Raw genomic sequence first — 72,089 nt, 5'->3', positions numbered from 1 at the left:
TATTCGTAGTATCGATCTACCCATATGATTTGGTATTTTTGTGACAATGATTTTGTTGTTGATCGGGGTGCGATATTAGCAATGTGCCGGAGAAGCGCCTACTGTAATGTAATTATTTTATTTATGTTAGTGCGCGTTGTGGTCGCCCATACTAAACTACAATAATTAAACTGCGAGGTGAATAACGCGTGATAAATTTGTAGCTTGGCTTTTATCGGCATGAATGCTCTACAGCGAGATAGTACACCGACAACAGCAGAAAACTTGTTCCGAAGGTTATTAAAATGAGCATCCCAGCTCAAATGACATGAAAATATTACCCCAAGGATTTTATGTTCATTAACTAGTTGTATATTTTGACCTGAATAAGTGATTGAGTGCTCCGTCTGGAAAGGTTTATTTCTGGCTCTAAATAGAATGGCTTTGGTTTTGGTAGGGTTAATTCTGATCACATTTAAGAGTGAGTTTCATTAGGAATGCATTACATCTGATAATTAGTTCGTTCGCGTCCTTTCCATTAAAGAGTATGGTGCTATCATCCGCATATATAATGAAATCAACTGTAGGATCTATATTTACTAAGTCATTAATATACAGGTTAAATAATAGGGGGCCCAGGACACTCCCTTGCGGCACTCCATTTTTAAGTGTTAAGAAAGAAGAGATGATGTCGATACATACACACTGAGTTCTATTTGCAAGATATGATTTCATCAAAGCGAGTGGATGCCCACGTACTCCGTACATTGATAGCTTATATGTAAGAATTTCATGGCTGAGGCAATCAAATGCCTTGCTAAAATCAATAAAGAGTCCGAGGGCGAATTTTTGGCTATCTATGCTTTGCACGATACTTTCTTTCGAGGATAAAAGGGCTGCCTCAGTAGATATACCTTTTCTAAAGCCAAACTGTGAGTTTGTTATTACATTATGTTTGTCCAGAAACTTGTTAAGGCGTGCAGCAATCATTTTTTCTAGCACTTTAGAAAAAAATGGGTAGGACAGATATCGGCCTATAATTGGAAACGTTATTTATATCGCCGTTTTTGAATAACACAGACACCCTAGCTCGTTTCATGCCATCTGGGAAAGTCGCCGATTCTATTGCTAAATTGAATATATGGACCAACGAGTGAATAAATGGAAAGTAATCTAAAACGTATTTTATAGGCTTAATTTGTAAATTGTCGATGTCTAATGCTTTGCTGTTACTTAAACTTTTAATTATTGTAAAAACCTTGTGTTCATCATTTGGCTCCATAAATATGGTTTCTGTAACGCATTTACTTAGTGAATACCTGACTTCGGAGTCATGGGTGTGCGTAACACCTGCATTCGCAAAAATGAGTATTAAAGTGGTCTGCCAGTGCTTTGCCGCTTAATTCGGAATTTTTATAACTTATCGATTTTGGTACATTACTTTTAGTTTGAAGACCTAAAACGCTATTTATTACTTTCCAAACCGCATCCGGACGTTTCCTGTTAACTTCAGAAAAGAGGTGTTGATAGTAATCTATTTTTGCTTGCCTTAGTATTTTATTCAGTCTATTTCTTTCTGTCTTGAATTCCTTAAGTTTAATTTCTGATCTGGAGTGTAGAAACGCATGGTAGAGACGGCTTTTGTTTTTTATCATCTTCATATGCTCGCTCATAATCCACGGTTTTCGTATATTTTCAGATTTCCTAAACTTTTTTTTAATCTTTTTGTATCTTTTTATTTTTTTATCTTTTTATTGTATTTTTTCCGTATCTTTTTAGACTTCCTAACTTGCTTGAATGGGAAATGGGAAATGTGAGTGGGAAATGTGCTTGAATGGGAAATGTGAAATGTGGAAATATCAGGGTTCCTCTGCCATGAAGGCAGTCGCCAGGTCCTCTTTTTGGTGGCCGGGTCTCGATAGCGATATCGAACGGCTATCGGCTTCCTGTAAAATATGCATTCAAAACCTGTCTATGCCGGCAGCCGCACCCGCAAGGAACTGGCCTAAGACAGAGGAGAGCTGGGAAAGGGTACACGCTGACTTTGCTGGGCCGGTCGCGGGTACAATGATCCTCGTGCTTGTAGACGCCCACAGCAAGTGGATAGAGGCCGTTCCCATGAAGAGAGCAAGCACCTCTGCTACTGTGAGCTGCTTGAGGAATATATTCTGTCGATTCGGTATTCCCCATACCATCGTAACAGATAATGGCACACAATTCACCAGCGAGGAGTTCGCGACATTCACGAAGCGGAATAATATAACTCATGTGCGCACGCTTGTGTACCACCCGCAATCAAAGGGGTTAGCGGAAAGGGCTGTTCGCACCATTAAAGACGGCCTCAGAAAGATGGGCAACGGCGGCATAGGGGATAACCTGGATCGTCTTCTTTTTAATTACAGACGGACTCCCCTCAATTCTGGAAAATGCCCTTCTGAACTTCTCTTAGGCTACCGCATCCGTTCCCGCTTGGACGCATTATTACCCCCCATTCATGCAAGATCCACAACGGACGAGTGGATGGTGCCAGCGGACGTCGCCGTTCATGTCCGTAATTACGGGCAGGGAGATAAGTGGACTCCGGGAAGAACCGCATCCGTATCCAGCGATCGAATGGTCACCATTGATACACCTGAGGGACCCGTACGGCGGCACGTTGATCAGGTGCGCTCGGCCCAGTCAAGCCCGGTGCAGTGTGAACCTGTTCCCGAAAGCAAGGAACAGACAGGACCATCCACGGAGCAGGTAGTGTCCCCAGTACGACTACCTGACCAGGGGCCGACTCAAGACAGCCCACCTGCAGATGCTGGCGGAGTACCGCTACGTCGTTCAAAGCGTCAGCGGAAACCACCACAACGTCTCTACAATCTTAAGGGAAGAGAAATGTAGCAACGGAACCTATCTGGCTGCCATCGCCGCGTATCACGACAAAGCTAGTCGCACGTGGGCACAAGCAGTGCTCACTTCCCCATCTCCCCTCCTGGCTATAAAAGCCCGATTCCACGATCAATAAACGCTTCTTTCTTATGCTCGCACTAGGCTCGTCTCATTCGGGGATCCGGAGCGCGCGCTGGGTGCGACCTTACGATGTAACACAGCCTTTCCAATCAAGTTGCTGTCCACATCGAGCAGCTACCGCAGGTTTTCTTGTCTAAGGTAACTTGCAGAGAACTACGTTACTGTATTATCGTATTTACCACGCGGCAAACCACCAGCACTAAAACAACGTAATAATGCGTGCAAACGGGCACACCGGAAGGTTCCCATGTCTGCACGGCCGACACCTTGCCAGCTGTCTAGCTTACATAGGCGCAATGACGTAGTGCCAATATCGGCTTAATAACGGCACAGCCAATGTCGCTGCAACGTTCGCTAGCGCACATAAGCCCAATGTCGCAAGCTCATGTCGGCTCAACGCTGGCTGGCGGCATCCGGCGTGGCTATGCCTCGGGCCGACGTGGGTGAAAGTAGCGCGAGCGTGATTTACCGACATCGGGCCTTGGTTGCCGCCGACATATGCCGGCGTTGGGCATAGATCGGTTAGCTGTCGGTGTGCTGTCTGGATGGGAACAGCCGAATTTTCTTCGGCTTCAGCTTCGAAAAGCCGCCACAATGCACGGGCGGAGAGCGGAAAGGATTAATTTTTTTAGATTTTCTGCGCATTAGATTTCTTTGGCTCCAAGACGGCCGAATACCTTTATTGAGATGCACTCGTCCCGTTTGTTTGAGGGCCAAGATTATGGTCAAGCAGATGGCGGCCGGGGACTCCTGATGTTGCATTCCAAGCTCTCCTTATTTACGCCGCAAAGTTCGCTTTGATCAGCTTCCTTTGTTTCTAAAGCGTGGATTGGCGGAAGAAGCTTTCCAGGTACTTGATTTTCAGGAAACCGCGCCTCGACACCAATGAAAGAGGAGGGTTATATTGCGGCCTATGCACATTCGCTTGCGGGCGGCTCTCTTTGCACTACCCAGTTAGTGCCAGGGCTACGATGAGGGCGCTGGTGGCGGTGTTTTTCGCAGTGCCACCTGGGCAGAGTCTGACGTCTATGGATGCGTTTCAATCTTGTTTGGAGAGTTGGTGGCATCTTGTGGTACCACTCGGAATGCTATTCCTCTCGCCGGCATTGGTTTGTTTATTTATGTTTCTGGCCCGTAATTTGTCATAGGCAGAATTGTAAATTTTATTCAAGCCAAGGAATGTATAGATGATGTTATTTGTAGTAACCATGATGGAAATGTCAAAAAACTAAAGTGCTATAAAAGTAACTAGCTGCCGCAGGGACCGAACCCACGACCTCGCAATAACGCATCCGATTGTCCACTAATTTAGCTAATGTACCTAACAAAGAAAAGCAACGCTAGAATGCTGCCCGTCTTTCGCTTCAGAGATAGCGGTAATTGTATTCGCCGGTCATGTGGGGCGAGTGCGTAACGTACTCGAACCGACGAGCCTGTGCTCTTTGGGCAATTTCATAAGTATCGAAATGCTACACTTACTAAATAGCCTACGCCTATGCACACTTGTAGTATGGTTGGCAATCGGAATCTCGCTTTTTCACCGGGCCGCAAAACATTACCTTTCTTTTCGGCATGAAAAGCACAATGTCGTCCGCAAAAGGCAAGTGGCTGAGATATTCGCCGTTAATACTTATTTCTATTTTTTAGGGGCGTAGCTCCTCTTAGTCTAACCTTGTCACGTCTCCGTTGTCCGGCGTATCTCCCGGCAGCCGGCAGTAAACGGCAGTATCTGTCTGGTGGTGGTGGTGGTGTGCGGCGTGACCACCCTTACTGCGCATGCGCATACCCTCTACACACACCTCCTCTCCACTCCCCATCACCATTCCCCATGTCCTCTACCCCTCTCCCTTTCCCCTCTCTCATACCCCTCTCCGCTTCCCCCTCCCCCTTCCCCTCTCCCATAACCGGTCTTAAAAACGGAGGGGGCGTGCACACATGAAGGCTCCCTAAAGACAATGCGCTGCGACAGTACGTGATATGTATCGCCCTCCCCTCTCCTACGCTTCCACCTCTTTCTCCTCTCCTACGCCCCCCCTATCTTGCCTCGCGGCGCAGCGGCGCCGACGCAGGCAGCGTCGCGAGGCAGCGTCGCGGCAACGTCTTGATTGAAAAAACCGACCGCTCGCGCTGCACAACCGTTCACTGACCACCCCGTATATATAGGCACTGGATTTTGACCTCCAAGGTAATGCGTGTGTGCGATTTCTCCTGTGCGTGATTAAACAATGAAAATTCACAGCGTACATGTAAAATTAAAGTGAGCTGCAAGTCGTCATAACTCTCATCGAACCTTTAGTATAAACGCGCCCGATCTCACGTCGGTGATGATGTACTGGGCAGAATTCACGGAAGATTCACGGTTTACCGATGAACCTCCGCAGCTTCGCCCACTCATCATCACTCACTCTGTGGATATGCTGTGATTTTTTTTTGTTCTAGCTATTTAAATATACGTTGTGAACATGCCTTGAATAACAATGACGAGACTGTAACTGCGGCTGACCAATTTTCGATCCAGATTATGCTGCTTTTATTGAGCAATACGATTACTGTGGAATCGTAGACGTCATAGCCAACACTATGACATCCACGAATGTTTACGTATTTCTTTATGACATACTTATTTCAGAAGTGCTGGTGTGTGTGAATATCTCTGAATAAAGTGTTTATGATCGTGCAAATGTTTTGCTCCTTCAGTGCACACGCGCTTTCATAGTTAGTGCAGCAGGTCTTCACATTTTAATTGTGTTGGTAACAACATTGACTTTGGTTCACAGCCTTCCACAATTGCTCAAAATTCAGGGTCTCATTGGCACAACAAGATTCCAATAGAGCATCATACCTAGGATGTATTTTCTGCATATAGAGCCCATGTGGGGGATCGGTGAATGTCGTTGGCCTGCCTATAGGCTATTACACTAGTGCTAGTTTATGGTAGAGTAATTACGGTAATGACCCATTGCATGGTCGGCACGGAGCTGTTTGATGTGATAACACGTCCATAAGCCTTTCCAATCAAGTTGCTTTATGCATCGAGCCACTACCGAAGGTTTCCCTATATAAGCTACGTACAGACCACAACGGTACAGTACTACCGTCCTTACCGCGCGGGAAACCATCACCGCTAAAACAATGTAAGAATGCGTGCAAGCAGTCACACTAGAAGGTTCCCGACACCTTGCCAACTCGCTAGCTTACATTGGCGCAAGGACGGATTAGCAATATCGGCTGGATAACAGCACAGCCAATGTGGTACCGACGCTGGCTAGCGCACATAAGCCCAATGTCGCAATCCCATGTCGGCACAATGCCGTCTGGCGACATCCGGCCGATGTATGTGAAAGTAGCGCGAGCTTTATTTATCGACTTCGGGCCTTGGTTGCCTGAGACATATGCCGACATTGGGCCGGTATCGGTCCGCTGTTGGTGTGCTGGCTTGGTGGGATCAGCCCAATTTTCTTCGGTCTCAGCTTCATAAAGCCGCCACGATTCACGGGCGGACGACGGAAGATATTTATTTTGTAGCGAAGCTTATTGGAACTCTGAAGTGGGTCGTCCTCTCCGGCCCCTTCTAGTGGGTTGCCCTCTTCGGACAGCGCGCAGCTCGCGCAGAGCCGGCCCCGCCTTGACTGTCGCTGTCGTTCATCTTCGCCGAGTGTCCGCCAATAAACATCTTTATAATTTGGTGGAGAGTGCTGTGCCCTTCAAACAGCTACGGTCAGCATTCAATGCCCTTGGAGCTTAGATCCCGTGCCGTGCCCTCTACCATGGCTCAAGATGCCGCCCAGCAAACGCCTCCCCCTGCACCGACATCCTGTCCTGGTGTCCCCCGCATCCGCGATCCTCCTGTTTTCACCGGCGCGGATGGCACCGACGTCGAGGACTGGCTCGCGATTTACGAGCGTGTCAGCGTACCCAATAAATGGGACGAGGCAGGAAAACTGAGCAACTTGGTTTTCTACCTCGCGGGTGTCGCAAGCCTATGGTACAACAACCACGCATCCGATTTGCTACGTGGTCCGCTTTCAAGACCGCCATCGTCGACGTGTTTGGCCGCCCTGCGGTTCGTAAGCTGCAAGCTGAACAGCGCTTACGGGAACGAGCCCAGCAGTCCGGCGAGTCTTTCACGAGTTACATTGAAGACGTCCTGGACTTGTGCAAGAAAGCCAACGCGACCATGTCTGAAGCTGAGAAGATCCGGAACGTCATGAAAGGCATCGACGACGATGCCTTCACCATGCTACTTGCCAAAAACCCTTGCACTGTGGCTGAGGTCATCACACTGTGCCAAAGCTACGAGGAGCTGCGCGCTGTCCGAAGAGGGCAACCCACTAGAAGGGGCCGGAGAGGACGACCCACTTCAGAGTTCCAATAAGCTTCGCTACAATTTCTTTAAATTTATTGCGCTTTAGATTGATTGGGCTCTATGACGGCCCAAGACCTTTAGTGAGTCGCACCTCTCCCATCTTTGTTTAAAGGAGAAGGTGATGGCGTTGCATATGTTTGACAATAATGGTGGCTGAGGACCACTGGTGTTGCAATCCAAGTGCTGTTTACCCTCCTTTTTTGTGTGCACGGGAAAACCAGCAAAGGGACGCCTTTGCGGAAACGCGTTATCGCTTAATTTTCATTTTTGCATTCATTGCTAAGCTCGCCGGACGGGAGGGGGGCGTTGCGGGGAGGCTTCCTCCCGCCCTAATGGGAACCTTTCAGCCCGCCATTGAACACGCTGAAAAAGAGCGAATTATTTCCGCTTTACACCGGATCGCGCTCTACGGTAACATAACTTCTTGGTCTTCAAACCCGAGCATTATTTCCGTGACAACTATTTCCAACGTCTATATTTCGCTTAGTGTGCACATCTTTAACTATGTTGACGCAGCATACCTTACCTTAATTGACGCCCACGACAAAGGCACATTGAAGCAGGTCCTTGCCTGGCGCTCCAACGTCACAACAATGAACGTCTTTTCCGACATTCTCGCCCGTCAACCATTCACGAAGCCATAGCGCTCGCTATGAAGCATATAGTCCATTTAAAGTTCATCTCGTCGAGTCGCGCATGTAAAAATAGTATTTCCATGCTACGCAGCTAGATGTCTTTTTAAGGTACGACCGCAGTACGCTGCTGCCGAGATCGCAACAGCCTGTGACGCCATAATCTCCTCTGTTTTGAATTTTGAGATTTTTTGAGATTTAGCTTGTTTCCACCACACCGCTACCCCTATTGAAGAAGACAGTGGCGCTATCCTAACACCATACATGAATATTGGACCAGTGTGGCGCTGGGTACTGGGAGGCTGACACATTGCACACTCGGACAACCGTTACGGGCAGAAATCTCGCTTTTAAATTATTTGTTCACAATTGTGGTCAGGCCCGGATCATAATTAGGGATGAAACACAAGGACGGCGACAAGAAAACCTAAATAAATAAGGAAAAATATCATCGAGCATGAGTCGAATCCACCACACCAACGCACCATAGATTTTCAAGTTTACAAGTTACCGCTGCAGAAAACTTCCAAAAATACAGTCAATGTGTTTTTTATTCATGTTAAAGCTAATTCTAGTAGCCAATATTTTTGTTTTGCCGTGTAGAAACTCAGATTTTAGTCGCTTCGTGCGCGCGACAACGTGAGAAAAGGTATTTCTTTTGTTTGTTATGGGCTGCCTATGATCAAACGTTTATCTGGCACGTTTTGCAGCAAAACATGTTAGCGCAACCGCAGATGTGCTGCGGCGAGCTCACGGTAGAATTGTCACTGTACCGGCAAACGAACACCGGCAAACAAACAACTGAGGCGAAGGTTTCTTTTTACGCAGCTGCCACGTAACTACATAATGAATTTTTATAACCCGTACCCTGATTCTGCAGTCAAGTAGTCTTCAGTTCCTCAGCTCCCCGACTTGCGGTATCCCCGTCACGGTGTTCTAGTGGTTATGACAATCGACTGCTGACCCGAAGGTCGCGGGGTCGAATCCCCGCCGAGGCGGCTCCATTTTCGATGGAGGCGAAAATATTTGAGGCCCGTGTACCTAAATTTAGGTGCGCGTTAATGAACCACAGGTGGTCGACACTTCCGGAGGCCTCCACTATGGCGTCTCTCATGATCATATGGTTGTTTTGGGACGTTAAACTCCTAATATTATTATTATGACTACCGACCCACGGTAGCATCTCTGCGGTGCCAGCCGCCCTTGCGACGCTGCACTGCGGAGAGGGCTACCGCTGAAAAGGGGCTCTGTGACGTTAATTTTCTGCGTCACGTTCTCACAACGTTCTGCCTCACGACAAATTACATCTCCAGCGACGCAAGCGTGGGAAAGAACGAGCAAGCATTATGTTGATGTCAATCAATTCCTTTAACTGCTTACAGTAAATCCTTTTTTGAACATACAGTATTACCCGCTCCATCTCCTTCGCTGCCGTGAGCATCTGAGCACGCTGAAATGTCCAGTGTTTTATTTAGGCCGAACTAAACTGGAACATAGAGGACAAAATCCTGCCCACATCTCCGATCAGTCTTCGTCTTATTCATGAAAACGTAATTGTCTTTCCTCTACACGAAGGGAATGCGCCGATTACCCTCCTTTACCTTACTTATGATGCTGTGGTTTCCAACAACCGCAGTGGCTTTTATGCGGATGGGGCCACTCACAATTTGAAATGCAGCTTTTCCACAATGACCCCTAACCACGTCTATGTGCACTCTTCCGAACCTGCCACAAGGTTGAATATACGCCACTAAACTCAACAGGGGAGTCTGTGGCGCGCGCATCGCAATATTCATACTCGTGAGCCACATCCGATAATGAATGAATGAATGAATGAATTAACTTCAATTCATGTCTGTTCGGCAGTTTCTTTCGGGCGGTGTGGGGAGCGAGGGGATTAACCCTTGTCCCGTCCCACCCTCTGTCGATGATGACGGCGGTCCCTGAGGTGACGGCTCGAAGTCCTTGAACCCGGGTGGCCTCTTCGGCATGCCGGATGGTCCAAAGCTGGTCGGCCAGCTCGTCGCTGATAAGTGCCCCCTTCCAGGGACCGCGACGCCGGCGGAGGCGTCCGCCGTAGCTACCGCAGCCGCGGCGGCGGCTGCCGTCCCGGCCCTCACGCGGTGGTAACAGCGACGATTGAACTGGGAGTTTGTCTCTACCTAAGGTGCGTCGCTAAGTGAGCGGTGCCAGCAACATTAACTTTGTCGGCACATTCCAAAACCTTATGCTCTTTCCCTGCATGCTTTGCACCCGTCCGTCGGGTATATGCTCGGTAACAGAGGCGATAAGAAAAAAAAAGTTAGCGCACCTTGCACTATGCTGCAAGGCTGGGTCACAGCAGTGCTGGTGGGCATCTAGATGGTCCTGGCTTCGCTAGGCTTGGCTACGTTTTGCTAAGTAACGCACAGTGAATTATAAGTGCGCCAGTACAAGGTTTATGAAGTGTTAACGTGATCTCCCTCGTAAACCAGGTTTTGTCCACTAGCTTATCAAACTGTATTTAGTGGGTATCAGTTAGCAATCACGTAGCAGCACCGAATCAACCCGATTCAAGAAGCTTAATAAGACTAATTCGCTTAATTTAGCTAATTACCATATCAGGGCGTTGTTTCGAGTAACTCGCACTTTGAAGCCCACCTTGGGTGTAAATTCAATGTTGCAATTAGCAACTAGGCTTAGTCACAATTGGTACTAATTAGTCTCAATAGGCTTTGCGCGGTGAGACTTGCCGAGATCGGCTCACTAGCCACACCAAGGACTTAGCCATGAGGTCCCCATTCTTGTCTTCCAGTGCTCTGAATAACAACTGACTTCAGGTCACTTGGGACCAGCCCAGAGGCTTTAGAATTCTAATGAGCGCTTTTATTGGCCGCTAAATGCGTCAGACCAGCAGGCAGTATGTCATCCAGCGACACGAGGTCTAAGAGCTAGAATCATCCCACGAAAGTTTCCAACCGCTAAACACCGGCCTGTGTCACCAGCGTACTCCCTTTGTGAGAAAGTTGGACTTCATCTTGAAGGCATTTCCCACGATCATGCGCGGGAAGCACCTGGATGGCCATGGGCGTCGACTGCTTTACTCATTACTACGGGAGAGCCACCATCCCATCCGCCACGACTGCTGCCATATCCCTTTTCTTGCTATATTCGATGACCGTGCGGTTTGAACCTCCCCGTATGGCAATAAGCAACTGAGGAGGCCATTCCACTGTAGATATTGTGTTAATATTTTGTTAACGAGTTAAAACTTCGCACATTTCTACCTTTCGACATTCCACGCAATGCCATCCTCAAACGAATATACTTCAAGAGCGTGCGAGACGAAGGCTTACCAACATGACTTCAATATACGTGACAACAAATCGTAATAGGTGGGAAGATATCTGGCCGCATATAGCATATGCGTTCAACACAGCAACACACGACACGACTTGCTGTAATCAATTCTTCCTTCCCTACGCACGTCCGTGTCGTTATACATGGGACGCTGTCCCCTACTGCGGCTGCTGATGATTTATGAGAAGCTGATTTATGAATGTCAAGATCTGCTCGTCTACGCGCACTTGCTTGTCACAGCACATTAGGGGCAAGACTCGAAAGCAATCACCACGCTGTCAAAAGTGTGGCTGGTGACTTAGTGTAGTTGTGGACCCTAGCACGGAGATGCGGCATATGCATATTCTTGGCTGACTATACTGGCCCATTCATAGTCCAAGACGTTTCCTGCAAGGTTGCTATACGATAGCGCAAGAATTCAAGTAACGCGCTTCTCTCGGCTACGCCGTATAGATAACAAGGGGACACCAGACTCACCCAGTGGTGTTCAGGTGCTCGAGAAGAAATGAAACGACGCCTCTTGAGCGAAATGGAGGATATGGGGGGGAATTAGAGAAGGATGCCATTGGTGTTGCTATCCCAGCCCTACCCCTACTTGTCCTCCGTCGCTACCAATGCAACGACGGAGGACAATGCAATTAACATGGCAATGATTGACTTTCGGTAACTGAACTTCCACTATTAGTCTTCACGATTTAACTTTTTCTGCTGACTTGTACTAATTAACTCACCACTCGCAAATCTTTTGATTACCACCTGTTATATGTGCAGTTGGAATTCACCTGATTTTCTCCGGCTTTCGCTGGCTCAGGCGTAACAATCCGGATCACACGAACCGCGCTTTTGGGTAGTGTCCGAGCGGCCGCCACGTTCTGTGAAAGCCTCCAGTACGTCTGCTGCACAAGGAATTATATTACTTACTTATTTAAATATTTATTACCAGCGAAACTGTTCTAGCTCGGCGTTAGGTCGTGACCCAAGAACAACCATCATCACGAACGGGTATGTGCCAAAGAATTTAAGCAGATTTCACCGAATTGCACGGCGTATCGCAGGGGGGTGAGAGAAAGAGAGATAGATAGATAGAAAGACATAGATGGGAAGAAAGAGAGCAAATCTTAGCGAAAGAATATTCCTCACGATGCGGTGGGACTCGAATCCGCGTAACCACGATCCGAAGGCAAGCGTCCTAACTAATCGGCTATCAAGGCACCCTAACCGAACATCATAGCCTTGTACAGTATCGCATAGCAAGGGTTAAGGAAAGGGAAGTGAAAGTGAGGAGGAGAGAGGTGAGGGCAGGGAAGGGGCGAATGAGGAGAGGAGAGAGTAAAGTGTAGCATATAAAAATCGAGAAACAGAGATAAATAAAGGCAGAATGAGAATGAAAAAAAGACAGAAAAAAAGAGAGAAAATGAAATAAAAGAGAAATAAATAAATCGGGAGAGGAAAATAGAGATATAAGGATAAAAGATGCAAGCGAGAAAGAGATAGAGTGTGATACAAAGAAAGAAATGAAAGATATGCAAAGAGAAATAGCAGGAAAAGAGGGGAAGAAAGTGTGGGAAAAAAGGCTCAAAGCAAGCAAACATTTATTTCCGGGGTAATTAAGCTGATTTCGCAGCCATGATGTCCGAACTTTCTTGTCTATTCATCTTTTTCTACAGCACTACAGCGATATCACCTGTCCGTTGCCCACTACATGACTCCTCCCTAGCGACGAAGGCATTGCCGTCGAGTGGTTTAGTTGCTTGAGATGGCGTTGTCAGCGTCCACGTGAGCTGGCTTCAAACGGTCTATAGAGATCGTCTCTTCGCGTCCGTTAACAAGGAGAGTAAAGTACTTAGGGTCGCGTTTGAGGACTGTAAAAGGACTGTCGTAAGTTGTTTGCAATGGAGCACGAGTAGAGTCGTGACGGATGAAGACATGGATACTATGGATTAATGATGGGCTCATATAAACGGTCTTGCAATGATGACGCAACGGCGGATGTTACTGCGCACTGTGGTCACTTGACTAACTTCTACGACTGAGATACAAAATTAACAACCTATTTCGTGGAACTAAATATCTTAATCAGCTAAAGGGTGATGTTGGTGGTTCATGCACTCGGAGTTCTTCCGCTGAGTAAGTTGTGAAAAAACTTATATCTCTTGGAAGCGGTAGGTTTGGCCGATTGTTTCTTGGCGACACAGCTACGCGAGAAGGGAGAGTTTCTTGCCCCGATGTGTAACTTAAGCTGCATTCAAACATCTCTGTGACTATGCCGGAGTCGCGAAGATTGATGGGCATTTGTGTGAATGAATGCTTCAGCGTCAAATATAATTGCGAAATAAGTTCAACAACTTCGATTGCCGTTTGCAAAGCTGGAAAGAATATATAGCCTATAGCAGCTAGTGAAGCTATGAATGCATAAATTTTCAGTCGTAACTTTAAAACATGTAGTATACATAAATACCAGGCTCTTCTCGCTACATCAGAGCGCATCACCGAAAATGAAGGCGCAGATCATAACTCAGCTGTGCGTTCTGCTTCCTTCGCTGTTCCCTCTTGGATTTGGTGAGTGACTATTGTGCTCAGATATTTATACTGTATTGGGAATTTCCATGAATTTCATTGCTCCTCTCGCGTTGGAAGCATATGATTATTATTTAAATGTGACACACACAGAACTTTTTAAATATTTACATATTTTATGCATTATAAACAATCCGACCATAGGCTATCATAATGCGCATTCTGTACATTTCACTTTGCAGAGGCACACAAGCTAATCACAACAGGAAAATGAAACGATATTATCCTCCAACACGCAGTAGGCCGTTTTGTTTCAGCATTATTTTGGTTTCATCAAGGAAACACTTTCGTTCAGGCTGCCAATATACATAACATTTTCACGTATTCTTTTGGCTTGATTCTTCGGAAACCTTTATTGCAGCAAGGATCAAATATGTCCTGTCATTCATTTACTAGGCAAAAGCTACCTTGTCGAACGTTGTACTCTTCAATGTTGTTTGTCTTAAGCGCCGTTATGCAGCACACATTGGAAAACTCACCTATTATTCTCTTCTCAACAGAATTGATAAATTAGTAAAGTCCTACCTTGTCGTAATCAAAACATAGTGCAAAAAATAAGTGACATAAAGACACAAACAATCGGCAGGTCCCATGCCTAGTGGCAATCGGTTTCATGTGAAGCACTCAGTAAGTACTTTTATGCTGTATTTAATTGCTTTGAGACAAGCGTTTCGAGGTCGATCGTCGTGTTTTCCCAAGTGTAGTGGCTGTGTGCATATTGTGGTCTTACCAGGCATGCCAACAACACTGGCGTTTAAAGGGTAACTCATGGTCTAACTTACCGTCAGCGCTAACTTTAGAGCACAGTCGTGAGTATTATCAAAACTCAGTGCATTTGATGGCGCAATCATGTGAATATCATGTGTAAGTTTCGTTACAGTATTCCTCCAGAGTAGAGCAACGCTGCATTATAGCTTCCTGAATCATATGAATACAAATGTAATGTTTCTAAGACTGCTCTAAAACCGTGGTCAACACTGGAACCACAGAAGTTAACCTGATAAGACGCCTTTATCATGGGATTACATGTGTAGTGTTTATTGTTTTATTATAAAATTAGTTAGCCAGCAACACAACCACAATTGACGTTGCACCGCTATTGCGCCTGCCTAGGCTGCATAGGCTTTGGTTTTTCCAAAGCAGTTTCTAGACCTGGCGTGGCTCTGTGGCGACGCACAGTTCTTGGGTTCGATTCCTGCTGGGATCCTCATTTTTATTCTTTGCATTCTTCGGGGCCAGCGCTGCCGACGTCGCTTTTTCTTAACGCTCTCGCATTTAAAATAACAATGTCAGTTCTCGCCGTTCCTGGGTAGATATATACTATCAATCACCAATACCCGAACACTATCAATCAGATATATACTATCAATCACCAATACCCGAACACCGCGGCCCGTGGAAAATGGGTATGGACCACACGTGTCTAGAAGAAAGGGTTTTACGAAGTACGGGAATGATTTTCACGTTATTCATGTTGTGACCAGACAGTCATACTCGTGAAATCATCTTACCCTCCTACGCCAATTTTGGTCTTAAGGAGACGATCACGATAGCCTCCAGACGTTGGCGGCTAGATAGATAGATACGTAGATAGAAACGCCCGAAGCGCCTAAAGTTCGCTAAGAAATGCTTCGCGTTTAAAATAGCCAGAGGGCTCTATCTCGCGATTAATCGCCTTTTCTTGCCGTTTCGGTTATCTCTTTATCCCTGCGCTAAACGTGTTATGACTATGTCCTGTATTTTAACAAGAAACCATGAATAATGGTAAACGCTCAATTATGAAGTCAAGTGGCTCGGTTAAAGTATTGATAGATGAATTGGCCCCTCACTTGCCTCAAGCCTCCTTTTGGGACACGTCGATATTGATTCCAAACTACTGGACGTAATCGACAGTATTTGTCAGGTATGTCCAGCATAAGAGAGTCGGCACCGGCCTGCTGCAATCGAAAAAAAAACTTGGTCCGCTTTGCGGACACCGAAGAACCAGCGACGCTGGTATCGTTTCGTTTATCGAGCTAACGCATTTCTATGTTTTTTCAAGTCTCAGATATGTTGTATCACTCCTCTTTACTATATACGCTTAGTACAGCTGTCATGCAGTCGTATAGATTTAGTGCATTTTGTCGATGCCACCAATATACTCAGGTTTACAAATAATTCTTCGCTTAAGATGCTCCGATACGTTGTATCACTGTTCTTTATTAAGTACTATTTGTTAAGCTTTCAGGTGGTCGTGTATCTGCAAGCTTTAATAACCCAAAAGTATCACGTGGCGAAGGTGGGAGTGGAGTAACGGACTCGATATTTGTTAGGCTAACTCCTGCCTTCTTCATTTTTAGTGGAAGTGAAGTGTAGTGGAATTTACCCAATTTCGGCGGCGCATCCCCGTCTATGATTCCCAGAAGTGCTACCACGGATCCCGGACATGAAAAGATCGACGAAGAGTGGCTACGCTGTTACAATGAGGATCATACATGAAATTCCACGCGCATGCAGCAAGCCAGACAAGTTATTGGCCAACTGCCCGGAGTTGGTTTGTGCCACAAGTTCAGCGCGTTTCTCTACTCTGTTTACAATGCGATACATGCCACGAATGAGAGAATACGGTCTACAAGTGCGCATGACAAGCATACAAGAAGTTAAACAGGCTGCATACCATGCATATTGCCACGCCCGCTTCTTCTTTTATTTTTGATGTGTTCGAGTTTGACCAGCAAGGACGGTTATCAACGCTCGACGCTGGCCGTGAAGCAGTGTTCGAGAAGCTTCGCGATTTTAGTAGATCGTTTTTTTAAGATTGCGTGCCGCACGCGAATGTTCCAGCTTTGTCAAGAGATAACGCCGCCACCATCGATATTGCTGGAAAGTTCCATAGCGCCTGTATAAAAGCCGACGCGCTTGACCGCTTGTCAGTTGATCGACGGACGACGCCCTGTTCGCCGCTATCATAGTACAGCGTGTATTGCTGTAGTTCTAGTTCTCAGTTTCTCGGCCACAAGTTCGGCCAAATAAACAGCTTCATCTCGGACGTGCTGACTGTTGTCTTCGTCGACGTCACGACCACGTGACATCTGGTGGAGGTGCTGCTTCTTCCATGATCCGGACGCCCCCGCGAAGTGCTGATCCAAGCCCAAGCCGTGACGAGGACGACGGCAAGGAAAACCCGGATCGTCGAACAAGCCGCAGGCAGAAGGGACTGCCGCCAGAGCACGAGCTCCTTCCCGAAAAAGACAGACAGCCGCAGATCCCAACATCGACCGCAGCGACGATGACCGACCCCGTGCAGCCTGCGCCGATTCTTCTTCGGCATCCCAAGGAGCCGCCAACCTTCCGCGGATCGTCGTTTGAAGACCCGGAAACCTGGCTTGAAACATACGACCGTGTAGCCGCCTTTAACAACTGGACCAATGAAGACAAGCTGGGTCACGTGTACTTCTACCTCGAAGACGCGGCCAGAACCTGGTTCGAGAATCGGGAGTCCTCACTGCAGACCTGGGATCTTTTCCGCAGCGCATTCCTGCACACGTTCACAAGCGTCGTCCGCAGAGAAAGAGCCGCTTCTTTGCTGGAGACCCGGGTGCAGCTGCCAAACGAAAACGTCACCATCTTCACGGAAGGGATGACTCGACTTTTCCGTCAGGCCGACGCTGCGATGGCGGAAGACAAAAAAGTTCGCCTGCTCATGCGGGGTGTCAAACAATAACTTTTCGCGGGACTTGTCCGCAACCCGCCCACGACGGTCACCGAATTCCTCACCGAGGCTACGACTATTGAAAAGACACTGGACATGCGGACGAAACAGTACAACCGCTAGCCGCTGTCTGCAACCTATTCCGAAGTGCACACACTAGCCACCGACGACTTGCGCGAAACCATCCGAGCGATCGTGCGGGAGGAGTTGCGCAAGCTGTTACCTTAGCCACAGTCTCAAGTGGATTCGATCGCAGACATTGTCCGCGAGGAAATCAAAGAGTCACGGGGTGTTCCTCAGCCGGCACCGCCGCAGCTTCAAGCAATGAGTTATGCTGCTGCAGCCCGACGCAACGCCTCCCCTCCTCGCCCGCGTCAAGACGCCGCGCCGCCCCAGCAGTTCCGCCGCCAGGCACCACCGCCGCCACCACCGACGCCATACCGCCCGCCAACCGGCCAGCGATACACGCCGAGGAAGACGGACGTTTGGCGCGCCCCCGACCATCGTCCACTCTGCTACCACTGCGGAGAAGCCGGCCACACCTACCGCCGCTGCCAGTATCGACGGATGGGACTGCACGGGTTCGCCATCGACGCGGCGTCCACAGCAGGGTGAACGACCACGTGACATCGCCGACTATCTGGCAGGAGCGCAGTGGACCCCCCGAGGACCTTCCCGATCACCGTCGCCAGGCCGCTACGCCTCTCCCCAACGCCGCCAGTATACTGGCCCATTCCGGGGCCGGTCGCCTAGCCCGTATCCTGAAAACTAAGGGCAGCAACCGATGGAGGTGCGGTTGCTGTACGACGAAACATCGAAGATCCTCCGCCGCCGACGACGACGCCACGACGAAACATCGAAGATCCTCCGCCGCCGACGACGATGCCACGACGAAACCTTGAAGACCCGACGCGAACCAGACAGAGCCCTGACGACGAAGCCTCGCGGACCGAAGTAGACCTAACGACGCACCGTGGAAGCAGCGGAACAAACCGACGTAGCCGTGACCCGACGCCACGACCTAACTGCAACGCAAGACGACGAACTAGCGACCTCGACGTTCTTATCGACGGCCACAGTGTCACAGCCCTCGTCGACACCGGAGCCGACTATTCTGTCATCAGTGGACCGTTCGCCACGAAGCTGAAGAAAGTTAGGACAGCCTGGGAAGGCCCCGAAATCCGGACAGCTGGAGGTCACCTCGTAAGGCCGGAGGGAATCTGCACAGCGAGACTCACCATTAACAACCGGATTTTTCCCGCGAACTTCGTAATCCTGCCGCGTTGCTCGAGAGATGTCATCCTTGGTATGGACTTCTAAGGCCTTCATGGTACAATCATCGACCTGAGGTCTAAGTCAATAACACTGTCCACGGAAAAGGCACTACCGCCGCACACTCCGCCAAGAAAGCACGCCTTGATTGTGCTGGAAGACCAGGTCACCATTCCCCCTCGCGTCATCATTTCCGTCGGCACTCAGAAATCAGCAGACCTCGAAGGCGTTGTTGAAGGCGACCAGCACCACTTGATTAACCGCAAGATTTGCGTCGCAAGAGGTGTAGCAGAGCTGCGGGCAGGCAAAGCAACAGTTATGCTCACGAATTTCAGCAACGAGTACAAGCACGTGAGCAAAGGCACGACGGTGGCCTACATTGAAGAAATCGTAGAAGCCAGCAATGCTTTCGGCCTCACCGATTCTCCCGAGCCTACTCCGACGAATAAAGCTCCTCAGCGAGCTTTCGAAGTCAATCCTAGCCTTCCGAAGCATAAGCAAGAACAACTTAAAACCCTGCTCTTGAAATACAAGGACTGCTTTTCGTCGTCGTCAAGAATCCGCCAGACACCAGTCGCAAAACATCGCATCCTAACAGAAGAAAGTACCAGGCCACTCCGGGAGAACCCGTACAGTTTCCACGCGAGAACGCGAATCCATAAAGAAACAAGTCAACGAAATGCTACGCGACATCATCCAGCCGTCAAAGAGTCCGTGGGCGTCACCCTTGGTGTTAGCGAAGAAGAAGGACGGAACCCTACGCTTCTGCACTGTTATCGCCGCCTGAACAAAATCACGAAGAACGACGTCTACCCTCTTCCGCGGATAAACGACACCCTGGATCGACTCTACAATGCGAGGCACTTTTCGTCCATGGACCTCAAGACCGGCAACTCGAAAATCGAATTCGACGAGAGAGACCGAGAGAAGACTGCTTTTAAAACACCAGACGGCGTCTTCGAGTTCAAGGCCATGCATTTGGTCTTTGCTCGGCACCTGCGACATTCCAGCGCCTTATGGACACCATGCTGGCTGGATTGAAGTGGAAGACGTGCCTTGTGTACTTGGACGACGTCACTGTGTTTGCCTCAAGCTTCGACGAACACCTCCGGCGCCTTGACGCTGTGCTACAAGCCATTAAGACCTCTGGCCTCAGCTTGAAGCCTGAAAAGTGCCGCTTTCATACGAGGAGCTATTGTTTTTGGGTCACGTGATCTGCAAGGGTGGCGTTCGTCCAGACCCGCAGAAAACAGCTGCCATCGCTGCCTTGCCACCACCCACCGACACGAAAGTTGTGCGCCGTTTTCTCGGCTTGTGCGCCTACTACAGACGCTTCGTCAAGGAATTTTCACGAATCCACGAAACGCTAACTACCTCACGAAGACCGACGTGCCATTCAAGTGGGAAACGGCGCAAATCGAAGTGTTTGAACAGTTCAGTAGACGCCTTTAGATGCCTCCGATACCAGAGGATTTCGACGAATACGCCGATACGGAGATCCACACCGACGCAAGCAGCGTAGGACTCGGCGCCGTCCTTGTGCAGAAGATTGACATGCAGGAAAGGTTCATCAGTTATGCCAACCAGTCGCTATCAAAGGCTAAAGCAAACTATTCTACAACAGAAAAGGAGTGCCTAGCGATCTCTGGGCTACATCGAAGTTTCGCCCCTACCTCTACGGCAGGCCCTTCAAAGTTGTGAGCGACCACCACGCATTGTGTTGGTTAGCTAACTTGAAGGGCCCTTCAAGTCGCCTCGCACGGTGGAGTCTACGACTTCAAGAATTCGACATTACCGTCGTTTACCAATCCGGAAGAAAACAATCCGACGCTCACTGCCTGTATCGCGCCCCCGTCGACCCACCGCCGCGGGACGACAAGGAGGATGACTGCTTCTTGGGAACCATAAGTGCCGATGACTTCGCCGAACGACAGCGAGCGGACCCAGAACTCAAAGGCCTTGTGGAGTACCTGCAGGGCAGGACCACCGTTGTTCCGAAGATATTCACACGGGGACTGACATCATTTTTCCTGCGCAACGGTGTTCTCCTAAAGAAGAACTTCTCGCCGCTTGGAGCCGATTGCCTTCTTGAGGTGCCCTCGACATTGCGACCAGATGTCCTCCAGGCTCTGCACGACGACCCGACATATGGACACCAGGGTGTTCTCGCACGCTCGCAAGAATACAGGAAAAGTACTACTGGCCGCGCCTTGCCACCGACGTCATTCGCTACGTAAATACCTGTCGGGAGTGTCAGCGACGCAAGACAGCCGGATTTTTTCAGCCTATTGGGCCACCTCGACGGCCGTTCCAGCAAATCGGGAGGGACTTATTGGGGCCGTTGACGACGTCGACATCCAGAAACAAATGGATCGTCGTAGCTACTGACTACCTCACCCGCTACGCCGAGACAAGGGCCCTGCCCAGAGGCAGTGCCCCCGAGGTAGCGAAGTTCTTCGTTGAGAACATCATCCTGCGTCATGGCGCCCCAGAGGTCCTCATCACCGACAGAGGTACGGCGTTTACTGCTGACCTAACTCAGGCAATACTGAGATACAGCCAAACAAGCCACCGCCGGACCACAGCGTACCACCCACAAACCAATGGCCTCACCGAGCGGCTAAACAAGACCATCGCCGACATGCTCGCCATGTATGTCGACGTCGAACACAAGACGTGGAATGCCGTCCTTCCGTATGTGACCTTCGCATACAACACGGCCATGCAAGAAACGACGCAAATGACGCCGTACAAGCTGGTCTACGGAAGGAGCCCGGCAACGACGCTCGACGCAAAGATACCAACCGCCACCGACGAAGACGATCTCGACGTTGCCGCCTATTTGCAACGCGCCGAAGAAGCTCGACAGCTCGCCCGCCTGCGCATCAAGAACCAGCAGAGGGTCGACAGCCGTCACTATAATCTTCGACGACGCCACATGGAGTACCAACCCGGTGACCGTGTGTGGGTCTGGACGCCGATACGCCGACGTGGGCTCAGTGAAAAACTTCTTCGGCGATACTTCGGCCCATACAAGGTGCTTCGACGTCACGGAGCTCTTGACTACGAGGTCGTCCCGGACGGCATTACGAACTCCCAGCGACGCCGCGCACGACCTGAAGTCGTCCATGTCGTGCGCCTTAAACGTTTTTTGCGCGTTAGCAAACCTGGGAACTCTACTAAGGACGGTTATCGACGCTCGACGCTGGCCGTGAAGCAGTGTTCGAGCAGCTTCACGATTTTAGTAGATCGCTTTGTTAAGATTGCGTACCGCACGCGAATGTTCCAGCTTTGTCGAGAGATAACGCCGCCACCATCGATATTGCTGGAAAGTTCCATAGCGCCTGTATAAAAGCCGACGCGCTTGACCGCTTGTCAGTTGATCGACGGACGACACCCTGTTCACCGCTATCATAGTACAGCGTGTATTGCTGTAGTTCTAGTTCTCAGTTTCTCGGCCACAACTTCGGCCAAATAAACACTTCCATCTCGGACGTGCTGACTGTTGTCTTCGTCGACGTCACGACCACATGACAATATGTTAGGCCTATAATGGAATACGCCTGTCCTGTGTGGGATCCGTTTCAAAAAGTACACATTCATGCACTTGAGCGCATTCAGTCCCTCGCAGCAAGGTTTGTTCTGGGTAAATATGACCAAACTGAAAGCTCACGAGATATGAAGAGAGATCTTAATTGGCAATATTTACAAAGCCGAAGAAGTAATCTCAGATTAAAAATATTTTACTCAATTTATAACAAGAAAACAAGGATCAATCCTTCAGATTACTTAAAACCAGCCCATTATCAGTCCTCTCGTCATGACCACAAATTTAAAGTACGGTCATACACCCCCAGAACTGATCTGTTTAAACATTCATTTTTCCCACAAGCGATTGCCGAATGGAACATGTTACCAGCCGAATTGGTTGACCGCAAGACTGCGGATTCATTCTATGAAGGACTGTGCCCCCCGCAATAATGCCTAAATGGCGCTGCGGGTAATGTTCCAAATAAAAAAAATAGAACGCTAATGTCCACCTTGGCTGCGACTTCGTCGACGATGTGTCGCGGAGACTGTGAGTGAGTGAGTGAGTGAGTGAGTGAGTGAGTGAGTGAGTGAGTGAGTGAGTGAGTGAGTGAGTGAGTGAGTATGAAATTTATTCAGGCCCTGTGGAGAAAGAAAGCGGTGCCGACGGCCCCACCAATCCATCCGGCGGCTCCACCCATGTCGGGACCGGTAGAAGAGTATTTCGGCGACGGCCCGCGCCATCTGGACAGCCTTGAGCTGAGCGATGAGCTCTGTGCTTCGAAGCGCTAAGTCCCATGAGGGCTGCTCAGAAAACTCGGTGCGCACGTTGGCAGGACACAGCCAGAGCATGTGCTCGAAATTCGTATATTCGTGGCCACAGTGTGAGCGTACAGTAGGAAAGTGAGGATTGATCCTGCTTAGTGTCATCGGTGTGATGTATATTCGAGTCTGCAAATGTAGGGAAGTGATTGCCTGTGCTCCGTTGGGCTTTGTGTGAGGAGGAGGAAAAGTTCGACGGCCTTAGCTTTTATGAGAGGTGAATTATGAGAGGTATGACACGAGTGAGCATTTGTTATCGAGGTTCCTGCAGTCTTCATTGAAGCGAGAGGGTGGAACATAGGTTTTACATTGATGGGCGCGATCACAACCCGGCCTTTAGAACTAAGCTGGCCTCTGTCGTGTCACTCCTGGGTTGTGTGCTAAATATATTTGCTGGTCATCCACCTTGACCTAATGGGACGCTTGAACTCTTTTTTTATTCAAAGGGCAAAACTATTAATCGGATATGTAGACAATTGCCTCTGCGTCATGAAAGATTCATAAGTGAACAGCACGTGCGAGACACTCCGTTTCCCTTATATTTTAGCCTCACAAAACGATTCGGCGCGTGGCTTTCTCTGCGTACAGAAAGACAACACGTGGCGGTAGCCCTTAGAAGTGATTTCGAACTACCGGGCTCGCCGCAATGACTGGTTCAATAAAGGCGAAATATAGTGCCGTGATTATTGTGTGTTACGCCGTCATCTTCACGTGAAATCATTTAACATTTTAAAGGGACCCTGAAGCGGGTTTGAGAATTTTGTACGAACACATTAAGCCGGTAGAGCAAGTGGTATGGATCATTTACAGATAGATTTAGGCTATGTGCGTAAAATGTGTAATTTATTACGAGGCTTTAAAGCTGCGAATCGCCACTGATCACAGCTGCTCAGCTGTGATCCCCGCCCACTTCCAGTGGGTGTTGAACTGGAAGCGCGACGTCACGCAGGCGGCTGGGTCTCATTGGATATGTCCAGTCCACGTCACGGAACCTCCTGTGGGCAACGAGCGTCGTCTGCCTGTGTTACAACGTGCTCTGTGTTGACGTGAGCTGAGCGACAACGCTTATCTTGAGGTTTCTTTTCATGGACAAAATTAATTGTTCTAGCCGTGTTGTGTACCACATATCTAGCAATTGGTGACTTGTAGCTGCGACATCATGCAATGTTTGTGAGCCATCTGGCGAGCGAAATCCCTTCAGCTCGTCGCTGCAATGAGCGGGGCGCTCTCGCTATGCGTTCAACGCCACGATACACAGGTCTGCGGCTGTAACTTAACCCCTGAAGACGCAACCACATTGCCAGGGTTGACGCTTATCGGTGATCGTTCTCGAACTCTTTTTTTTGTTTGTCCGCATGCTTTTGCAGGTTGTCGCCCTACAGGAGAATAAAATAAGATCGACTGGTAGTGTGGCGGCACCTGTCGGAGCAAATATTAACCACTCCGCGAGCGGCGTGCTGCCGGGCACACTGGGCCTCCGAGATTGCGCGCAACCTGTCGGCGTGCAATATCGGTGGCCATGACTGGGCGAAGCTCAAACCGTCGAGTGCGCTTATGACAGAGCTACGATCGCCGGCGATGCTAGCGTGTCTGTGAGTTGAGGGTGCAAGACAGGGTGAGGAGGAGGATATATATATATATATTGACCATAGTGGCCTTGGTACACGGTGCGTTGCTTACTTTCTGGTGCGAATGATGTAGGGATGTTCTTGCCTAAACGCTGACAAAACTTCAAAAAACCGTTTCCGGATCCCTTTAACAGCGGAGCTGTATGTGCTGCTTACCCCGTATAGCGTTCGCCAAAGCTATCGTCGTCAACGGCGCGCGCCACTTCGTCCTCTTGATTTTCTGCTTCGTTCGCGAATACCTGCGCCTGGCGCACTCTCTGCCGCTGCGCCGATTTGTCCGCAGTGGGATGGAGTAACTTTCATGGGCGAGAGCACATGTAGAGATAGAGCTATATATATATAAATGAAAAAAAAAAGAAATATAGACAAATATAGAAAGGAAGAAAGAAAAAACACAGAAAAAAAAAGAAGCACACTAAACTGAAATAAAAGAAACAGAGAAAGAGAAAAAAGAGATGAGAGTAAAGAGAAACAAGGAAGTCCGCCGAGCTCCGCTGCAGCTTCAGGCTTGCCACCGCTATTCCGAACCTCCCTTGCTATTTATTAACAATCACGGGTCGGATACATTCTTTTTCTATAATGCCTAGGGTCCGGCTTGAAGGCGGCGCGACGATAGGGCGGCGGCTGGGATGGCCTTGAGCCACGTTGAATGCGGGTAGCACATGATGGCGGCTTTTAACTGTCGGTGCAAGCGCTATGTCATCCCGTTGGCGCAGGGGTGGTAACTGGTGGTTCCTAAGCGCTCATAAACTATGATCAGCCCAAGTAGCCTAAAAAGATGGTATTCACACTGATAATGTCGTCCTTGGCCCGTGATGACGCGGCCAGGGAAGCCGAAACGTGCAATCTAGCCGGTGAGGAAGGCCGAGGCGACTTCCGCGGTAATTCCTTCTAGGGGCCATGCCTCAGGGCATCGACTATACCGATCGATTGCGGTTAGGCAGTAGCTTGGGGTCCAACTGGGGGATATGGTCCTAAATGTAGAGATTAACGTGCTGAAACCGACCAGAGGGCTGAGAGAATGCTCCGAGCGGTGATGTGACGTGCCTGGAGACATTTGCGTGTTGGCACTGAATGCAGGAGCGCCAAGATGCGGCAACCTTGCTGCATGGAGGGCCAGACATAGCGGTCCGCCGCGGGGCGTGTAGAGGCGCTATGCCAGGATGGCTGATATTGTGCAGCTGGTTGAAAAGGACATGGCCATTGGATAAGGGCAGACAGGACCTGCTTCGTCCTGTCACTATGTCGCAGTAGATAGTGGTTGTCGAACCAGGTATGGGGACCTGCTGCAGCTGTAGTGTGGACCCACCCTTAACAAGTTCCTGCAGTTCAGCGCCCATGGACTCAGCCTCGGCGAGGACGTCAGATGTTATCTGAGAAGAGGTGACAGCTGCCACACGTGAAAATGGGTTGACGCTCACGTTGTCTTTGACGTTGACATGTTCGATGTCAGTGGTGAACCGGGCAACGAACGAACGCTGGTTCTGTTGGACCCGCGGGAGTTTCTTGCGGCACTGAGAGAAGGCGTAGGTCAGGCGTTTGAGGTCGGTATGGGCACCGTGCATACGTTATGAGCCGCCCCAGTCGCTCGCTGCCTCCAGTGCCAAAGAGGCCACGGCAGCAGATTTGGCGGGATATGGGAGCAGACGACGCAGGCAGCGGCAAGCCACTGCGCCGTGCTTTGGTGCTTCGCTTGAGGCGTCTTCTTTCCCTTTTGCTTGCCAGACCTCGTGTGTGCTCAGGCGAACGCGGCAACATAAAATGCATGAGCTGGGGGAAGACAACGGAGGTGACGAGCTCGTTGATCGAAACTGCGCACGGGTAACGCGGGCTGCCTCACTCACTAAGCAATCACAGCTTATCACCCTCGGGCTAACGCGGCAGCGAACTCAGTGGCAGCTTGAAAGTAGCGATACCAGCAATTGCACTGTTACGGCCGCTGAATAAAAAAAAACGCTTTCCATTTTTGTGAACCTGTAGCGCTCAGGAAATATCGATGGACTGTATGCTGGGTGTGCCTCTTGGCATTTCCTACAAAGTGCCTGCTGCATATTCTGCTGTACGGCCCGGGTGTCCAATTAGACCCCTCGTTGCTGTAGTGCAATGTAGCATCCATAAATTCTGACTCGCAAAGGAAAAAAAATAGCCCATCTATTCACAAAACTCCCTTTGCCGTCCAACGAGTGCGATCCACCGTTTACGCCGATTCCGTTCATATTCTCTGAATGGAAACCGGTAAAAACGCGTGCCCGGAGAATTCCTGTAGGTGTTAATTCACAAAACAACGCAAAAATTATTTCTGGAGTTCGGCATTCCTACGAACAGCTCAACCGACACAAAAGGAACTGCCCGCGAAAATACCTCGCGACGTAACAGCGGGAGCGTGGAGCGAGCAGGGCCCGTATTCCCAAAAGGCGACAATCGCAAAAGTATCGCCTTTGGTGCGCGCTGATTGGCTATTGAGCAAACCGGAAAAGTTAGGGCGCCATCTGGTAATTCCGCCGACGTCAATTTTGCGTCATGGTGCTCGACGGTGCTCTCGACATATTTGCAATAAGCGAAGGCACCGTTAACCGTCGGTTCGTGGTGAAGTCTAGCATTTCAGTGACGTAGGCGGTAGCTTCTAGTATTCAATCCTCGGTGGATATACGCAGCATTTTTTACGCTGAAGCTTTCATCGAGCATTACCTTGGGGTGTTATCAGCACTCGTTCTTTGCGAGCGCGTGTTTTTTCGTGGTTTGAACGTCCCAGGAGCATGAACTGTGCGTTGCTCGCATGGCTTATCGCGAGCCGGCAACATGTTGAGATCTTGAGACGATGTCGCTGCGGCGGCACGCTACAGCTGAACTCTCCGAGTACGCCGTGTTAAACTCTCAACGAAAATACGTTTCACGCAAAGTTGCATTCTTTAAATATTATACTGTGCATTAATAATCGAACAAAAAAACGTTGAAAGCACTTTCAACACGTCTTACACTTCAAGTAGCCACAGCCAAGCCGGCCAAGCCTGGTCACTGCGTAGAAGCAGCAGCACACGCTCGAAAACGCCGTACTCGGGTTGGTCTGCGCTCGTACAGTGCGCTCACTCCCGTGTTGTGAAACATTCGTACTACCAGCGGCCAGTTGCAACAATGACGTCACAGGCAAGTCTTTTTTTTACTTATTGAACGCATCAAATTCTACGTCACCAAACGCGATACTATCGCCTTTTGCGATTGTTTGAGAATACGGGCCCAGGGGTGCAATCGCGAATCGATGTTTTATGCTATATAACTCTTATCGTTCACCACCTGCGGCCGACTGATCGCGTTGATAACGCGGACGGACCGTCGCTCTGGTCACATGTCAAGCACGAAAAGCAAGAAATGTATAGCCATCGTAAAAGTCATAGTTGCTCAATTTCACCCCATAGCGAGCGCGTGAGAGCCTCCCGCCAAATCTGCGCGTCTTGTCGCTAGGAACACCTTCGCTCGGGCAGCGGAGTTACGTCTGCACGGAGCCTATAGATAGTCAGTGCTGTGCTCGAGAGCGTGGCGAAAAGTTATACTGGTTCGCCTACTGCCAGTAGCTCTCTGTAGTAAGCTGGCGAATCCGTCTGGGCCGGGGTCATGGTTTCGTCAGCGGATCTGGTCGTAGAAGACGTCGTTTTCTGAGCTGAAAGTTTCTTGCAGAAGAGCGCCAAGGCCTGCTAGGTGCTTTCTATGCGTTACATGAGGACGGCGCCGATGGTGAAGCTGGGGGCGTTGGTGAAGAGCCCCGAGGGAGTGTCTAGCACAGGGTGGGATAGAAGCGTGGCGGTGCAGTGAAGGCATTTGCTTTCTACTAAACGTTGTTCTAAAACTGGTGCCCACTTGACGGTTTGGTTTCCTCGTAGGCCTGTCAAAGGGTCATGTAGGAAAGCTTGGTAGTCGGTGGCGTGCAGCAAGAAACGTCCGTAAATATTCAGCATGTCGAGGAAGCGGCGAATGTCTTTAGCGGTTGTGGATTTATGGTAATTGTCAAGGTGTGAGATGCACTGAGGCAAGCTGATAGCACTTCGGGGCCGAGGAAACGGACGATGGAATCGCCAAACGTGCTCTTTCGGACGTTGAGTAGCAGACCGTGGTCATCGAGGCATTAGAACAGCAGACAAAGGCTCCGGTGGTGTTCTTCGTTTTACGGGCGACCGATGACTTCGTCGATGAAGCGTTAAAACGTTTGTCCAGCGTTGCTGAGGCCACAGCTCCTGAAGGGAAACTCAAAGAAGCCAAATTAAGGGAGTAATTATTGCAGTTGTTGGCACTTCGTCTGGATTCACGGGTATCTGCGTGTAGGCCTTCACCAACTCTAGCACGGAGAAGACGTTGCAGCCATGAATGCGATGTTCGAAGTCCTGTATGTGGTGTACGGTGTAGCTCTCCGGAATGGTGTGCCCGTTGAGGGCACGGGAGCCCCGGAAGGCGCGCCAGCCTTCGGTCTTCTTTGGGACAAGGTGAAGTGCCGAGGCCCATCGGCCATCGGAGCGGCGGGTGATAGCTTCGTGGAGCAGGGCTTCGAACTCTGCTTGGGATATGCGCATGTGGTCCGGATGTTATGCACGGTGGTGTGCTGTACATTACGTGGTAGTCTGCTAGGGTTTGTCAAACTGGGGAATTCGCCGAGGACGGCGTGGTACAGCGAATGCTTTTCAACGCTGAGTACTCTGATGCTTGGCTGGGGGGCGGTCATTAGCTGGCATGGTGAAAAATGTCCCGACGGTCGTGGCGACAGTGGGGAAGGAGGTTGTGGTGTGCCACAAACCTGAGCCAATGTTTCGCTCTTCGACGTCAGCAATGGCGAAATTTCAATGGAGGTCACGATGTAGGTTCTTAAGCTGGATGTGCTGACGAGCATGCCATAAGTTTTGATTGTTGACCAGTTCGCTGCGCTGAGCTCGAAATACTTTGGCGGATGATGACCTTGAAGATGGGTCCGTGGGTGGCAGTAAATATCGGAATCGCTGTCGACACGGGAAGGCTGCTTTGTGATTTGGTCGGTGGCGAAGATGCGACGGCCTCCAGGTTGGTATCTCGCAGCCATACCTGCGAGCTGCCTTTGGCGTTTCCCTTATGTTCAGTTAGGCAGGGCGGTCTGCATTGTCGGGCATTTTCACCGAAGCGCCGATGGTGCTAACACTGGCTCTTTTTTCACCAAGCTGCTACGACGAGACGTTGTTATGATAGCGTGGGCGCCTCGGAACGTTTTCATCCAGGCGTCGCTGAATGGATCTGAGCTGTCGATCGATATTGTCGATACGGACGGCGCGTAAACTCTGTGGAGCTCAGCGGTGTGGTCACTGCCCGGACGGTCCGCGTGAACTGCTGCAAGGACACCTCGATGACACGATCGGCGATCTAGGGAAGTTGGTCGAGAGGTTGCGTAAAGTGAGCATGCATAATTGCTTTGACGTGTGGTGGACATCATTTGAGCCAAAGTGCTCGCCGGGAAGAATCATGTACTTCCGTGTTGTAGGCGAGAGGACGCGTGTGGCGGAGAAACTGCGAAGTTTTCCGCTCGGCTAGTTCCGCGGACTTAAGTTCTCGCACCTTCTGGTCTTGCGGGAGTGAGAGGCGGCGTACGAGTTCGGTCTCGATGTGTCCGTAAAGGTTGGCCGTTGACGGTTTGGCAAGGATATCCCGGACCGCGTTGGAAATGCTGGCGTCCATTTGGGCGACGACGTAATCGTAGCGGGTCCGGTCTTGTGCGATGCGAGCGAGGGAGAATTGGGCCTCGACTTGGGAGAACCTTATTTCGTGTGATTCCGCCCAAAGCGGCGGAAGCTTGACACCGTCACGCCAGACACCGAACGGGGCGCCGTGCGGAATACCGGCTTCAGGTGCTCTGACGCCTTCAGCAAAGCTGCAAAGAAATGCCAGGGTTGAGGAGGCATCGCAAGGATGCTGCTGTGCGGAATGATGGAGTTGGCGCGGCCGTTCCTGAAGTTTGCTTCTGGATCTGCTCCTGCACTGCGCGGAGCTGCCTCTGGAGTTGTTCCAGCTGTTGATGTAGGGCCTCCTGCTCGTCCATGGTGGTGCATTACTGTCTATTTTCCTGGTGGCGAGATGTGGGAGGTCGTGTCGACGGAAGGAAGAATATCAAAATAAAAACGTGACATCTCTTTCTTCAACTAGCGGCAGCACCGGGCGAGCATTCTGACGCTACACTTGTCTGGGTAGCGGAGCAATGATTATCTTCCGAGCTTGGCAGCCTGGTTTTGTAGCCACCGCTGGTGACGTATGCCTCGGGTGCCGCTGCGGTGGCGCTGTGGCTTATCCGAATGCAGTGCAGCATTCAGGCGTGTCACGCCGAGCTAAATCACAGCGAGATGGAGGCTACGCGGAATTATGCGCAGAGCGCGTTGTCACAACGTTTTCGCACGTCATAATCATTAATGTCGGCTTTTTGGAGGTCCAAAGATGTAACTGCGCCTATAAGAGAATCAGCACAGTGACTACAGCTGAAAATGCCCTCAATAATAATAATAATAATAATAATAATAATAATAATAATAATAATAATAATAATAATAACAATAATAATAATAATATTGTCTTTTATTTCGAAATAATAAAACTTGCCAGCGATATTGCTGGTGGCCCTAATTTGTGTTATGCTTTTTTTCAGGTGGTAAAGCACATGTCAAAAAACGTGAGTAGACATTTTGGCACTCTACAGACATTGCACTAATCCGGATGTAATTTATACACTGCTACATGGCCTAATTTTACATAGAAGAGTAGGATAAAGCAGGTGTTATTTATCACTACGTAACACCGTAGCTTCTTTAACATATAAAACTTAAAAACAATGAAACGCCCGAAATGGGGGAATGGGACGTCACGAAGTGATATCGCTCATGAATGAACCCGGCGTTGTATATGCACTGAAAAAGCCGGCATGTATCAGTCAATATTTACGATAACGCAGAGTTCCTCTACCAAAGCGGCTGAAATATATCCAGCACGACACTTACCACGACTTATAGCTAAATTCTAAATTATAATTGTTCGCGTTTAATGACCTAAAACCACAACATGATTATTAGGGACGCCGAAGTGAAGCGCTACTGGAAATTTCGACCACATCAGATTTCTTATCTTGGACCTAAATGCAAGTAGGTGCGTCTCAAGCACTTTTGCCTCCATTGAAAACGCGACCGCCGTGGCCGGGATTCCATCCTGCGGCCATCGGGTCAGCAGTCGAGCGTCATATCCACTACTCCACCGCGGCGGGTGTACATAATACGTGGTAACATTAATACACTCACAATTTAAAATGCATTTTAGCACTGTTCATTTTTCTATATTTTCTAATACCTTCCGGGTAGCACAAGCACAGCCGCCGTATATAGAGAGCAAATAATAAAAAAACGGCAGGAAATAAGGTACTCTGTGCTCTTGACCAAACTGCTGAGAAAAAAATGGAAATGACAGAATAATAATTCCTCATGTTATGCGTGTCAAACAGAGGGAAATACAGAGGCTGCATAACTGAAAGTAGTTATTCACTGGCAGTATATATTACCTTATATCTATATTCATCATGTATTTTTGTTCTTTCTCTGTATGTAGAGTTTCCAAGATGGTTGAATGAATTATGCCGACCACATAATGTTCCCGCTTATTCACTAAAATTTTGTATCTTTTAGGACGTTGCTTACTTAGAGATTCATGATTGGTTTTGAAATAAATAATCCCTGTTTGCCGGATAGCTGTATAAGTTATACATGGCTCACAAAAACTCGGTTGTTTCATGAACAATAATTTATCACTGAAGGATGTCCGTTTCTGATACCTTCATGACTGGGCTAGGAAAGAATAATTTCCGTATGAAAAAATTTCCCATACTAGCACCATAAGGTACACACGAAATAAGGATCACGAGCAAATATGTTTTAATGTGAAAAAATCATTAGTTTGTGCGAGAAAACGTGTACGCTTGTAAACAACAGACAATTATAGTTTATAATTAGTGTGACAGCGGGGGTTAATGAAATAGCGTTACGATACCGCAAACGTTGGTTCCGGACAGCGTGTTTTAGTTTCGCGGGATAGCGTGTACGTGCCCAAGCTGGGACGGTGGCGTCACCAAGCGGAAGGTGAATGCGTGAAAAAGTGAAAAGAAATGAACTGAAAATGCTCGTCTCTATGCCCGAACGCACCAGTATTACTACTTTCCTGTAATGACAATAAATGTAAATAAATATGAGTCACGCACCAAAAGCGAAAATTTCCGTATTGGAGACTTGTTTACGCCGATATTCGAAATGGGAAGCAATCTCAAAACCTGCGCCACTTTATTCTTAAAACTAGGTCAACGAAGCCACTTGAAAGCAAGCGAAGCCAGTTTATGCAGTCGTTTGCTAAAGAAGAAGTGGATCCGTCCACTTCAACGCCAAATTCAGTTCGAAGCGGGCGTCCAATACCCGCCGCCATGTTTTACGTACGGTACGTTGACCACCCAAACACGGTAACGCCAAATCTCAAAAATACCGTGCGTACGGTAAACGCTGCGGGTCGTTTAGCGTACTGCGCATGCGTATTTCAATCCCGCTGTTCCGCTAAACCGCTAAACTATATTTGTCTAATATGTAACTATAAATTCGCAGTGTCCCCGGTTAAGAGCAAGAACCTTGAAGGAAAGTGACTCCAATACATATTGTTTCAAAGTTTTGTATGCCGCTATAATATGTGTAGGTCCCTTAATCCAAATAGAACATTTGTAATGATAAAGGCAATAGCAGCCACTGTTTTAGTGAGCAGCACAGTAAAAGCGTGTATGAGTTGTCTCGTAGCGACAGCAAGGTTCCCTGTCGTGAAGGAATTAGCATGCAAATATAGGTTTGCTGTTCCTGAACTGTAAAAGAAAGTGCAATTAAAAACATTTTACGGCAATTTAAACTGTTTTTGAAGGGGAAAGACCAGCGACGCTGGGGAAGTGTTCCGACGCCGAGGCGTAGCGCGTGCGTTTGGCTTCATCTGCCCTAACGCCATCGGTTGCATTGGTCAGTTGGCAACGCGCACAGTCGCGCTTCCGTGCACGCTGATATTGTACGTAGTGTGTGACGTTGTTCGTTCTCCACTTCGGAACGTACGACAGGTGTGCGACACGCGGCGACTTCATAGACGAACAGAACACGTCGCTGACGCGACCTCTTACGTCATGATACAATTGGACAAACGTGAACCGTTCATAAGGCGTGCTGGATAAAGAGTATCGCATCTCATTACCGTCGTCTAAGCAAATCACAGCGTGCGTACTAACACGGACGCGCTCACGTGGCTGCCAGTGAGAGATAGGACATGGTGTTAAGAATCAAAACCAAAGGTCGTGCGACAAGCGCGGTGTAATTCACGCTTTTCATAATCTAAAGTTTCAAAATGCCGCTAATCCGGCATTTCATTGGACGCCACGAAATGGCGCGACGTGTCTGTCTGAATGAGGATGCTTCAAAATCAGTGCTGCATTCCCCGAGGGCAGGGTGGTGAGACTCTTTGTCCAGGTGAGCGTCTATTAGGCTGAAGTTAGCCCCTTGTCGGCGCATGTTATAGCATGGTCCAGTACTTAACTGGTGCCAGACGGTGACACCGCCTCCGACACTCAAGATAACTGTGAGAGGGAGAAGGTATAAAAGGTACGAATCGCGCTTGTGAAGTCTCTTGCAGGTGCGTCGGTGGCGCCATTCGTAGAGTGCCCGACGCCTATCGTCGCGATTCGAGAAGTCGTGTGTTAGTTCTCCAGGTCATCCAAATTAACAGAACCTGTTCTCTTAGTTTTTCTTTGTGATCAGTTCGTGTCCCTTTTACCGACGTCACTTCCGTGACTAACATCACGATTATTCTTGGTGGATATTAAACACTTTCGTCTTAGCGAGTAAGTAGTAAAGTCTGTCTTAAGTCACCTGGTACTCAAGTGAACGTGTTTGTGCACTCGCTGAGTGCTGAACCCGTTCATTGAACCACTGCCTGTACAGTCCGTGTGACCATTTAGAATGTTCGGTGGACGACGCAATTCACCTTATGATCGGAATTTTCATGTGGCACAATTCAATAGCACATAGTGCTCGGGATGAGGTTGAATTATCACTAGCTGACCTAGGCTCCGTCGAAACCGATCCTTTGGGTACACTTGTCAACGAAGACGCATACATTCCGCCGTGCTGTTCAGCATTTACAGCAGTTGGCTGGTGCAAATGCTGCTACAAATGTCATGGCTGACAGAAGGCTATGCAGGTCAGCCGTCGGAAGCCCTGCTCCAATCCTATCACCCTGTATTCGCCGTAAGTCGGCAGGATGACTACACTTTTTTCACGGATTGCCTGTAATGAACAAGAGATCACAAGCCACACTTTTTGCGCTTCGTCCCCGAAGTGAAGGCAACAATTCCGATTTCAGTCTGTAGCAACGTTAGGACATTTCACCCCGGTATCTTTTTTATGATCAGTAAACGATCATAATTGCAATGGATACATTGTGCCGGTTTTTGTTCCATCTTACACTGTCCTAACCCGCCCAGCTTGCGCCGCTAGCCACTGCTTTGTTTTCTATTGCGATAGCAATTATATGGACAGTGTCGGCTGGATTTTGCCGTCCCCGTCGTCGCCGTCATGCACCGTATATGTATAAGTATGTGCACATATTTATATCAAAGTCCCAAAGAAAAAGAACTCCGAAAAATGTTTCCAAAGCGTGGAATCGAACCAGAGACCTCTCGTTCTACTACGCCAGAAAGCGCAGCCACTACGCCAGAAAGCGCAGATCATCCAGGTAGCTAACGGCGAGCGTTATAAACACTGTCTTTACCGCTGGCAGGACTCGGAGACGGCAGGCGCTTATAAACGTTTCTTAATTACCAGAGAGATGACGCGAGGAGCTCGACGGGCTGATTTAAATGTCCTCGGCGTGCTCGCTCGCTTCTTATGTTTGCGCAGGAAGAACCTTGCCCTTCCGCTGTCTGCTCGCGCGGTTTTCTCGTGGTGAGGCGAAGAGTGATGTTTCGAGCTTTCACCGTGAAGTCTGCGCTCATGTTACGGAGCGTACGAAAGTCACTCGAGCTCAAGGGACGCCGCTAAACGAACAAACAGAATATGAGCGCGAACTATCAAGTGTCACTGCTCGACACTTGAAGCACGCTAGTTTTCTTCTTGAACTGTCATTACTATTACATATGGAAGTGAATATTGTGTTCTTTCTAGTTCGCAGTGTTGCAAAGATGAAGCCATTAGCTTTCGCAGGCTACAAACAAATACCTATGTTTATAGAATCAGCATGAGCGGCACGCACACTAGAAAATTTTCATACCAACGTCCCTTGTACGTTGTGCAGGACCCCCTCAGGCATATGGTGTTGGTGTTTTCCACCGCCTGAAAAACAGTAGAAATGAAGCTTCAGGAACGCTGCAAGCCACAGAAGAAACGTCAAAGCCTGTGTTACCGGCACAGAATTGGACAATCTACGAAGAACAGTGCGCCATAATGTGGCCACGGCATTAACCAACAACTTTCTGAACTTATGAATGCGCGCCTCTAAGGTAACGAAATCACAAAGTGTGGCTGTTTCGCACAATACGCGACTTGTTTTTCTAGTCACTGTTGGAAGTTATGAAGGAAATAAACAAGAGAGTTTGAAGGGAGGATAAAAATTCACATGGTCGGTTGGCCATGCTATGTTGATGGAATGGAAAAGGGGAGTATAAATATGAGAGAGAGGGGAGGTAAAAGAAAGAAGGAAATGATAAGTAAATGCGCTGACGAGTATATAGTGTCTCACGACAGAATAGTGAAAGGCGTTCACTTAGGCCCATAGTCATCAAAAAGCACAACATCCTTTACCTGCCTTGTGAGCCGACGAGCGATGGTCTGGACGGTGCTCCAGCAGCATTTGCACAGTGAGCCCGATCGTCCAAACCTCGCAGCACGTCCGAAAGTGTTCGTCTCTCAGAGGCAAATCGAGGGCAGCGCCATAGCAAACGATCTATTTTTTATTCAGTACCGCAGGCCTTGCATATCACAGTGTCAGTCACACCAATAAACGTTGTGTATGCCTTCGTGAAGGTGACCCCCAACCAAATCCGACATATAAGCGAAGCCTCACGTCGATGGAATCCGTATGGAGATCTGAGTTCCAGTCAAGGGTTTATTTGGTGGAGTCTTGTGTGTGTTATGCTTGGCGTGTTAAACTCCACCAGACAGACAACGCGCCAGGTGACGAAGTAGCTTGCTTCGTATGTTTTGAAAGAGGAATCGGAACGAACCGCATTGTCTTGCGGACTCATTGCCCACTGAAACCACAATGACAAGGTAGCCAGCGAAAATTACCCTCGTGGTCTTTTTTTTTGGCGTGGTGATGAAGCTTGACAATTTGGTACGTGAGCGGTGCGCGGCATCCGCGTTGTGGAACTCATTGGAGGCACTGTAGAGAAGTGTCGTCGGATCGCACGGCAGTGCCGATTTAGAGTAGGAAAATACAGGCTATATTTAAATATATTATGGAGATGATGGGTGGAACACGCCAATATAATTTTAGGCAATAAAACAGAATGTATGGAGTATCTATCAAACAGTAAAATCGGTCGCTGTGTAGTTATAGTATTACACGAATGTCTCATAACCACTAAAGCAATTTCGAACTTCAATACACTAAATAGTTTGCGCAGCTTGCACTAACTCGTGCAAAGCTGAGTCACAGCAGAGCTGGGGGCACCTAGCTGGCCCTGGATTGGCTAGGCTTTTACTCTGTCACCTCCCTCTTTCCCACCCCTTGCTATACTGTCCCTTTCAGTCACGAATTACGATGCACTGTCTGCAAATGCATCAAAGTTGCATGACATGATTACATGGCACTCAGTATTACATTCCAAGAAATAAAATGAAGGAACGTGTTTTGTTTTTTGGGGGTTTCAGCAATTAGTGTTAATTAGCGTGTAATTAAATATCCAATTATTCTGCAATCAGTCAGCTTCAATCCTTGCATAAAAGGAATCAACTATTAGGCTCAAAATGCGTGCACAGTTTGTTTTTTGGTTGTATGCTGTTCGAGCGAAGAAAAAAAATACTCTTTACGTCGGTCCTGGAACGTCGCACGTCGAACGATCGTAGAACATGGTAGTGTCTCTAGCAAAGTGATCATCTGCAGCAATAAGCAGCATAATTAAGTTAAATAACCGCGAGTTGTCCACTCACGAAGCCTGCACGAATGTGTACACTAAGTTTCAGGCCATTTGAAGAAACACGCGGTGCGTGATGCGACTCCGAAGTTGATGTGTACAAATCTACACACCGTGACTGAAAAGGCTATACTATATATATGCCTATGCTTGCTATCTTTTAAGAACAAATGTATTTAGCAGATCATTCCTTGAGAGTCCAACGTAAAAATAATATCATCGTCGTAACGGGTACGTGCCCCTTTGCGGCTACCTGAGAATGATGGAGAGAGAAAGAAAGAGAAACAAAGAGAGAGACGAAAAGAACGATATAAACAATGAGAAATAAAGCAATTCTTGACGAAAAAAATTCTTCACGAGGCGGGATTCGAACCAGCGTAGTAAGCTGTAGCAAATGGGTGGGATAGGAAAGTGAGCGCGTGGAGGAGGGAAATAAGGATAGGAGAGAGTAAAGTGTAGCACAGAAAGGAAGAGAATGAGAGGCAGAGAGAGCATCAAAGAAAGATAGAGAAAGTAGTAGAAAGAGAGAAAAGATAGAAAGAAGAGGAGGCAAGCATCGCGTCGTCTAGCGACCAGATGCCGCGCCACCTGGCCATACCGCGCATGCACAATAGCCAAGCCACGCCTACCGATGGAGACATCGCGCCTTGCTCTGCTCCGTAGTGCATAGCCTGGCTCCGTACTCCCGGCGGAGGAACCTGCCATCTCGAAGATTTTGACGTATCGGTCGATGGTGAGTACGATGCGCCACGGTTCGTGCTTCGCGGTGCCAAGTTTTGCAAGACAGTGCATAGTAGCCGCAACTTTTTTCTCGTTCTCTCTCTGCCAATTTCTTTTGAAGCGAAAACATAAGATCACAACTACGGCGCCAAAATCTTCCTCTCTCTGTCGATGTCTCTCTGTAGTCTATCTATCGGTATATATATTTTTCTTTTTTTCTTCCGTTTCTTTCTATCTATTTCTCTTTCTCTCTTTTTCTCTCAGTGCTCGTTCTCCTCTCCTCTTTTTTGTCCTCCTCAACATCACACCTGTACTCCTCACTCTAACTTTCCTTTCCCACTCACTTGCTAGACTGTACTGTTCAAGGTTATGCCATGATCTGCTAGCGTGAATGGATAGTCGAGTGGTTAGGACGCTCTCCTTCGTGTCGTGCTTCGAATCTCGCTTGGCGGAGCAATTTTTTTGCAAATAATTTCTCTTTTTATATCTTTGTTTCTATCTGTGTGTGCTCTTTCTCTCGCTCATCATGCTTATCGCATCTAGCGTGTGACAATTCGGCGCACGTGTTGTGGTAGGCGAATACAGCACGTGTCAGTTCAGGATGATGATAATTTTCTATCTACGACACACGGCCGACCTCGACATAAATGTTCTCTAAAACTCCGACCAGCAGAAACTTGAACGGATATCACCAAGTTTTTGAAGTAAAACCGCTACTACTGCCCAGTGCCAATACCATAAAATCCAATTAACTTGCACAAGCATAAGCCCCAGTCCTTATGCTGCTTGATGCAGCCACAGCGTCTCGCTGATCAATATCTACTGTCGCGACAACGCAGTAGTGGAAGCGAACAATATTTTCAGCACGTCAAATGCCACAAGTACGATTAATGTTAAAGCTTCAGGAAGACTGGGGAACTCCTATGCTGGCTTTCCGATTGAAAATTGCATTTGAGATAAGAAGTAGGATCATGTGAAGGGAACTGAGCAAACTAAAAAACAGTGTATTGAATATTTACCGTACAATTTCTCCGATTTCTTAATTTTAGCATATCGCTATTTTCTTAATGCGTATTGTTTCTGATGAAAAGCTTAACCTTTTCATTGTTTCTTTTTTTTTATTGCAATGCCGAAATTGATTGCGTGTTGCTAGCATCGAACACCGAGCAAGTCAAAATAATATTTTAACCTTGGGTAGCTAGTTAATTAGCCCATAAATAGAATGCGAATCTTTAGGTGTGTTTATGCGACTATATTCTATTTTAAAGACTTGAGCGAATATTGTGCTAACATTATCATGCAATAAAAATGTTTTTTTACAGCAATACAAGGATGCGATTCTAAATACAGCGGGAATTCAAGCGGTAAGTTCAAATTTTGAAAACTTTTTTCTGGAATGAGGAACCCTCCCAGATAGGGGGATCCGAGCTTACGAGCTCAGGAGCAGTGCTTCACGAAATTAAAAGTTTCTCATTCATTCATTCTTTACTTATTACAAACAATTCTGAAGAATGTTCTTATAACACCTGCCCAGCTAAATTTCAGTTGTGAATGTTTTAGTCGTGCATTATTGTTTTGTACTACTTTAGGCTTTTAATAAATTATTTTAGAGCTCTAAACTAAATTTTATTTTGCATTTTGCAGATGTTCTCTGGCATTTGTACATGTGCTTGGTTTCTTTCAGCAGCATATTTCATTTTATGCCTGCTCATTACGCAGTTTGATCATACCACCGAACGCTAGGGCACGCTCTGCTGCCATTGGCATGTCTAGAATATCACCGTTTGTTAGTTCCAATATAATTATTCTTCCCAGCCCCACTTTATTGCCTTCATTACTGTTGGAAGAGTCTCTCTGTGTTCTCCAATTCCCAATGCGTCCCCATTTTTCTAATATCAGGTACGAAATTTTGATTTTGTGATTCTCTGCGCACTGCTTATCTTCTGGAGATACTCTGTTAGCATACACTTTTTGACCGAAATGCTTGTGATGGTGCATTGCAGTCATTATTCACTTATTATGAGGCATAAAACTGCTCATAAAAGTAATATATTAAGAAGCTTGCTTTGACATCGATTTGGCAAATATTCTTGATATTTTTTTCTTAAAAATGGAAGTTTTTGCTTCGAGCTTAACCAGATAGGCAAGGGTTCCAGGTGTGTGAATAGGCTGCTTGGGTTTCCCATGAGTGTCAGCTGATGCGCCGTTGTTTGTGCTTGCACGCAACTCCTTTGTAACGTACATCTGTGCTTACAACGCCCACAAAACATTAGGCCAAAAGGCTACCTATGCTTCGGCAATATCGGCACTGAAACACAAGAGTATAGCCAGCGTTGAAATGCAGCTGTGCATAAAAAATCAATTTTATCGAGTAGGATCTTGCATAGCATGTTTCTATGTTTTTTTCTGACGGCCTCACTGATTGCCGTCTGGGCCATTCTGAATATATATGTAGGGTCATAGACGCGCTGCCGATAAGTATGCTACGGCAGCAGTAAAGAACACGTGGAAATTACTCGTGACGGCAAAAACACGGTATTCTACGAACACGGCACGGCAAAAAAACGTGACTTTACGAAGGTCGGAGAGAATAACAGCGATTGTTTTGTGAGCTATTAGGACAACATTTCTTTTTCAATAGATGGGAGCATTCTATATATAACCTTAGTACCATGCCAATGAGTCATGATTTCGAGCTATGGCTGGTTAATTTGGATGAACACTAGATTTGCAAACGTGGCACGCTCATTAGTTTGGGTAATAGCACAAATAATATATTGTCACTACTATACTTGCCCCTCTTCAGCCGCACCTCGTTGGTTGCACTACACAAAAACAATAACTAACTACACATTACAACACAACTTTACTCTCGAGCACAAGACATCCGTGCAGCAAGCTTATTTAAACCTATTTTTCAACTTCCATCAATCTCGTTCCTCAGTGCTCTGATTACGGCATCTTTTGACACTCAAGAGTGGGCGCATTGTACAAACTCCACGAAATTACATCAAAAGATGTTCCTTTTGATAAATAATTAAAAGAAAGTATAATTTTTTGCTTTGATATTTTTTCAGGCCTTTCTTCTTGCTATTTATACACTTGTACATCACACTGCTATGGCACCGAGCTAGGTTGGTACTTCAATTGGTTCCTGGGCGCCTGCCACAAGAGTGACGAAACACACTGTGGTGTTGGTGAAAATCAATTTTCAAGTTGCGAGGAGTGCAACCAACAGTGCCATGGTAAGCAACCATGTAATCATTTACAAATATGCTAAAGATATAAGGCTTGCAGGCGAAGAGAATAGCTTATTCCGGATATATATTGCGGTTAGAGGTGCTTACGCTGCAGCCGTACCTAGCACTGAAGCTGTAATTAAACTATTTTTAGCGAACCGGTCTATCTTCACCTGTTTTTAGTGCAAAACGTTACTGCAATTTCATTTGTGGCAGGTATTTGTGTTGGCGTTAGTAGCCTGTGCGGAAAACTCCACTCTGGTAGAGCCACTGGTGGTTGCCATACCGCATAACGAGTATTCCCAAGTTTGAAAGCCAGAGTGTGGACAGAGGTCGATAAAAAGAAGTCAGTCAACGATGTTCACGTCTTAACCCTTAAGTGGAGTACAAATCAATTGTTAAATTATTCATAAATTAACCATAGCCGTTGCTCAAATATGTTCTGGTTCTAACAGCGCGCATGTTTAAGCTCGGTATGCCCCCGGTTCGCTTTGGCGAAAACTTCATGCCGGTGCGCGCTCTCTCTTTGCTTTCATCACCTTCTGCTTCTCTGTCGAACACATGAGTCCCCTCCACACTCTCCCGCTGCTTCGTTTTGCCCGCGTGGGGTGCAGTAACTCGGATGGGCCAGAGAACGAGTACAGAGAGAGATAGAGAGAGAGAGAGAGAAATAGAGAAAGAACTAAAGAGCGAGACAGCGAAAGAAAGTGAACAAAGAGTAAAATGATGCAAGAGCGAGAAAAAGAAATAAATATAGAGATAAAGATACAGAGACAAAAAGAGATAGGAAAATAGAGAAAGAGAAAGAGAGGAAGAAAGAAAGAGCAAAAAACATGGTTGATCCCTCCGTCATAGGAATCGGAATAACACGAAAGCAAAACGTGTCCTTACAGAAGTAGTTGAATGTTTGCTATACATTTATATAAGAGAGTTTTCACAATGTATATAGATGTCTGGCAGCTATAGCACTGTTTAACGTCGATGCACCGATTTTGATGCTAGGTGGTTCATCTCCATCGCGACGACTAACGTACACTTTCAATGATTAAACAAACCCTTGCACTAGCTGTAGTAGTTAACGGTGAAAGCGCAATTAGAGAAAGAGGCGTGATAGCCAGAAGAGCGTCACATATTGTACGCAGAACTTGTCGCCATCCCGCGGCATGTTAAAGTGTAATTGAACACCACGGCATGAGTAAAGGGAAACGCAAAACGCGTCGCACCGCCCTTGTAGCCCGGCCGCGTGTTTTCTCAGGGCGATCGTAAGCGGGGAACGCGCTGAGGCAGGCGTGCGTCGCAAAGGAATTTGTGGTTTGGATTAGCGTGATGCTATGAGCGAGGCGGACGCTTTTACGACGCTTGGTCTAAGGTCGGCACCTCGCGCTCTGTTAAGGCATTCACAAAATTGCACTTCTATTGAAAACGCACCGAATGGGACGGCGTAGCCACACGCGTTGCAGGTGCTAATCGTGGAGGCCACAGTAATGATGAATTACTTTACGTTACTCCTCCCAGAGGGCAACACCACCGCGCCGACCGAGATCACTGTGACAGGAGAGTGTGAGATCTAAAAGGCGCGTTTGTAAAGCATGTAGAGTATGTGACCGTGGCGCAGTGGATAGCGTGCGCATCATCTGTTGTCGCGGACCGAGCGGTCGTGGGTTCGATGTCCGTTGACGCAACATTTTTGTCTTTGCCCTCTGAACGTGTACATTTTTTCGATGTCATTTCCGTGACGGAAAAACGTCACTGAAGTCTTAATGGACCCCGGCATAAAACACTTTCGTGTTAAAAAAAGAGAAACAAAGAACGCCACCCGGCTCCGTTGTTGGTTTAAGCGTTGCGTAACTAGTGCAAGCTGCGCGAAGTTTTTCCTTAAGCCTGAGATGCTAAAAACACCCAAGCATGTCTACTGAAATTTTCACCTGCTCTTCCTCCATAAAGATGAACTGAAGTAAGCTAGAGTAAGAGTTTTAAGTAATTGAGGTTCATAATTTCACGTGGATATGACGTGGTATTTTTCTCGTTTTTCATTCGCAGTAGACTGGTAAAGCAATACCTTCTACTTTTTATATATTGCGAAAAACGTCTTACACAATAGGTGTCGCGTAGTGAACGCTCCAAGTATGTTACTTCGGCTAAATAATTTGCTGCGATATTGTCAAATGCAAAAAACAAAAAAAAATCCCAGGCCCGCGTGGAACACGCACAATGGTGACTGCGAAAGCTGGAAGTGCGACTTTTCCAGATCCAATTCTAGACTCTCTTGGGTCATTTAATGCAAGTACACATGCAAGGAACCCACTACGCTTTTAATCATTGTAATTGTAATTTTTATCAAGTAGGGCAGCACCCACTGTGCCATTATTCGTCATTGTGCGGAAAAGCCTGGTGGTGCTGCTAGATATCTGTAAGGGATTATGTGAACTTCGTTGGTACTGTGCCTGACGACGATGAAAAATTATAGGTGAGCCCTTTTGTAATGGGTTTTGTAAGACCGCATATCGCTGTGCGCCCTAAGGATGCCGACGTGTTTCCGTTTTCATGGGGAGAGCGCAGTGTCTCTTTCGCTCGCCGACGGCGGCCGCTGAGCTTTTCTTTTTGTGTTGAGTGCTCAGGGCGATAGCGGTTTCGCACGAAGAGGCAAACCGCGAGCTCGCGGAATGCCGAGAGGGGTCGGATTTTGGAGCGGGGACCTGTACGGTACACCTTCCGCTGTGTTTGAGCGCACTGCGGGCAGCTTTGTCAGCTACGATGGCGCCACGCGGGAAGCTGCGCGTCGCCTCGCCTCTATTGTGAGGTTTGGGCCACTGGCGCCACTCTATTGTATTTGAACTCCAGTGCAAAGGCGCCGCTCCCAGCCACGAGACAGACCACAGTGCGTGGGTCTGAACCGCAGGCGGCGCTGTTTGATGACATCGGTTAGCGACGGAAACACGCTACAGAGGCGGAACTCCAGTGCCTGGTTTGCGCCAAGTTGGAAGCTACCACCCTTTTGCCGTCGATGCCGCTGAAGCGCGGAATGAGTGAGCAATAAATTCCGCACATGTGGGGTTGACTGGAAAATAGAAAGGTGGGGGAGTTATACAGTAACTGTCTCTCAGTGGTGGACACCACAACCGCGTCACTTTAGGGGAAGGGGGTAAATGGGAAGGATGAGATAGATGGTGGAAGGAAGGAAAGGTCACAGGAGGTTGAGCGCAGGGTAAGGGCGAGATTCCTCGTTTTCATCGCTGATCAGGCGCTGAGCACGGCCTAGAGGTGGTCTGCGAGTTGCGCGGCATCAGTGTACTCGAGCACTGCTCGTAGGGTGCCGCGAACACGGTCCATGACTCCGTCCGGGTGCAGCACATCGTTCATGGTCGCGCAGGGTACCCCTTCCCTCCTGAAGGCGCGCGCGAGGTGCTCCCGTTGTGGAGCCAGGGCGGTACAGGAGATGAGGAGATGATGGAGCGTTTCTTCCTCACCGCAGTCGCTGCATAGGGGTGAGAGAGCGCGGCGCATAGCGATGAGGTGCCGGCGCTCCGCGGGCAAGACAGAGTGGTCGGAAGTGCGAGCAAGAGGGAACGCTCCTTTCGGTTTAGCATTCCCACCGGTACATGACGCGGGGGGCAGCCGGCGGCTACACGCTCATCAGGATGATTGTGAGCCAGCTTTTGCTGGGTGTTCTGCCGTGCTGAATTCACGGAGTCCGCATATGTTGTCAGTGGAACCGCAGATGTCGTGTGCAGTCCTCGCCAGGTTGTCAGCAGCTTTGTTCCCCGCGATTCCAACGTGTTAGGGTGTCCATTGGAGAGTGACGTTGCAACCGTGTTCTCGCAGTCCGTGCAGTTTCAGGGCTACACGCTGTGCGAGTGGGGAGGCGCCGCGCTCTTCTTTGGCGAGCTGGCGGAGTGCCGACCGCGAGTCCGTGAAGATCGCCGCGCGATCGATGTGCGCCGATTCACGGATGAGGTTAGCAACGAGGTGGATTCCTACCAGCTCAGCCGTGGCGTAGTACGTACGGTAGGCAAGCCGGTATTGACGCTTCATTGCCATCTGCAATGTCGTGCAGGCAGCGGCTGCAGAATGGTCCTGGAGCACGGAGCTGTCTGTGAAAAACTGCACTCTTGTGGCTTCTTGTGCGATGGCATAGGCGGGTGTCTTCCGCTTGGAGCGGACCCCGGGAGGTCGAACCCGATGGAGAGGCACTCGCCGATGAGGGGGAGGCCACGGCGGAATCTTTGAGGCGCTGTCCACGACGATATCGTCGAATGTGCTGAGTAACAAGCCAACACGGGAGTCGGGCAGTGCGCGCAACTGAGATATGATCCCTGTTCTATTAGGTGCATGGTTGAGGCATATCAGGTGGCAGAGCGCGCGCAATTCGCCTGTATGTGACGCCGACCAAGCGCGGGTGTCCGCGAGTGTGTCCGCAATGCTCGAATTGCGGGGAAGTCCGTAACACATTCGGAGCACTCGGCGGTGGTCGGCGTCGATCGCATGCCACATCATGGGGCGTAGGAGGCACAGGGACAGTGCGTAGTGCACCTTGGCCATCCTAATGGCCGCCTAAATGGGAACCGCGAAGGAGGCGGGGCATCCGTCTCCTCGCACGAGTATGCGATGCACACAGCACTCAACACGCCGCGTCTCACGGCGTACACGGCCTACCTCGTTGTTCCACTGGAGTCTGCGGTCGATGGTGACGCCAAGGTAGCACACGGGTGCAGTGTGGTGGGGGCAGTGGTGCGGCGAGCACTGGCACGCGGATGCACAAGGAGTGCCTGAGTTTTTACAGCCGAGATGCACAAGCCAATGCCGTCAAAGAACGCGGCCACGGCCACGAGAGCACTCTGGAGGCACTGGCGGACGGCATTGATGTAGCGCGTGGGACGCGCATATACAGGACGATGTCGTCCGCGTATATCACCACGCGCACAGCAAACGTATAACCTTTCGGAAGGCATTCAATGAGAGCTTCGAGGACCAGGTTAAATAGTAAGGGGCTCAGCACATTCCCCTAAGCCACACCGGTGGTGACAGGGCGTGGAGTACTGGACACCCTCCCCACACGGACAGCGAGCGGTCGGTGAGGAAGGCCTTGATGTACTTGAGGAGTATGCCATGTACTCCTAGAGCACATTCCGCGTCGACGAAAGCAGCGTGTGGTAGGCAGTCAAAGCGAGACTGCACGTCGAGGAGAAGAAGCCGGGCTGTCTCTCCGTCGCGCAGTGCCTGTTCAAGTGTTCAAGCGTGCCAACGACAGCGGCTGTGCAGTGGGCTGTGGCGCACAGGGTACGAAAGCCGCACTGTTGTGGTGGGAAAGTGCCGCGCGCAGTGGCTATCCATCGGAGGCGATGCAGCGTCATCCGCTCCATGGTCTTTCCCAGCACTGAGGTGAGAGAGGTCTCGCGGCGGTTTACCGCGCTTCACCACCGGCCTACCATCAACGTACGCCAGGAATCCGGGAGAGAGCCGCTGCGAAAGTCCTCGTTGAATGCAGCGAGCAGGAGATGGCGCTGGCTGTCATCAGGGTTCTGCAGCATGTTGTGCGTGCTATCGTCCGGTACCGGGGTGCTGCGGTGACGTCTGCGGTTCAAAACACGCCTGCCTGTGCGACACAGACTTCCTGTAAAGTCTGCGCCGCACAGGTAGGCTAGGTGCTTCCAAAGGGCAGCGTCAGGCGAAGCAGGAAGCGACAGAACTGGACGGCGGCTTCTGAGATTGTCGGCGATTACGCGCGTAGGATTGGGGGCTCGGGGAGCAAAGGCGTCTGCCAGTAGTTCAGATAGTGCGAGCTATATGATGCCGCGCGCCGCCGCGCGCCGCCACGATCGCAAGGACGGGGTAGCGAGAGGCTCTGGGGTTTAGGAGAGACCTCATGATGGGCCAGCCGCGGTTGCGGTGTCGGTGGTCACTCAGAGACGAGCAGACACCCGTCCAGCTGTTGCGCCTGATGCGCTGCGCTTGTCGTCTGCACACAGCGTTTATACACTTTTCTTCCGTCCAGTGCTCTGCTGGATCGGTGCGAATGGCACGGCGGTGTGCGCGGTGACGGGCAGCGCGAATGTTGAGAAGCGTAATGTCAGGCCACGTGGAACCAGCTGGAACTATACAACGCGTAGTGGCTATGCGGGCGCACCCAGATACGTGCGAGAAGTAGTCACCCGCGGGCTGTCGGAATACACAGCTCACGGAAGACCTCACGACATCGTACACTCGCGTCACCCCACGACACAGATGAGTGAGGGAGAGGGAGATGGGGTAGAGATCCGACTCGGAAGTGTCAAGGGCTCGTGTCCACGAGAACGAGCCGCACTGTGACACCAGTGCTAGGTCGATGAAGGAAGGGCGGCTTCCGCGGCGGCCGAAAGTTGGCTCGCCGGTGTTTAGGATAACGAGACCTGTGGTGGAAATCGCGTCCGACAAGCACCGGCCTCAGCAGGCACCTTGGCCCTTGGCGGAGCCCCAGCTGTTTTGGTGCGTGTTGAAGTCTCCACACACGATAGTCAGTTGATAGCGCCGCGGCAAGGTGTGGTAGGAAAGCAAAGTCACATCTGACGTTCGAACAGACGTACACACATGCCACCGAGGTGTCAACACCACTCATGCGAACTGTCACAGCCACGCACTCCACGTTGTCATCACAGAACCGCTCGCAGAAGATGCACGCTTGTGCGATAGACGCGTGCACATACAGAGCAGTTCTGGGGGCGCCGGGGGCGTGATCGGTATCCTTGGAAGGCATATTGGAACAAACAACACCCAACTGTACTACATTTACTGGAAGATGGAACTTCAGCTAGAGCATTAAAAAATAACAAAGTGATGCTTTTCTTGATTTTTAAAATTTGTATTTATTGATGTTTTGTATTCCTTACACCTTAGTCATTGTTGTCCTTTTGCCTGTTTGCTTTCTCTAATTTGTCTTGTAGAGCAACTCGAAGCCCTAGTCAAGAAGTCTATTGTTAATTTATTTGATAGAAAACAACATTTGGTTGTATTTGCCACCACTCGTATAAGGTCTCTGCTGATATTTCTATGCGTTTAGTGATATATCTGGTAGTTCTGTTCCACTATGGCACCCGTATGAGATAACACGTCATGTTGTAATTTTCTGCGTACTGTACTTACGCTATATTTCTGCTTTGCTGCCAGGGTGGCACGACCAAGTCAGGCATTTACTTACCCTTTAGTCCTGTCCCCCAAGGCAATCTTGTTCAATTTTCCTTGAATAAAGCAAACCAAACCAAACGAAACCAAAAGATGTCTCCGCGCATACCTTCGGGCCGCTGTAGCCGAGGAAGCCGCGAAGCGAGAGGTCCTCCGCGCGGGAGTGCGTCTCCTGCAGAGCAAGAATGTCAAATTCGCGCAGAGACCGGTGCTGCGCTAGCTAAGCATGACGGTGGCGCAGCGAACGGTCATTCCATTGCCTTGAGTGCTGGTGTGGACTACTCGCCACGCTGCTTCAGGGCCTGGTGTGTGGCGAGAGCCGCCGCGCACAGCGAGTAGGCAGGGTAGTTGGGTGGGAGGAACTCCAGCGCTGCAGGCACTTCTGCCCCTAGCACACCAATCGCCAACACGCACCGATCACTGGTGGAATGATCAGTGGGAGCTGTTTGTGTTGCCGGTGAGTCAATCCCAGAGTGACCGCCGGTGATATCATCGAAGAGCACGCCCTGCTTGACTGGCTGGGAGGCGTGGGTCTCCCTGAAGGAGCTCGAGGCTTAGGCCTTCTTGGCGCCCTGTTGTGGATGTGCCTCTTGGTGTCCCGGCTCTCTCCTGTCTTGGGTGCGGGCTTCTGCCAGTTGGCACTCCCTCTGCCAGCGAGGGCAGCGTGGTTCTGTGGCCAGGTGTTTTGCGCCGCAGAATATTCAAGTCGGTGTTGCGGCCGTGCTTTCGGCGGGCTCGTGGGCACCCCCGCAGCGGAGGTCGAAAGTGCAAGCCACTTCTACGTGGCCGTACCGTAGGTAGTGGCCACACTGGGCAGGCTGCGGGCGGCGTGGTTTGACGGTACGGCAGTGCTTGTAGAGGGCAACCTCGATGAGTGGTTTGCTGCCCTCAAAGCGGGTGATGATGTGTCTAGAACGAGAGCATGAGCTCACATGGAGGTTCGATATGATGTTCTCCAAGATCTCTTCCTCTCCGAGGTCCGCGTCAACACCGAAGATGATGCCGCTCCACGTGTCGTTTGCGGTTTCCCCCCACGCACAGCGATGCCGTATATGCCGTAGCGATGCCGTTTGGGGTAACTTTTCCACACCGCTGCCCATGTGTGGAAGTTTACCTGTTTTTCAGCCTACGCTGGTAATAAACAGCTGGCAGTTTGGCGCTCTTCTGTCTCTTTCGTCTTGTCTCTTTTCTCTTTTCATGTTTCTAGCTTCGCGCCAGTTACGATATATTCAGCAAACTAAGGCACCAACTCGCCCAAAAGCAAGTTCTTCTGGATGCCGCATATGCCGCTGATGCTGAGCAGCGGGCCAAGTGGAGAGCCGGTGGGCGTGCCTGCGGCATTGACGTTGTGTCGGAAATTGACACGGACGTGAACCACACCGTCTACTATGGCCAGGACCGAGGAGATGGCCTCCTGTGTGTAGGAGCGAAAGTTTTTTCTCTTCTTCCTGGGCCGGTATGGGACCGTCTCCACAGGTCCGCGGGTGTTGGCCCGGGGTGCGGGGCGGCGAGGCGCAGCAGCATTCTGAGCGCCTGCTTTTGTTTTTGGTTTTGCAAGGGCACTCTGTGGAGCTTAAAGAAAGGGCGCACAGAGGGGTGCCAGGGGGGGGGGGTGGCGGCAGGGGAAGGCTGCTGCCTATTTTTCAGTGGTGCCCAAGGATCAACTTGGTCGAGTGAGGGGCTGGCTCCTTTTTGAGGGGCCTCACCGTTCGCTTGTGTTTGTGTTGCTTGTTGTGTCAGCTATTTGCTTCCCTTCTTCGCTGACGCCGTGACATCAGGGTTGGGGCAAGGGGAGAAAGGGCTCCCAGACTGTTTGCGGTGGCCGCGGCTTCTCGAGCTTGTTCAGGTAGGGAGGCAGTTGCCGCGGAGGGAGCAGGTGGGTAACCGGTGGGGCTGCTCTCCGCAGTGGAGAGGGCGGGAGAGAGGAGGCCGGGGTCACGTGCGAGCACGAGAAGGGAGAGGGCGACCCGTGACTGCTGTTCCTGTAGCTCTCTTGGCGAGGGACGGAAGACAGGTTTTCCTCCAGCTCGGTCTCTCCTTGGTTGCATTCCTTGCATTTCTTGGGAATTGGACAGATGGCGTGGCCGACGATGCCTGCGGCGAGAAAATGGCGGCGTCCATCTGCTGTATTGCCTCGTATTGAGGGGGAACGTCGATGGAAGCAGGGATATTTTTGCCGTTCTCTGCCTTCCCTTTTTTCGCCCGTGGTGTGCACGCTGTTAGGCCGAGGTTTTCGTCGCCTTTCGAGTACGCCTGGGAGTGCTCGGGGCCTCTTCATTGTGCAGGAGGCTGCAGGCGTCTCTCAGTTTCCTCGTGCGACATTTTTCAGTGGTGGTGGTGGCTTAGAGGCGAGGCAGACTCGCCTTTTGTGCCTGCTCCTGCCGCACGAGGCCAGCTGCCTTCTTCACAAGAAGGTCGTAGGCCCTGTAGTGGCTGGGGTTGCCGCTCAAAGTGTATCCCGGGGGAACGTCCGGCGACAGGTTGTCCTCTATCACATGGAGTGGAAGGGCACCACAGCCCGTGCTCTCATGGAAGGCGGTGGATTAAGGGGGACGCGTGAGGGGCCTATATTGATCTTGAAGCCTTATGAAGGCTGCGCGCTAGGCGCTTGTGAAAGAAAAATAATATAAAGCACGCACGGGTGGCAAGAAAAAGCTATACTGTTGAGGTGTTTATTAGACGGCAGTCGGCGACGATGCTCAATGGCGACAGTCAAGCAAGAACACGAGCTCAGAGCGCGAGCGGGAACAGCCCAAGAGGACGACCCACTAGAAGGCTATAGAGAGCGCAAGCCCTTACTCAACTCAAAGGCTTCGCTACATTACCCCGGGAACGAAAAGGGAGCCGTCTGGCGACCTAACAGCTCGTCACTATGAGTGGGTCATAGTAGGCCTTGAGGCGCTCCACGTTGACTATGTCGCGCCCTCGACGGCGCATGTCCGAAGATGGTTCGATGGGTTCGATCACGTAGTTGACCGGGGATGTGCGCTCGACGACCCGATAGGGGCCTTCGTATTTCGGCAGTAGTTTTGAAGAGAGGCCAATTGCAGTGGTAGGGACCGAGAGCCATACGAGTGCTCCAGGGAGGAACGTGGACTCAGAAGTGGTGGTGCCACCGCGAATGCTCTTCTGCCGCTCTTGTTCCTGCGTTGTAAAAGTCTTAGCAAGCTCGCGACACTCTTCCACAAGCCTGGCTGTGTCAGAAATCGGCGCACACTCAGTTGAATACGGCTTGTATGGGAGTATCGTGTCGATGGTGTGCGACGGGTGCCTTCCGTACAATAAGAAGAAGTGTGAAAACCCAGTTGTGCTTTGAGGGGCGGTATTATAGGCGTATGTGACGAAGGGCAGAATGGCATGCCAATTTGTGTGATCGGCGGCAACGTACATTGAGAGCATGTCGCCGAGCGTGCGGTTAAAGCGTTCGGTTAGGCCATTCGTCTGCGGGTGGTGAGCAGTAGTTTTGCGGTGAACAGCATGGCACTCTTTGAGAATGGCTTCGACGACTTCCGACAAGAAGACACGGCCTCGATCGCTGAGAAGCTCCTGGGGTGGACCGTGACGCAGCATGAATCGGTGTAGCAGGAAGGAGGCAACGTCGCGTGCTGTAGCCGCTGGGAGGGCGGCGGTTTCGGCGTATCGCGTTAGATGGTCAACGGCGACGATGGTCCAGCGGTTACCAGCCGAAGTCAGAGGAAGTGGTCCGTACAAGTCGATGCCCACGCGCCCGAACGGACGGTTAGGGCAAGGTAATGGTTGTAGACCATAGGGTGACACGTGCGTTGAAGGTTTTCGGCGTTGGCAATCGAGGCAGGAGCGAACGAACTTCTGCGCGTAGTGGTACATCCCTCGCCAGAAGTATCGTTGTCGAATGCGGTGGTAAGTTTTGCATACCCCAGAGTGCGCGCATTGTGGATCAGAGTAAAAGGACTCGCATATTTCGGAACGCAGACTGCGGGGTATCACAAGTAGCCACTGGCGGCCATCGGCGTTGTAATTGCGTCGGTGCAGTAGGTCGTCACGAATGGCGAAATGGTGGGCTTGACGACGCAACGCGCGAGTGGTTGGTGTTGCCGACGGATCAGTGAGCAAGTCAATCAGCGAGGCGATCCATTTATCCTTGCGCTGTTCGGTAGCGATGGTGTGAACGTCGATGAAAGAAACAATAATGTTACGTGACGAGCATGGTGTATTATCGTCAGGCAAGGGCGAGCGCGAGAGGGCGTCGGCGTCAGCATGCTGGCGTCCGTTGCGGTACAGCACGCGGATGTCGTAGTCCTGTAGGCGAAGCGCAGCGGGCGAGGCGGCCTGAGGGATCCTTCAATGACGACAACCAGCATAGTGCATGATGGTCGGTGATGACATCAAATGGGCGACCATACAAATAGGGTCGGAACTTCGTAAGGGCCCAGATGATCGCCAGGCATTCCTTTTCGGTGGCGGTGTAATTGGTCTCGGCTTTAGTAAGCGTACGACTTGCATATGCCACGACATATTCAGGGAACCCCGGTTTGCGCTGCGCAGGACAGCGCCAAGGCCAACACCGCTGGCGTCTGTGTGTACCTCTGTAGGTGCCGTAGGGTCGTAGTGGCGTGGTATGGCAGGCGACGTCAACAAACGACGGAGCGTTGCGAAAGCGTCGTCGCACTCTGACGACCACGAATGGAGGGGCCCGTTACTTCCGAGGAGCTTCGTTAGCGGCGATATGATAGTCGCGAAGTTTCGAATGAAGCGCCGAAAGTAGGAACACAGTCCTACGAAACTGCGCAGTTCTTTGACGGACGTCGGTTTCGGGAACTCGGTCACGGCCCGAAGCTTGGCTGGATCGGGGAGAATTCCGTCCTTGGACACGACGTAGCCGAGTATTGTCAGCTGCCGTGCTGCAAATCGGCACTTCTTTAGATTCAGTTGCAGACCAGCGTTGCTCAAACGCGTCAACACATGCCGGAGGCGTTGAAGATGCGTGGAGAAGTCTGGAGCAAACACAACGACGTCGTCGAGGTAGCACAAGCACGTGTGCCATTTCAGGTTGCGCAGAATAGTATCCATCATGCGCTCGAAGGTGGCGGGCGCATTACACAGCCCAAACGGCATGACGTTGAATTCGTACAAGCCGTCGGGCGTGACAAAGGCGGTCTTCGGTCGAGCGTCATCAGCCATAGGTACTTGCCAGTACCCTGAGCGCAAATCGATGGATGAAAAGAATTCTGCTCCTTGTAGGCTGTCAATCGCGTCGTCTATGCGCGGTAGTGGATACACGTCCTTACGAGTGATCTTGTTGAGTCGTCGGTAGTCCACACAGAACCGCACAGAACCGTCCTTCTTCGCAACAAGAACGACAGGAGACGCCCAGGGGCTGTTAGATGGTCGAATAACATTGCGTCGAAGCATGTCGTCGACTTGCTCGTTGATTACGCGGCGTTCTGTGGGAGATACGCGATATGGACGTTGCCGCAGGGGCGGTTGGGCGCCAGTGACGATGCGATGCGTAACGGTGGACGTGCGGCCGAGAGAAGTTTGAGCGACATCGAAAGAAGCGCGAAATTCTTTCAAGAGACCGAGAAGCTGGGAACGCTGGACTGGCGTAAGGTTGTCAGCAATGGAAGAAGCGAATACGTCATCGGGCGATGAACCAGACGTGGTAACAGCACTGAGCGTACTGGAGTTGGGGCAGTGCGTGTCATCTGGTTCGTCCATAACTTGTGCGTCTTCGAGGGGTTCCACGCTGCCGAGACATTCTCCTCGCACCAACGTAACACTGTACGGAGATGGGTTGATAACAAAAATTGACGCGCTGCCCTGAGTGACTTGCACGGTCGCGAAAGGCACCAGCAAGCCTTTCCTCGTGCAAACACGGTCAGATGGCGAGAGGAGTGCAACGGTGTCGGAGAGACTGGCGCAGTAGACGGACACCGCCGTTGACGAGTTTGCAGGCACTGTGGTGTCGTCTTTGACGAGTACCTTGCTCACAGACGATGGACAGTCAGCCGGCGTCAGATCAGAGAATGGTGAGAGCTCTATTTCGGCTGGTGCGCAATGAATCACGGCGTCGTGGTGGGAGAGAAAATCCCATCCTAGGATGACGTCGTGAGAGCATGCTGGAATTATGATCAATTCGACGGCGTACAGAGCATCGTTAATCATGACGCGGGCTGTGCACACCGCTGTAGGGTGAATACTTTGTGCGCTGGCTGTGCGGAGGGAGAGCCCGGGAAGTGGCGTCGTCACTTTTCGCAGTAATCGGCTAAGTTTGGCGTCAATAACGGATACGGCGGCTCCAGTGTCGATAAGGCTAGATGTGCGAACACCGTCCACAAACACGTCTAACACGTTCGATGGGCTTCTCTGAGGGCTTTCGCAGTTCGACAGCGTCGCAGCCCTTGCCTCGTGGACTGCGACGACTAGTTTTCCTGGTCACGTGGGACCGGACGTGGCCGCATCGGTGACAGTGATCGGCGTCGTGGGGACGGTGAACGGCGTGTAGATGGAGCTGAGCGAGACGACGGTGACATAGGCGGCGGTGAAGCGTAATACGGGCGGCTTGACTGGCTGGTGATGGTTGAGCCGACACGAGGCGGCTGCACACGATTCCAATAGCGGGCAACATGACCGGCGCAACCGCACGCGAAGCAGATCGGGCGGTTGTCAGGAGTGCGCCATCGATTCGTCGGGGTAGGTCCCATCCATGACGCAGGACGCGGTGGACGAGGCGTCTGCTGATACGACTGCATGATGGGCTGCATTGGTGGCCCAGGTATGACGTCGGCAAACGCAGCCGGCACACTCGCTTCAAAGGCCTGAGGTCTGGCGACGGCTTCGGCGTAAGTAAGTGGGGCAGCCACAGAGATCGCTTGGGGTGACCTGGCTACAACTTGCGCGTAACTGAGCAGTGCAGGCGCCGGAGAGGGCTGGTATAATTCCGGCATAATTCCGGCATAACATCCGCGATTTCCTGCTGAATAGCGCGGCGTAAGGGAGGCAGCAGCGTGGTCGATGGCTGTTCAACATGCTGCTGCTGAGGGAAGGCCAGTAGGGAGAACTGGCGGGCAATTTCCTCGCGCACAAATGACTTGATCTCGGCTAGCAAGGCGGACTGATCAGAAATGGCCGACAAGCCAGCGAGATCGGCGTCGCGTGATGCAGGTCGACGGGTCAGCAACCGCTGCCGGCGCAGTTCCTCGAAGCTTTTGCAGAGCGTGATCACCTCGGCCACAGTACGAGGGTTCTTGGCGAGCAGCATAGTGAAGGCGTCGTCGTCGATGCCTTTGATAACGTTGCGGATCTTGTCAGGCTCAGGCATAGCTGCGTCGGCTTCCTTGCACAAGTCCAGGACATCTTCTATGTAGCTCGTAAAGGACTCACCGGTCTGCTGAGCTCGTTCGCGTAAACGTTGTTGGGCTTGCTGTTTACGAAGGGCAGGGCGGCCAAACACGTCGATGATGGCGGTCTTGAAAGCAGACCACGTGGGGAAATCGGTGGCGTGGTTGTTATACCACAGGCCCGCCACACCCGCGAGGTAGAAAACCAAGTTCCTGAGTTTGCCTGCCTCGTCCCATTTATTGGGTACGCTCACACGCTCGTACATCGCAAGCCAGTCCTCAACGTCGGTCCCATCCGCGCCGGTGAAGATAGGGGGGTCGCGGATGCGGGGGACACCGGGGCTGGAGGTCGTTGTTTGAGGAGGCGTTTGCTGAGCAGCGTCTTGAGGCATGGTAGTTGGTAGGGTACGGGATCTTAGCTCCAGGGGCATCGAATGGGAGCACAGCACTCTCCACCAATTTGTTGAGGTGTTTATTAGACAGCAGTCGGCGACAATGCTCAATGGCGACAGTCAAGCAAGAACACGAGCTCAGAGCGCGAGCGGGAAGAGCCCAAGAGGACGACCCACTAGAAGGCTATAGAGAGCGCAACCCCTTACTCAACTCAAAGGCTTCGCTACAATACAAAATAAGAAACATTTAGATGGAGCGACCCGTTCGAGCGCGCGCGTGCGCCTGACACTGTGCGTGACTACGTGTCGATGAGAAAGAAGGAAACCGTTGTTTTTTGTAATATCCTGGTTTTCCGTTTAGGCCTGGCCCGGTTGGCTGTGGCCTACGAGTACTTACTCTCTGGTTGGCCACCGCGGTCAATTGAGGGATAAAGTGATGCCACGGCCCCTTTTCTTTTTTCGTTGCAGTAGGTATTGACCTGCGCAATTGTGGTACCTCAGTCTGGGCTGTAATCAGCGTTGGTGGTAGATCGGTCAGGCTAGTGGCAATATGAACTTAGTAGTCTGGGCTTTAACTTTGATAACAAATAGAAGAGTGAGACTCTATAAATATCCTGTTTTCAACTTTGTGTCATTCTATGCTCAGTTGTATCTATCACTTCGCGTTATCATAATCTACTTCACCCGTTTGACTTCCGCTGCTGCCTGTGTGTGAGTTAGCCAGCAAGTTGACCAGTATAAACAAGTTACACGTGTACGTATTGGCCTGTCATCCATACTTGTCTCAAATATCAGGGATCCTACGATGTTGTTGCGTAGACACAAGCAACAACATGGTAGGATAAAATCATGGATAAATCATGGACCAACGCTTTTGTGGTCGAGAAATCGTCGACATTCAACGCGTTAGCGCTAGTACGACCATGTTATGCATGGTCACAGTTATTCGCCAGAATTGATCATTTTCAAACGACCCCGCAGGGGCGTCTGCAGCAGTAGGAGTTTGCTATTTTGCGTGATCGTGGATCCTAGCTGAGTGAGCCTTTCGAAATCTCCCTCGCAGAGCCGCGTAAGGGGGAAATTATATCCGATATTCCGCTGATTTTATTGGTTGGTAAAAGGTTTTATTGAGTTTCCTGCCGTGTGATGAGGCACTCAGACATTTACGGCCTCCTGGCGGAGGCAACACACCCTTTCAGTCCATCGTACGCGTAGAGGTACCCCGCTCTTTACCCGCCAGGGTGAAACTGGCAGTCGCCTCGTTTTGTCTTTCGCTCCCCTTCTTAGTCTTTCCGTTTTGCATGTATTCTTTCCTGCTCTCTCCTGTGTCCGACTGACCCTCAATTATTCAGGAAGTAATGTTCAAAATTAATCCAAGCAAGGTTATCACGTCTTTGGTTATGCTCACGGCGAAGAGTTGGCGTTGTTGAGGAACTGTTTACAACTGCCGCCGCGCCTCCTTGGGAATCGCGGAGGGCGGTTTGTGCTGTTGCAAAAAATTGAATTTTTATGCTGCACATACGTCTTTCCTTTTTGGTCGGCCTTTAAAAAGAGGCCGCAGCGGAGCTAATTTCTCAGTTCTCTTTGCAGTACAATCTAGTCTTCCGGAAGAACATGTCATGCATTGTGAAATTACACCGGTCGAAAAGCTACCCTATTCTTTCTGACCCAGTGTTGCTTGAGAAGAAAATAGGACCTACATAAAAGGCATCAATATTACCAGAAAGATCAATTTTGCTTCAGCTAGCGGAAAACGAACAAATGAGGAAACTATCTGAACTTAGATACATTGGCGACGACACCATAACGATTTCAGCACACTGTTCAGTAAATACAAGCTCACCAAAGATGAACTAGAAGCAAAAAAAGTTTTGCCACCGGAAGTCGAACCCACGACCGCTTGGTCCACGACAAGCACGCTTTCCATAGCGCCCCGTCTGACATTCGGGGAGGCTTTACAAATGGGCCTTTTGTATTTCACATTTACGTCTCGCAACGTACAGCAGTGCTCTTTATCGGCGGGGTAGTGTCCTCGTCTGGAAGCTGCGAAGGGAAGTGACGCAATATGACTGTGGCCTCCGCGATTTGCTCCTGCAACGCGTCATTGCTACGCGTCCGTCAGACTCAGCGCGTGTCTCTTAGAAATGCAATTTCGTCCACGCCTGAACACACCGCGAGGTGGCCACCTAAGCCCAAGCTTCGGCCTCGTATCTCAGATCTACTGAAATATTATTTCAGCAGAGGCCGCAACGATGCCTCGTGTCATATTTGATGTGTTGTAATATGAGAAAACAGGGACAACATTCATTACAGGTTCCCTTACTATTTGAGTGCGCGCGCTTGCTGTTATTGTTAATATAAGAAAAAGAAAGCTACCACATGCGATGTCCTGAGCTCAAGTCACAAGAATAATTGGTAACATATTTGAAGTGTCCTTTCTTTGTGCAGTTAGCGTATGCGTTGATGACCTGCCAACCAAGCCTCCAGCAGAAGTACCGAAAGTTCCCATTATGGGACGCTGACATCTTTCTGCGGTAATAAAACATCAATTTTCTTAAAATAGAATTGTCTCTTCACGGTTTCTTGCAAACATATTGCCTTCGACAGAACTTACTGATATTGAGCTTTGTTACGCGCATTATAGTAACAGATGACACCCCCATGGTAGAGTGTTGCATGATATATTCGCCAAGGTTTCACTTTATTCCAAAGTTAAAAAAAATAATATCATGAGCGTTTTAATAATATCAGGATCGTTTTATCCTTTCATACTTGCGCCTCCGCGCACATCTTGCTGCTAGTCGGAGAACCAGGTGCACCAAGCGCTCCCACGGTGAAGGGGCGATGCGCCTGGCATTGAGAAATGTCAAGACACTTTAAGGGCTTTGAATGACACTGTATTCTACAGGGCTATACATCAGTAAAAATTGCTATTACTAGGATATGCCGCACACATCTAGAATGGCGACTTTTTTGGCGAAATTTCTAAAAAAATGGCGACTTTTGGCGACTTTCTGCTCGTTGTTTGGCGACATTTACTCGAAAGTCAGTGGCAACCCTGGTGTCCACCCTCGTGCAAGATGCACATTGTGCAACTACGGAGGTGGAAACTGACGAAGACGGTCCGATCCCAGGCGCTAAGCTAGTCCACCTATGGCAAGCACAGAATAGCCTTCAAAAACGATGGCTGATGCACAAACACAACAGAAATCTTCGTAAGCGAATCGCTCACATCGAAAGAGAGATTGAGCAATGCTCCCGACAACTCAGTAAAGAGCACTGGCATCAAATGTGTGATCGTTTAAACGGGCAGCTAGGATGCAAGAATACGTGTTTCCTCCTCAAACACCTAATCAATCCTAATCAGATCAAAACAGCATCGCAGAAAAACCTACAGAGGGTAGTGCACTCCCTTCCAGGAGACAATGATTCGCTTATTAAAGAGCTGAAGGAACGCAACTTTAACACTATCACGGATCTCCCAACAATAGATACCTATACCGGGGAAAACAACGAGGTACTCGATAGAGATATTATGGAATCCGAGGTTACGGCAGTCCTAAACCAAATCAAAGGCACGGCAGCAGCTGGTGAAAATAGAATCACTAATCAAATGCTGTGCAATTTAGACGACAACTCTGTAAAGCAGGTCAACTAGCTCTCCAACAACCACTGGAAAGAGGGAGCAAGACCGACCAATTGGAAGCCCGCTAAAGTAATTTTCATACCCAAGCCAGGCAAAAAAGCTAGATCGGGAAATCCTCCATCCTATTTCTGTAACTTCGTGTCTAGGTAAAGTTATGGAGCACGTTATCTAAAACAGACTCAATGAATACGTAGAAATAGAGAAGCTCTTTCCGGATACCATGATCGGTTTTAGGCCAAATCTATCCACACAGGATATCATATGGCAAATTCAAAACGACATTCTCCATCCAGGTCCCATTAGAACTACCTGCAGTATTCTTGGACTGGACGTTAGCAAAGCCTTTTTACAAGTGAAAAGTTTTTTACGAGTGGAAAGCCTTTTTACGAGTGGAATGCAAAGCCAAAGTTACGAGTGGAAAGTTCTTTTTAGGGACCAGGGGCACTCCTCAAGGTGCGGTCCTCTCGCCCTTCTTGTTCAATGTCACCATGCGAACTCTCCACTCCCTCCTAGGCAAGATACCGGTTATCAAGCACTCCATATACGCGTATGATATCACCATTTTGACTAACAGTGGATCGGATGGGGAAATCACAGATGCACTACAAAAAGCAGCTGACACGGTGCAGAGCTTCGTCCGGCGTAACGTACTTGTATGCTCTCCTAAAAAATCTGAATTACTAATAACTAGAAAAAAATCTGCCAAAACTGGGAAGCGGAAGATGCGGTTACCCCCATACAGGTGATTATGGAGGATGAAGCAGTCCCGCCCGTCTTAACGATAATAGTCCTAGGAATGCTGGTGCAGCACAATGCACACAATTCAGAGCCGATAGCGAGGCGGCAAGCCACGGCCCGCTAGATATGCGGCCTGCTTAGGCGCGTAGCTACGCCATATCACGGAATGGAGAGAGATCTATGCCGGCTGACTGAAGACTTCCTGGTCAGCCGCACTGTATACTCCTTCCCATACTGCCACGTACGCCTTTCGGATAGAGCAGAAATCAACAGCATCAATACGTACTGCATATAGGGCGGCTCTAGGGCTCCCTATGTATGCCAGCACTGAAAAAATGCTCAACTTGGGCATCTACAATACCATTGAAGGAGCTTATTGAGGCTCACAAAATTGCACAGCAGGCTCGTTTATCTCGCACGGAGGTAGGGAGGCAAATATTACACAATCTGGGGTTAAACCCCCTCATGAATTTGGCGGGAAGAATCCCATTGCAGCAGGCTATTTGGCGTCGTTTGGTAGTGAAGCCAATTCCAAAGAACATATTAGCAGGTAGACATGATGGAAGGCGGTTTGCCAGAGCTAGGGCCCTGCAGGACAAGTATCAGAACGACAAAACTGCAGTGTACGTAGATGCAGCAAAACAGAACGCACAGCTATACGCAATGACTGTAGTGACCGGAGAGAGGCGAATCTTAAACACTGCTTCTGTTAGAGTCCCATCCGCTCTGGAGGCGGAAGAAACTGCCATTGCGCTGGCCATCACGAGCACTTCCGCTCGGTCGGTCATAAGAGACTCTAAACGAGCAATAACAAATTTTGCTAAAGGCAGCGTAGCCGTCCCTGCGGCAAGGATCCTTAAAAAAGGCTGGGGAGAAGCAACCGTCGAGCTTGTGTGGGTCCCTGCCCACTCGGGGAACTTGGAGAATGAGGAGGCGCATCGTGTATCCCGAGGTCTAACAAACCGGGAGGTGCGACCCTCGGACGCTGTTTTCCCGGGTGAGGCACTGATCTCTTATACCGACGTCACAAAGTACCACACGAGCGAACGGAGGCTTTACCCTCCATCAGATGACCTCACGAAAGCGCAGGCCACAATCCTACGCCGCATACAAACGCATTCTTTCACCAGTCCTCATATACTGGCAATTATCACGAACGCAGAATTCGAACCAAAGTGTCAAAATTGTAGTCAAAATGCACAAGCTACCCAAGATCACATCTTGTGGGGAAGCGGGTGTTTCCCCCTCCAAAACTGCTCCTACCAGCTCCCTCAAAATTAACATGGGATGAACTTATCAGAACTCCCGACCGGGAGAAACAGCTGGACATTGTTTCCTGGCCCAAAGAGTCGCTTCCCGCGTGGAGCCACCCTCAGGCGTCAGACAGTTGACTCTTATACCCTTGTCACACGGGTAGTCTAACCACAATTAAGTACGACGGCCGTTAAGTCTAACGGCTGTTGTACCTTGTCACACGACAACCCTAACCGCAGTTAATCCGCTAACGGCCGTTTTCATAACGGAGGTAGGCAACCCCTGTTAGCGCCGTAAACTAACATGGCTGCCTCCATGTCGGACGCGAGCAGCTCGGCTCCCAGCTAAATATCGAGCCAAAAGCGTGTCAACTGGACCGTTGCGACGATGGAGGCGTTGATACGCATTTGGTAAGATAAATTACCGGTTTTGAGGTACCAGTTTGTCCGTGCTGAAAAAATATCGTGTGCATTTCACGAGATTGATACACAGCAGCGTTCGTTCATTGAACAGGGCTTCGCGCTATTTGATAGACGGGCATCAAAACACGCTGCTGACGCGTCCATAATCGAGCGCGAAGCCCTGTACAAGGCGGTGTAATAGCGGTGTTGCACGAACGCAGCCATGTATGAACTAAAGAACGCTTGGAAGCGCTGAAAACGTGTGACAGCGCCTCCGTCTGGTTTACGGTAACTGTGGTTACGTCCGTTAACTGCAGTTGGGGATAACAGCGGTTAAGCTTTCCCGTGTGACAAGGGTATTAGTCAAATAAAATTGATACCACCACCACCTACCTTCGGAGCTTCGCCCTACTCATCATCATTCACCCCGTGGATATGCAGTGATTTTTTTCCTTTATCATTGTATTTTATTTGTGTATTACTCTTTTTCCCCCTTTCATGTTATGTTACGAGCATTCGGACGATGCTTTTTGAGAGGGGTCAATGCGGCGCGCTCTTCTCTTTGATATTCTTATGTAACTAGTCCGTCGCACGCGTAGACGCTGCCTTGGGTAAGCCGGGCCCTAATCACAGGAAACTTTCAAGATAATTTTTGAAACTTTTTGAGCGCACAAATATGGACCGTCGATATTATTCTGGAACTAACTCTGCCACCAGCGATAAGGGTCTGATGTTTTATGCCACATGTATATAGGCCGACACATCTTGCTCCACGTGGGATTATTGACGGCCGACGCTCTGTTGGCCTCTATCAGTATAGGTGGTGTGAAGCGCCTATAGGGGCTCAATTCTTTAATAGGCGCACCACCGAAAGCCGCGCAGCGGTGGCCGTTGTAAACGTAATAGGGCTTTCTACCGGAGACGCCTGCTTTCACCACAGTCATGGGTCATGGGCGTGCGCGCGATTTGCCGTTTGTGATTGTCCTAAATAATTACTTCTGCGGTCACAGTTCGCGAATCGCACCGTATAATTGTGGACATGCGGCTGATTTCACAGCTTTATTGGACGACGTTGTCACCATACGCGCCAAGTATTAGCAAAACACCATGTCCTCTGAGGTCCGGGCGCCGGATTTCAGAGGTGATGGTCTGTTGCAAACAGTTCACCTCCAAACAGAGGACCTCCGAGATCACGCGCCGGATCTTGGAGGTCATGCACGGACGACCATCAACAAGCATCTCTACGAAGTGACGCTCGTCGTTAGTATGCCGCTTTCATTATAACGCCTCCACCGCTAGTGACTTCATTTGTTGACGCGTGAACCATCGTTCTCATTGGACACACTAGCTTAATTTTAGTGCCGTGTGTTTTAGTGACGATTTGCTCTGTATGTTCAGACCGACGCCTCCAGACTTATAAACATTACAATGTGAAGTCATTACCGCAACACATCACGGATGCAAAACTGGTATATATGCGCGGCATACACAAAAAGTGTATTCATTGCGGCTACGTGCTCCGCAAAAATTAACGACGTTATTGACACTGTATAAATAAAAAAGCGTGCTATAAAGCAAAATGATCAGTGTTGGCTGCTTTTGGTTATTAACATATTTTTCTCAACATTCGACAGGGAAACATTAACAGTGACCATGGTTGATCGTATCACGTATATCATGAAAATAGCGCGTACATCTCATCGTCTTTCTCTGCCAAGCTAGAATTTGTGACACATGTTTGGGACCCGTTAGGATAGCATCTATCGGTACCATCGAATCAAACATTCGATATTCAACGATACCATAGCATTCCTCCGCGCACGATCTGAAAGCAGCGCGCGGCACTGGCAGAAACAGTGCAGGCTCCAGTATGTGGCAGCGCACGCCAGTGAAAATTCCAGCGTCTCCAGCGCTTCCCGGTGAGCGCCAGCGTCACAGCGGCAAAGCCAGTGGCTCTGCCAGTGCGACCCAGCTCTTTCCCAGTGCTTTCACCGGAGTCCCAGTGAAATCGAGCGTATACCAGTGTTCCCAGTGCGGTCCAGTGTCAAAAAACGTACTGATATCACGCTGGGGGTACTGGAACGGCGCTGGTTTTTGCAATAGGGTATATATATATATATATATATATATATATATATATATACAACTTCATCTCTAACCGATAGCGAAAGAACGAGTCAGGCCAATATGTTCAATAATTATTTTCAATCTGTTTGCACTCATGACAACCGTATCACTCCTACAATTATTCCGATTGTCGCAAAGCCAATTGGACCATTAGTTATAAGTGATGAGGGTATTTTTAACCTTCTTCTGAACTTAGACCCCAAAAAAGCATGCGGCCCTGATGATATCGCCAACAATTTTCTGTTACGATATGCAGAGTGGTGCAGTAAATACCTGGGCAATATATATCGCAAATCTGTTCAAACTGCTAAACTTCCATCCGAATGGAAAGTAGCAAAGGTGATTCCAATACACAAATCTGGAGATACAGCTGTTCCCTCTAATTTCAGACCAATATCGCTTACCAGTACGTCATGCAAAATACTCGAACATATAATCCTAAAGCATTTAACTGTCTTTCTAGAAAATAACAACCTTCTGTCTCCCCACCAGCACGGCTTTCGGAAAGGGTTATCAACAGTAACCCAGCTTACTGAAGTTGTACACGATCTTGCCCTTTGTATAAATAACCGTTCCCAAACAGATATAATACTGCTTGATTTATCGAAAGCGTCCGATCGTGTCTGTCATACCAAACTGATTTCAAAACTAGAAAACACAATAGGGGGTGGAGAGATTACGAATTGGGTAAAAGATTTCATTAGCGACCGCCAACAGTTTGTGGTTTACGAAGGCGCATTATCAGGGACGGCTTCTGTAAAGTCGGGTGTGCCCCAAGGCTCCGTCCTTGGGCCATTATTATTTCTTATCTATATAAATGACATTACAGCCGACATAGACTGCAAAATTAAGCTCTTCGCTGACGACTGCGTTATTTACAGGGAAATTAAAGACAGCGATGACCACAAGGCACTAAATAGTTCATTGGAAAAAATTGCTCACTGGTGTGAAGAATGGCAAATGTCGATAAACTTAACAAAAACGGTCTGTATGACGGTGACCAGAAAAAAGGCACCCTCTGAGTTTACTTACACAATAAACAACACACCTTTACAAAGAGTCACGCTGCAGAAATATCTCGGTGTTACATTAACTTCCGATCTGAGATGGGAAGCACACATAAATAACGTCACAGCTGCCGCTTTGCGCAAGCTGATTTTCTTAAGAAGGCGTCTCCCACTTGCACCGACACAAACTAGACTCTTAACCTACACAACATTCGTTCGTCCAATTTTAGAGTACGCCAACACTGTTTGGTTCCCTCAATATGCCACTCATATCGCAAGGTTAGAACGGGTACAAAGGAAGGCCGTAAGGTTTATCTACAACAAGTATAAACGCACCGACTCGCCCACTAACCTCTTAGAATCTTGCGGTCTTCCTACGCTAGCGACAAGAGCAAAACTGGCACGATTAAAATTTCTACACAACCTGCTTCATAACCGCAGCCGCATCGATGCATCAAAATACATCTCCCTAGCAGAATCCAGAGAACTAAGACACAAACATGCGTTCACTATTACAGAATACACCTTGTACAACGATTGCTTCAAGCATTCATTCTTTCCCCTGTCAATAAGAGAATGGAATAGTCTAGATTCCTCGATTACCAGTATACAATCATTGTCAGAGTTCACCTCAAAAATCGAGGACATGTTCTGCAAATAATTTTCCAGTTATCTTTTTCTCTTTTGATGAGCCGTATTATCGTTTCTTCTAGCGGTTATTTTTGTGGAATAAATGTTCGCGTTCAATTGCGCGTAAACAATTTTGTTTTGCTGGGTGCAGTAACTGGTTCAAAGATACCTAAGTGTGTATTTTTCTGGTGTATTGTTTCCAGCGCTCTTGTGTTTGTGTACAACTAGTGTTGTATTGTCATTTTACTAGCAGTTATTTTTTGTGGAATAAATGTTCGAGTCCAATTGCGCGTAAACGAATTTGTTTGCTGGATGCAGGAACTGGTTCAAAGTTACCTAAGTGTGTATTTTTCTGGTGTATTGTTCCCAGTGCTCTTGTGTATGTGTACAACTAGAGTTGTATTGTCTACTAGATAAGAGCTGTCTTCTATGCCGTCTTTAAGTATGTACCGATTGCTCAGTGTTTGTATACAATTAACGCCACTTTTTCAGAATGTACTTATTGAATTTTGCCTCGAGACCCCTACAGGCATTTCTGCCTCCAACCATTCTTACACGTTCTGACAAATATGCCGCTGTATAAACGTGAAACTGAAAACTGTATTGTGTATCCAAGAACTGATGCCCTTCTGCTTTGGTCTCGTATGAGACTGGCAGTATCGAAAATAAAAAATAAATAAAATAAAATAAAAATATATATATATATATATATATATATATATATATATATATATATATATATATTGTTATTTATTATTTAGTTTTCCGCAAGTATCTATTGTATCACTGTGTAATTAATGTGACCGCTGGCATATAAGTGACCATTCCAGTGTCCTCGTGTCGTTCTGACGAAGGCCGGGCCGACGGCCGAAACGTCAAATACAGCTTCTTTTCACTTGTGCGTCAACACCTTGCTTTTGCTATATATATATATATATATATATATATATATATATATATATATATATATATATATATATATATATATATATATATATATATATATATTCACAGCACTAACAAGGTTGACACATATGATGCATTTCATTTATATTCCTAGGTATTACGTGCCAAAACCACGACATGATTACAAGGCACGCCGTAGTGGCAGCGGATCAATTTCGACCACCTCGAGTTCTCTAACGTGCACCTAAAGATAAGTATATACACGGGTGTTCTTGAATTTCCCCCCACCAAATTGCGGCCGCCGTGGCCGCGGGAATCGCGCCCGCGTCCTAGGACTTAACAGCAAACAGCTTAACCGCTGAGCTACCACCGTGAGCAAAGCAATATTTCGATGTATGTACACACCGGATTTTCTGTCCGATCACCCGCTACAAAGCGCACGGCATCATTAATAATCATCATCAACAACTAATATCCTCTAGCGGGCCCGGTTCGGGCCTGATCATGAAGAAGCGCGCCCTGGATTAGTTTAGTAATGAACGCCCGGGCCCGTGCCGGGCCCGGGCTTGGAACGACTGGCGCGGGCCGGGCTCGGGCTGGGTTTGGTCATGTACGCCCGGGCCCGGGCCGGGCCCGCGCTTGGAACCACGGGCCCGGGCTCGGCTCGGGCTTCATAAAGCGGGCCCGGGCCGGGCCCGGGCCGTAAAATTTGGTCCGTGCAGTGCTCTAATGTGGACTGCTTGTTAGCAATAGCAGGCATCATTTCGTGAAACCTTATGATTCATTTCCAGTCGAGCGGCGACGCAGCGCTCAGCTCAATCAAGTGAAGGACGAAGTTCGAGTTCAGACATGTTTGAGAATACGGGGGTTATTACCGCGAAGCCAAAAATGCCCTTCGGCGAGTTTGTCACTACCCAGACAAGTGCTTCCTATGAGTATCGGAAAGCGGGAGCCCGAGCAAGTGCCGCAGGGCGGGGGCGGGATGTGTGGCCATTCGCTGGTTAAGGAAGTTTTGCCCCTGTTGCCAACGTGCTATGCGCACCCCCCCCCCCTTTTTAAAGGCAGCACATCCCAAAAATAAGTGTCTTTGAGAAAATATGCTAACGTCACGTCTTCCATTTACTTGTCTATTCACTTGAGCCATTCCGTCGCTTGACCGACGGTAGTAGTCAGTATGTTGTCAAGGGGTAACTGATAACGATGTTGGGGAAATGGGGAAACAAACAGCTTCTCTGGTCTTCCAACTTCACATAGGGGAAGAGCTCTGAATTTTTTTTCTGGAGCAGCTCGCAAATATTAGTGTGGCTGTCGCGCTGCTAAGCTCGACGTAGCGAGTCCGATTCCTTGCTACAGCAGCTGCATTTCGATGGTGGTGATATGCAACGACCCCCATTTATTTAGAATTAGGCGCAGGGTAATGAACCCCACGTGGTGAAACTTAACCCGTAGTCCCCAACTTAGTCGCACCTCGTAATCATATTGTAGTATTTGCACCGAAACGGCCAGCAATTCATTAGTATTCGTGTGCCTTTATGGTGATGTAGCCAAATTACTCGCAATGTAATAGTGTTCGATCATGGCAGAAATCGCATATTGGTTCCAAAGTAAGCTTATTTTTATGAAGTAGGGAATCACACACCGTGTCATTATTTGTCATTCTGCGGAGAAGCGCGGTGCTCGCTAAACATCTGTAAGGCACTATGTTCACTTTGTTTGTGCTGTGGCTGATGACAATAAAGAATTATAGCCGAACATTTTGCGATAGGTTGAAACCATTCACCGATCGTCTCGTTGGGCAATTACCATTTTGAGACAACTGGGGCCGAATTAGCAAAGCTTTTTGTTGCCTACGCAATTCTTAGCTAAGAATTGTCGTGCCTCCAGGGAGTACGATAGCAATAGTACAATTTTAATATACTCGCCACTTTTAAAGGCAAGGAGGCGACGCGAAAGCGGATGAAAATACAAGAAAATAAAGAAGTGCGCGCAGATAATAGCAAGGCAGCACGCTAAGAGTATAGCATCGAGAGTATACGATAATAGCCGATGTTTTCCACTGCACCTGCGCTTCTAGTTCCGGGCGTCTGCAACAGCGCTTACGAGCTGCCGCTTTGCAGCTGGTATCCGGGGATCCTGCGCAAAGTCAAGCGCTCGCGTTTCATCAATGACCATATCAAAAAAATATCTAACTGCTTGGTGGCATAGAGCAATAATCCGTGCGCTATCTCGTAAAGTGGGGGCGAACAACACTCCAGATGCAGCGCATCTATGAAACCGCGCATAAATTGGCACATTCAAGGTTTGAAGATGTGACGGAAACGTCTCCCCCTGCCTACCATAACCAGTTCAGTTACATTTTCTTTAGGCTGCACAGCCACTCAACAAATGGTTGCCTTTAGGATGTTTTTAGCTAGACGTAAAATGTCGCATCTCTTACGTATATCTTTGTACAAGACATAGGAGCGGTTTTTGAGCCTACGGAAAAGCTGTTCAGAAACATAAAGCAGCTGTAAGGAAGGCATCATGAGCGTAATGTCGCAAGTTCGCCCCGCCACGGTGGTCTAGTGGTTATGGCGCTCTACGGCTGGCCAGAAGGTCGCGGTATCGAATACCGGCCGTGGTGGCTGCATTTTCGATGGACGTGAAAATGTTTGAGACCCGTGTAATTAGATTTAGGTGCAAGTTAAACAACACCAGGTGGTCTAAATTTCCGGAGCCCTCCACTACGGCGCATCTCATAATCATATCGTGGTGCTGGGACGTTAAACCCCAAATATGGTTATATTAATGTCACAGGTTCAATTCTCCGCAGCATTTTGACAGGGCTACACGTAAAACGACAATGATTTGTCGGGCGGTTTCTATGTGTTAATGCTTTTCAGAAAATATGGCGCAGTCACATCGTGCTTGAGGCGTTGGCATGAGCACACATAAAAGCGGCGTCCATGTGTCTCAGCCTGAAGTGACATTAACGCATGCGTGCCTCGTGAATCGAGGCGCGCGTGCTGCGCGTTCCCACGATTAAAAAAAGAGACGACGTTAGCGTGACTCTCATTCCGTTTGTGCGAAAGCGTGAACTCGAAGCGATAGAGTAGAAAGCGAAGACGATCCCCTGGCGCAGTAGACGTCTAGAAGCACGCGTTGCTGGGCTAATCGGTTCATGTTGAAGTACAAGCCACAAAAGTATGGCTGTTTTTGCGCAAGGATATAACGAGGGAAGGGGCCCAGGGGAGCGCAAGGAGCGGCTCCCTTGGACCCCATCCCTCGTTATTTCTTTGCGCAAAAAGAGCCATACTCTTGTGACTGGTACTGGAGCAGTAGACGTCATGGAAAGCTTCCACGGAGTGGCATCGGATGCATGGAGTGCATAAAAAAGTGGCGTTCGCATTACTTACTACCATCTGTGGGAGCGAAAAAGCGATACAAAAGCGAGCGATAGTGTGACTGTGCTTATGCATCAATCGAAACAAATTAAGTCAGTAGTGATTTCTTAGGGAATGTTTATTTATGTCACGATAATCGAAACAAAATGAGTATTGGTTAAGCTAGTTAAAGTCACATTAGTGACAGTTAATTAGTGATGTCACACGTGGATATGAAGTGCACGGTTCGCTCAGCGCAACGTGTTGTGTTGTTACGGTATTTGAGAATTGAGCGGTCCCTCTTTTTTCAGTACCATAATACCATTTTAATGTATACATCGACGCACGGATGGAGAGATGGACGGATGGACGGACGGACGGAGGGACGGACAGATGCGCGGGCGGTCGGACGAACATAGTACGGTCTATTAGGAGCTTGCTCCTTATGCTCGCGCCTTGTCTGTGGTGGCCGGCGTGTACACTAGTTCTCATCGGTCCCGTCATAAACGCAGCTGCGCCCTCTCCGGTGATTTCAAGAATGCTCACTAGATGGCGCGCCGCCGCTCAAGGCGGCGCACAACACGCTCGGCGCAAGGGCCGCGCCTCTCGTTTGGCGCGCTTCCTTTCTCTTCGACGGGACCTCACTCAGTGAACACTCTTCGTTGCCGCTCCACAGCATAAATACCCCAGCCCACGGAGCAAGAATTCTTGAGGAGGCGAAACTGCGCTCGCTTGGGCGTCCTAATAAAGTCACGGAATCGGACACAGCGCTCACGCGCCCTCTGTCTTGAGAGTCCGCTAGTGGAGAAGGAAAAATGCGCGCGTCCCTCTCCACGCGCTCTCTAACGAAGCTCGTCGGTTCAAGGCCATTCGTCGACGATTCGCCGTTCGCGCTTCACACCCGAATGGATGTGTCTTTTGCGTCTTCGCCGGCTCCATATTTTAAAAAAAGCACTGACATCAAATTTAGGCATGTGAACATTTCTGCATTCCCGAGTAGTTATCGACCTCCCAGTAGGTATTCGCCACCCAAAATGCCATTGAGGGACGAATACCTATCTGTTTTATTGATTTAGATCGCCGGTATTTAGTACGATTCAAAACGGCCGGCAAGCCCGCCATTTTTTAGCGCCGGCAGCGCCACCTGCAGACCATGCC

At 49.2% G+C, this 72,089-nt stretch overlaps 1 protein-coding gene and 1 long non-coding RNA gene across 2 annotated transcripts in view; both read left to right on the top strand.

Annotated features, from left to right (window-relative positions):
* Positions 1 to 2,868, top strand: part of LOC119375317 (uncharacterized) — a 6,245-nt gene extending 3,377 nt beyond the window's left edge. Inside the window, exon 4 of the mRNA XM_049411232.1 lies at positions 2,481 to 2,868. Within this exon, the coding sequence (XP_049267189.1) occupies positions 2,481 to 2,868 (388 nt within the window). The remainder of the gene's footprint in view (positions 1 to 2,480) is intronic.
* Positions 2,869 to 40,077: 37,209 nt separating this feature from the next.
* On the top strand, positions 40,078 to 59,413 carry LOC119373271 (uncharacterized). The gene is made up of 3 exons (XR_005179804.1): positions 40,078 to 40,119; positions 41,833 to 42,000; positions 59,309 to 59,413. It is a non-coding gene; the product is annotated as an uncharacterized LOC119373271 (long non-coding RNA).
* Positions 59,414 to 72,089: the final 12,676 nt, after the last annotated feature.

The sequence above is a fragment of the Rhipicephalus sanguineus genome, chromosome 11 (genome assembly GCF_013339695.2).
Source record: "Rhipicephalus sanguineus isolate Rsan-2018 chromosome 11, BIME_Rsan_1.4, whole genome shotgun sequence".
Taxonomy (NCBI): Eukaryota; Metazoa; Arthropoda; class Arachnida; order Ixodida; family Ixodidae; genus Rhipicephalus; species Rhipicephalus sanguineus.
Note: the sequence above shows the minus strand (reverse complement) of the source record. Positions and strands in the feature narration are given on the sequence as shown.